This window comes from Rhinolophus hipposideros (assembly GCF_964194185.1).
Source record: "Rhinolophus hipposideros genome assembly, chromosome: 3".
Taxonomy (NCBI): domain Eukaryota; kingdom Metazoa; phylum Chordata; class Mammalia; order Chiroptera; family Rhinolophidae; genus Rhinolophus; species Rhinolophus hipposideros.
Window position 1 is genome coordinate 107,437,184 of NC_138049.1, and position 71,431 is coordinate 107,508,614.

Below are 71,431 nucleotides of genomic sequence, written 5' to 3' on the forward strand. Positions count from 1 at the left end.
TTTATGCATATGTTAGTCAGGGTTCTCCAGAGAAACAGGACCAATAGAATAAAATAATGGAGATTCATTATAGGAATTGGCTCTCAACATTGTAGAGCCTGAGGCAGTCGCATGACCTACCTTCTACAAACTGGAGACCCAGGAAAACCAATGCAGTAATTCAGTCTGAGCCTCTGAGCCTGAAGGCCTCAGAATCGGGAGTGGACCGTTTAGGTCCCAGTCCAAGTGGAAAGGCCAGGAGTGCGGAAGGTGGATGTCCCAGCTCAGAGGGCAAATTCGCCCTTCCTCCACTGTCTTGTTCTATTCAGTCCTCACAGATTGGATGCCGCCTGTCCCCTTATGGAGGGTGAATCTTCTCTACTCAGTCTACCTAATCTCTTTTAGAAACACCCTCACAGATACACCCATAAACACTGTTTTACCAGCTCTCTGGGTATCCCTTAGCCCAGTCAAATTGACAAAGAAAATTAACCATCAAATAACATGATTAATGGCTGAATTCATTAATGAATGGTGAGTTTGGGCAACAGAGAGTAGATTGAAATGATTAGAGTTGACGGGTTTGGTGAGAAATTAGGGAAGACATGGGTGCTGGGCTCAGGAGCAAATATCTGAAAATCTTTCTCCTCTGATAGAACTGTGTCCAACTGTGGGAAGGAACACATACCCCTCTGTGTATACTGTGGCAGGGAGGTGTGGGTGGAAGGGAGCCACGTAAGAAACGTGAATTTTTATGAGTTTATTTGAGCCAAACATGGCATATACCAGGGAACAAGATCTCAAGTGCTCCTGAGAATAGCAGTTTGCAGTTTCTTTTTAAGGAGGGAATTTAAGGAAGATTAAATGAAGAAGGGAGAAAGCAAGGCAGGACTGGATTACAGGATAGTTAAGATTATGCTCTCTTGAGGGTGGTTACGACTTTGAGGGGTATCATTTCTGGCATTTCAAAGGTGTGTTCACCTAGCTGCACAGGCTTATAAACCTTTCACTACAGAAGGTAGAGGCCTGGGGCACGACTACCCACCGTGACCTGCCAGTTAGGAATTTATGATTTATTATAGCACCCCTTTTTTGTCCACAAAGGGAAGAAAGAAGTCTGTACCCCCTCAAACTGACCCACAGCAAGCTCCCAAGTTTGTTGCAAATGGAAAGGGGAAAAGGAGAGAGAAAGTGAGAGAAAGGAACTGAGACCCTGATGTGTCCCAGGAAAAGAGTCAGGGCTCTTATTGTTTTACTTAATTTCCACAATATTATGTTGGTTTTCATGTCTTTCTCCCCTTGTAAAGTATGAGCTTCTTGAAGGCAGGACTGTGCCTTGTCTGTCTTTGTATCCCTTACTTTTCTCCTAGTTCCTGGCCCAGAAGCTGTTCAATAAAGCGAATTACTAGCTCCATTTCACAGATGAGGGAACTACTGCTAAGAGAGCTGTTACCTGTCCATGACATAACACAGTGCCAAAGTCAAGAGTGGGTGCAGGACTGTTTGGTTCCAAACCAATTCGTGCCAATTTGACACAACAGGTGGGTGAGTGGGAGAGAGAAGGGGGAGGCGTGAGGTCATTGGAGATTTTAACACCTATTAATAGGCAGCAGATTGGAACCCAAACAAGCTGTGTTTATTAGCTGGGGAGGAGACTGAGTGGGACTGGATGGTATGGAGTGTTAGCACAGGGGAACCCAGTGTACCACTTATGCACTCAGATTAGATGATTCTTTCCCCTCTGCCTTGGCTGACCTTACTGAGGAGTGCCTGCCATCTTATGTCAACATGGAGTCAAAGCTTAAATAATAGAATAGGATCACAGTCTTAAAGAACAATAGCTCAGTACTGTGGACATGTCAGATAGTCAAATGCTTGGCCAATGAAAGAAAATAACCTAGACAGAGTACCTTGGTATAATCTAATTATGGAAGCTGAGTTACCTTGAGAAAGCATTGGGTACAGCCCTCCGCCTTTGGGTGGGTGAATAATGTCTTTGGACCAGGTGGAAGAGATGGTTGTCTGCTCTTTGTTCATCCATTTGCCCAAGCGACAATCATTTATTAAGCATCTACTGTGTGGGGTGCTGGGCGATGATGACAGTCCCTGGAAGGAGTTTCAGTCCTCCCTGCCCTCAGGGAGCTCTGTGTCTAGGGAGGAAACAAAAATGTAAATCGTGGCAATAACGTGTGCTAAAAGTTGAATTAGAGAGGGGCACACCCAGAGGTAGGAGCCAAGGAGGGAAGTCTAACTCCTCTGCCAATCGCACATTTCAAATTCATTTGACCAAAGTCTTGCTTTGGTATAAACTTAATCTCTCTTACTGTACATTTTCTCCCTCTATTCTTTAATTAAGTGCCCTCCAGGTGCCTGGCACTGGCTCAAAAAGCTTGTTGAATTAAACCAAATCGGCCTCCTGAGGTGTTTTCCTCCTAACATCCTCAAACTGTATCTCCACTTAGCTCTCCCTTTTGCAGCGTAATCTCAACTCCTGTGCTGGGGACAGACAGGATAGCGTGGTGGTGAGAGCATAAGACTGTGATCTGAGTCTGTCCCTATTCTGCCATCCGTTTTCTGTGTGACCTAGGGCTGTCACTTTAGGGGATTTCTTTCATCATCCCTCAATTCCCACTCAATGCCGAGAGCCTGAATACCTCGTGTGTTCCTTGCTCCACCACCAGAGGGTGGCCTGAGACGCCTCTAAGAGCTTTCTCTCCTCGCCCTTTGCCTCTAAATCGCCGCTCCCCCCGCCGCCTTCCGGCCCCACCAATGCCCTTTAGTCGCCAGCGTGAGCCCTCTACGGTGAGTGAGGCACCGGAGGGGAGGTGAGACAGGGCCCTCGGGAAAATTCGGGCACAGACTGCTTGGCCAACTGGTCCACACATGCATTATTTATTCTTTCCTTCATCGATTATTGCGTTCTTTCCGTGAGCCACGCCATGTGCCCGAGCTGTGGATACAGCGCTGCGTCAGAGAGGAGGGCCCCTCTCTTGGGCTTACCTCCTAGTGGAGGAAGTGATGACAAACAGACGCATACAGGCTGTATGTAATAGAATGCCACGTCCTGATGAGTGCTATGAGGAAAACTAAGGCAGAGGCAGCAAATAGTGATGGTCTGTGTGTGTGGGGGTGGGGTCTAATTTTAAATGGGAAAGGCTGGGAGGGCCTCTGAGATGACAGGCAACAAGAACATGAAGTGAGGGAGTGAGCCAGGCCCTGGGAATATGCAGGAAGGAGAGGAAACCACCAGGTTGGTGTAGGGTATAGCACAGGGCTTCAGGATTCCAGGCAAAGCCCACTCTGGGAAGGCATAGTCTTAACCCCCTGGACTGGTGTCTGCAGCAGCAAAGGGCGGATAACTTGAGAGACTCCAGATAGGTCCCGCACGTGCCGATGTGTGAGGAGCTGATGGTAACACACTGACAAGGAGTTAGTGTCCCTCTCTGGTTCCAGTCCTGGGGTCCAAGGGAACAGAGTTGGGCGTGGGATGCCAGCCTCTCCAATAGGGTTCTGTTTTCTGGTCACCTCTGTGTGCAGGTGCTGGGGACTCACTGGGGGATAGAAGATGCTCCCTGCAGGTGAGAGCTGTCAGCCAGAGGGTTTAGACAGGCCAGAAGGAGAGGACGTGGCCCACACGGATCCCCTCCCCAGAAGCTCTGAGGGCCACACCCGGCTCAGGAAGCCCTCCTGGCAGGCCCTTCCAGCCTCTCCCAGAAGCGCATTCAGACCGTCCCTCTCACCCTCTCCTGCTCAGTCCTCTGGACTGAGGAAGAAGCCAGATCCCTAATTCTGGGTGACCAATAGCAATAAAAAGCATTAATAGTCCCATGGTAAGAATGACTGATAAGTGAGCATAATGAGCAGACAATGAGCTCTGGTTTTCCTGGCACTCAGTCCACAGAACAGAGCTGAGGAAAAATATTATTGTTACTCTGAGAGCTAATCACAGCCTCTGTGTTCACCTCCTCACAAGACAACAGGGCTGGTGGCCAAATCAGATGTGACTTAAACAGAGCACTGAAGTCTTAGGCACAGGGAGCATGAGCATGACAATCACTCAGCTGACTCTGCTGCTTGCAGGGAGGGGGCAGGGAACCGGGCAATAGGGGGCAGATGGCCTGGTGGGCAGAGCCCCCACCTCTCAAATTCTTCCTCTTTAGGATTCACTGCCTGAAGATGCCCCAGGCTCTGACCCCAGTCCTCTGAACCATCTTCACTCCCATATCCCAGCCCAGTGCCCCAGGTCCCTGGGAGGGTGCCAGCAGAGCTGCTAAGAGGGTGAGGACAGGGCAGGACGAACGAAAATGGAAGCTGACCGCCAAGTTCCAGGTCAGTCCTAGAGGAGACCGAAGCACCGGGAAGCCGAGCGGAAGAGGAGGAAGCATAGGGCTGAGTATACACCACACTATCAAATACGTTTTGAGGGAGGGGCACGGAGGTAGACAGCTCCCTGCAGCAGTGATTCTCAGCTGGGGCAACACATTATGCTGGGTGGGACTCTCCTGTAGAGTCACCCCAGATCCCTAGCATACTTAGCACTGTCTGACCCCACCCCCTGCGCCGAGGGACATCCCAGGATTTCCTCTTCATGGCCACGTGGGCTCTGCTACTTGTCAATGGAGGTGTGCTGCGTCCCTCAGAGAAAAGAGATCATTCTGTGGAGAGAAGAGTGGCTCATGGGAGACAGTCACCCAGGAGCAATGAGGGCGGGACAGACAGGCCCACGAGAGAGCTCAGGTGAGTGGCTCTGTGTCAGAGCCAAGTTCATGTCCTGCTGCTCCCGCCCAGCTGGACCAAGTGTTCCTGGAGGCCAGGCCTTGGCCATCCGTGTATGTCACCCTGCACCTACAGTGGGCTTTGCACCAGGTAGATGAGGGATGGAGGGTGTGGAAACCAGAGAGGAAGATGTTTTCCACAATAAGGTAGAGAGGGAAACGGTGGCCTGGACACATGCATTCCACGTGCCTCCCATGACTAAGTGTCTGGCATTCAATGAACAGCCATATACTTTGCCCACTGCCATGGACCCCCCAGTCCAGGGCCAATGGTTTCTGTTGAAGCCGCATGGGGCCTGCACAGATAATGTGCTACAGAATCTTTTTGAGAAAAGAGAGGACAAAGAAGTCGGGCCAGGCAGAATGTGGATTCTTCCCTTGATTGTCTACACAGGGAAGAAACCACAGAGGCAGGCAGAGAGAGAAACTGAAACGGGTGAGTTCCACCAGTCACATGGGCATGCCTGGGCTAACGAGGGTCCACGTAGCATGAACTGGTGGGAACTCCCACATACACATGTGTCCTCTCCTTCTGTGTTCTTGGCCACAGGAGGGACCAGGTGGAGAGTGCAGATGTTACAGGCCACCCATCCCCAGTGCAGGACCAACAGCTCAGAGGCAGACTCTCCTGGGAGTGGACCAGGAGCGCCAGCTTCCTATATGAAGGAGAAAACGGTGATTGCAGAAGAGACGGGTCACCACAGGCAGCGGGAGTGTGACGTAGAAGGAGGAGGGGGAAATGCCTTCACCACCTCAGAGCACAGAGAGGTGCAGCGGAGGGAGGAGCCCACAGGTCCTGAGGCTCATGACTTCTCCACCGCTCCCCACCATAGCATAAGCTCCTCTTTCAGGCTTTTTCTCTTCCTGTTTTCATCCCTCCTTTTTTTTCTCTCTCAAGCCTAAGTCTTAGGTCTACCAAGGACGCCTATATGGAACACTTGTTCTAGAACTTCTGTGTTGCCTTGTAGGCCCTTGGACGAAATGCAGAGGAGAAAAGCTTGCGTGGGAGGGACAACATGCGCTGTTGACTTGCTCACTTAGGACTTCTTAACTTTCGAGACTTGGATGACACACAAGGGGCTTTGCACACATTAGTACAAGGTTTGAGGAACCTCTGAAGCCAGTCCGTGGCCCACTGCCGTTAATTTATGGCATAGTGTTGGATGAGGAGAGGAAGAGGACCTACATGGGCTCTGGAGTCCAGCAGGCTTGGGTTTGAGTCCTTTCCAAACTCTTTTGCTTGTTACGAGCTGGTTTGGGCAAATAATTTAAATTTAGCTTCCTCATCTATGAAATGGAGGAGAAAAACACTTACCCTACAGGGCTATTGTAAGTGTTAAACCCCAGAGCACACTTGGAGAACCTGGGAAGATACTGGCCCACAGTCAGCAATCAGGAAAGGGTACTTCTCTCGCCCCAAGCGTCTCTCCACTGCTCCCAACTCAGAACCCTCAGTTCCCTGGGCCACCCCACATGTACTCCATTTCCCCTCTCGCCATGTAGGTGTTGCAGAACACCTACAGTGCTGGTCCAAGCAGCCTTTCTGTTCCTCCACCCACTGTCCTCTGCGTATGTGCTTTCCACACCAACCCAAACCAGCCACTCCTTCTAAATGCGCCCTCGGCGCAGCCCGGCCCTGAGTCTCAGCTGCCTGCTCCCTGCTCTTCTCTTCATTCCTCAAGGCCCAGGGAAAGTCCTGCCACCTCTGGGAAGCCAGGTGCCTGCCCCCTTTCTCCACACCAGCTTTTTCCGTGTGCTTTGTGCTCCCAGCTGGACGGCAGCTCCTTGAGGGACAATTTGTTTTCTTCCTTGTTGCAACTTCCAAAGCAGGACTGTGTACAATGAGCCAGTGCCAGGTCCTGGACACAGCACAGAGCCACCCCCCACCCCCCTGCCCCCATGGCCTGGAGGGGATGTGACCTGTTTTCTTCCTAAATAAGGGCAAGGACCCTGAGCTCTTGCCTATAGAAGGCCCATGCTTTAAGTTTGGTTTTCTCTGGTGGGTGGGTGGGGTTGCCCTGGGCCACCTACACTCTCTCACCCAGTCCATCCATTGGCTGGCTACTCGCTGGCAGGATTAGGGGTGCTGTCACTGGGGAAAGCAGCAGACAACCCCTGTCCCCCAGCCCACACCACTGTGGGCACTGACTGACTGGTGAGCAGTCAGAAGGTGGCCTGGCCTGAGCGGCACTTAGCCAGTGTCCCTTCCCTGCTCTCCTGGGCCCCATTAGCTTCACATTTGTGCTGCCTGAGCTGAGAGAGGGTTAACAGTGAGCAGCAGGGACACAGCAGAGTACAACACTTGGAGCAGGTGGTAGGACGGAGGGGAAGAGGGCAGGAGGGTGGCAGTCGAGATGCGGCTGCACACCAGCTGCGTGGGTGGCTGGGGATCTGGCGAGAGGCCCGGAGAGACAGTGCCTCCACCAGCACTGGCTGTCCTGGCCAAGGTCTGACGGCACTGGGAGGACGGGAGGAAGAAAACATGACAAACGTTACCACCTATTTGTGCTCGAAAGGAACACCTGCAGGCCCGCCGTTCCTCCCCATCTCGCCACCCACAAGGCTCCTTGCACCTCTCTTCTCTCGGCTGCTCCCTTCCCTGCTTCCAGAGCCCCCTCCCGCCTCCGCTTCACCTGTAGAAGAACCAGTAGGGCCTGAGAGTCTAGGGAAGGAACAGACGTGGGCAGGAGAGGCACCGAGGAAACAATGTCATTTTCAATAGCACCCTATGTGCACAGGGCCATGTCTGCTGCCCTGTAGGGAGTGGGGGGTTGGGGACAGAGGAGATTTGGCTAGGTGAGCTGGGCTGGAGCCTGTGGACAGACAGCCTGTGGCTGTGGGGTGAGCCCATCCTGTTGCTTCCCCCGCACTTTCCAGGGAGGACACAGACAGGACACTGAGGCTCCACTTGCTGAATGCCTGAGCCAGGAGGGCTGCGCCTTGTCCCGTTTAATTTTTCTGATAATTTCCCATTTTATATTCACACAAATCCGCAAAGCAGGCATGATTTCAAATATCCCCATTTAACAGATGAGAATATTGATGGTCAGAAAAGTTTGTGGAGTTGCCCAAAGCTGGGAGGTCCGCTGGGACTTGAGCCAGGTCATCCTGATTCTAAAGCCAGTGTTCCCCCCACCCCCTCACACACTGCATCAACCCTCTTCAGTGGATACTGTCCTATTACCTCGTCTTGTCCTAGCTCCCATGGCTACTCGTTCTTCCCGCTTCCATTTTGGGAGCTGGCAGAAAGTCAAGGGCTAGACTAGATGGTAACCACTAGTTGCAAGTGGCTATCTATATTTGAATTAAGTAAAATAAAAAATTCACTTCCTCTGGTTGGAGGAAGTGAACATAGTAGCCCTATTCCAAATGCTCAGGAGCCACGTGTGGCTAGTGGCTATTAGCACAAAGAGGACATTTCTATCATCACATAAAGTCCCGTGGGCAGCTCAGGGCTGCGTGAGAGACCGGAGAGACCAGGTAAGAGCTCCAGGGGAGCCTTTGTGAGGAGATGGGGAGCGTGGAAGTGAGAGCCTGGGTGAGGGGAGCAGGGAGAGGTCTGGGTGGGCGTGGGGGAGCAGGAGAGAGCAGCTTGACCTGACTCCCAGGCGCCTCCCTCTGATACTGATACTCTTACTCTCGGCAATACTCGTGAGCAATTAGTTGGCTGGGGTGGGGCCAGGGCCAAAGCCGGAGGGAGGGGGTGCGATGGAGGAGAGACCGCGCCCTCTTAGACACAGATACCCGGCTCTGGTCCTCCAGTCCTGCCTGTGACCCATCAGGGACCCCAGATTCTGTAGGCCCTCCTTCACCCTCCCCTCACGTGAGCCGGCTGCTTCCTGATTGCTCATTCAGGCCCAGGAGCCAGCTAATGGGTGCAGGCCCCCACCTTCCCAATTAGCCCTGTTATGCTCTGGCTCACCCACTAGAGTCAGGGTCAGCCGCAAGGGGGAGCGGCTGTGAGTGGCCTGTGAGTAACCAAGGCCCAGCTATGACAGGAGTCCCCAGCCCAGGCCTCTCCCCAGGCTGAGGCCCTGGTACCCAGCACCCCCCATGTTGTCCCCAGAGGCCCCCAGAAGGGAGAGGTCAAGTGGCCGGGCTTTGGAAGGCAGATTCCTAATTTCTGAAAGGAAAAGGCTCACTCACCGATGGAACACTTGACAGGAGTGTGGCAGGCATGGCATTTGTGACCACGGGGCACTGGGGTAGGGTGCAGACCCTTATATCTGGAGGAAAAGGGTGGATCCGAAGGGAAGCGGCAGATCCAGCGGCTGCGGATGGGAACCTGGTGGGGTTAGCCAGGCGGAGGGGGCAGGGGCCAGAGCCGGGGCCAGAGCCGGGGCCAGAGCCGGCTGCGCTGGGCAAAGCTGAAATGCCCGGGTCTGTCTGCAAGCGGACGGAGGATGGGGAGTTGGACAGGCCAACACAGGGAAGGTAGGAGGGTAAAGGAGCCCCGTGACGGCCCGTGGTGAGAGTGGCTGTCCCACAGTGGGCAGCCACCATCGGGGCAGAGGGCCTGGTTCCAGGTTAGGCAACGAGGAGCAGGGCAGGCCAATCAGGGCGCGTGGCCAGGTCCCCGCACTGCAGCCACCTCTGCCGCTGAGTAGGCAGATGCCCTGACTGATTACTTCAGCTCCTCTCGGCCACACCAACTTCCCCCAGGCACCTGCCCGCCACCTCTCCTCCCCTCCCCAGTGACTACTGCCCAGAGAATGTCCAGCCCTGCCATAAAGACCCAGGTGTCCACCAGCTGCTCTCAGTCAGAAGGCCAGAGTCCATGATGGGCTCCTCGCAGGCACCCCGGAGGGGGCGTGTGGGAGGGAGAGGGATGATGGCACTGCTGCTGGCTGGTCTCCTCCTGCCAGGTAGGAGGCTGGTGGCCCCGGGAGGACGGACGGAGGCCAGGAGGGGGGAGAGGAGGGATGCGGACACCAGTTCAGGGAAGCCTGGGGGGATTGGGTGCTGGGAGGGCTGCGTGCTGCAGACTCCAGGAGAGGACCCGGAAGGGGGAGGGCGGGCTCTGGAATCCGATGCTGGAGAGTGGGGGCTGCTCCTCACTGCCTTGTTACTTCAACTTTCAGAGCCTCAGTTTCTGAAACTCTAAAATGGGGTTAATGCTAACAACAAGCTTCAGTCTCTCTGTGTCTCAAGTTAAATAATATATGACAGTGCTTTGAAAATTCTATAGGGTTGTATAAAAGTTGGTTGTTGTTATTAGAATTCTAGAAGATGAAGACTGGATATTTAATAGTCATAATAACTGCTACCATTTATTGAGCCCGTTTTCTGTGCCAGACACTGTTCTGGCACTTTAAATACGTCAGCACTTTGGTCATTATTGGAGCTGTAAAAGAGATTTGTTATCCCAGTCTGCACATGAGGACACTGAGGCTCAGAGAGGGTAGGAAACTGGCTAAGAGCACAAACCAGAAAGCAGCAAAGCTGGATCTAAACCCCAGGCTGGGCTACTCGCGGTGACCTTGCCCATGACCCCATGGGTGGGAGCAGAGGAGGAGAGCAGAAGGCAGGATGATTAGTGCATGGATGAAGGGGCCGCCGGAAGAGTTGGGGTTTGGTGTGGAGGGGGCCTCAGAGAACTTATTTTGAGGAGAGAATGGGGACATCTCAGATTGTGGAGACCTGGTTGGTGGTGGGGGGATTTGAGGAGGAGTGGCTGTAATAAATCATAATGTCTAGTGCTTTATGTTTTTCAAAAGACCTTTGCACATAGATTATCACATTTAGTGCTCACAGTAACGCCGTAGGATAGAGGACAGATTTGGCCTCTCCGAATGTATAAACTAAAGCTCAGAGAGGTTTCCTAACTTGTAGTACTCGGCTTTGTCCATGCCACTTAGGACCAGAAAGGGTTCAGCGGGGCAGCAGGGGAGGGATGGGGGTAGGTGAGCCTGGGGTTAGGAGCAAAGGGTCAGTCAAGGAAACAGGTGATTCTATGTCTGCGAGGGAGACACAAACAGGAGCCATGGAGGCCGGGGTCGGGGAGGGGGGCGAGGTGAGCAGACAGGTGCTCACGTAATGGCTGGGTGGAGAGGGAGAGGGAAGCTGATGGTGGTCGGGAGCCTTGCAGGAGGCTTTCATCCCGGTGCTGCTGGGCTGGGCCAGGAGAGAAGGGTGGCTCAGGGTGCGGTGTCCTGCCACTCTGTACCAGCAGGTTCTGAAGCAACAGTGGGTGCCCCCACATCCTCGCCCCCACCCAGCTTTCCTGCATGGGCAGCACTGAGATGGGAACAGATTTCCATCCTTCACCCAAGCCTGGCCTCTCATGAGGAAGCTGGTGCCCGAATCATAGTCCTGAAGTGCCCCGCCCTCTACTTCAGTCCCTTTGCCACTGACTTTGTATGTTCTCAGCATCTCTTTTGCTGTTTGTCCTTCCTTTCTCAGTCTTTTATTGTTTTGTCTTGTGTCTCCTTCCGTTTGGTCCCACGGCCTGGCCCGGAGTTTCTTCCCTGGAGATCTACTCCCCACCTCTCAGAGTCCCCGTCTCCTGTCGCTGGGGTGTTCTTGTAGACCGTTTGTCCTGCTCTTCTCCTCCCTCTTGGCTTCCTTCCAGGCCTCCCACTTTGGGGTCTCATTTTCCTTTCTGGTAGATATTTGGCCCCCCTTCCTCTCCCCTTTCTCAGAACAACAAAACTGCCCTTAGTCTACCATCTCCCTTTCCTTTAGAGACAACAGCCAGTCTCCCTCCCTTTCCCACCCCAGACTTTCCCTGGGCTCCTCTTGGGAGAAATCAGAGTGGCAGGTGACCGAGATGGGCCTGAAAGGTAAGGGAGAAAGCCAGGCCTCTGGGCCCTTACTAACCACGACTTTCCTCCCCAGGGACCTTGGCTAAGAGCATTGGGACCTTCTCAGATCCCTGTAAGGACCCCACACGCATCACCTCTCCCAATGACCCCTGTCTCATTGGGAAGAGTGACTCCAGTAGCTTCAGTAGCCACAGCGGCTCCAGCAGTTCCAGCAGTTACATTTCCAGTTCCAGTGGCTCTAGCAGTGGCTCCAGCGGTGGTCCTAGTGGTTCCAGTGGCTCCAGCAGTGGCTCTAGCGGTGGTCCTAGTGGTTCCAGTGGCTCCAGCGGTGGTCCTAGTGGTTCCAGTGGCTCCAGCGGTGGTCCTAGTGGTTCCAGTGGCTCCAGCGGTGGTCCTAGTGGTTCCAGTGGCTCCAGCGGTGGTCCTAGTGGTTCCAGTGGCTCCAGCAGTGGCTCCAGCAGTGGCTCTAGTGGTGGCTCCAGCAGTGGCTCCAGCAGTGGCTCCAGCAGTGGCTCCAGCAGCTCCAGTGTCGCCCAGGGTGGCTCTTCAGGACGGTTGCTATTTAAGCCAGGGACAGGGTATTCCCAGAGCAGCCTCTCCTCTGGGTCTGGCTCCAGTCTGCACGGTGCAGCCAGCTCCTCCCAGTGGGGCAGCAGCAGCTCCCACTCAGGGACTGGCTCAGCTCTACCAACCAATGATGGTTCCTCCCGCTTGGTAATAAGCTCTTCTCAGTCTGGAAGAGGCTCAAGCTCTTCTGTCTCCCAAACTTCTTCGATATCCGGCAGTGGGGGCCAAAGGGTCAACTCTAACTCACACCCCTGTAGTTCAGACATCCCTGACTCTCCCTGCAGTGGGGGGCCTATTGTCTCACACTCTGGCTCCTACATCTCCAGCTCCCACTCTGTGTCAGGGGGTCAAAGGCCAGTGGTGGTCGTGGTGGAGCAGCACGGCTCTGGTGGCCCCGGAGTGGTTCAAGGTGCCCCCTGTAGCAATGGTGGCCTTCCAGGCAAGCCCTGTCCCCCCATTACCTCTGTGGACAAATCCTACGGCAGCTATGAGGTTGTGGGTGGCTCTTCTAACAGTTATCTGGCCCCAGGCATGACCTACAGTGGGGGCAAAATCTACCCTGTGGGATACTTCACCAAAGATAACCCTGTCAGAGGCTCTCCAGGGGTCCCGTCCTTCGCAGCTGGGCCCCCCGTCTCTGAGGGCAAATACTTTTCCAGTAACCCTATCATCCCCAGCCACAGCTCTTCCAGTTCCAATGTCTACCAGTCAGGAGCTTCCTCGGCCATCGTGTTCCAGCCAGTGGGCTCTGGCGGGGTCCAGCCCTGTGGAGTTGGCTCCACAGGCCCTAAGGGGCCTTGCTCCCTCTCCGGTTCTGGAGTCCACGGCAGTTCTAGCGTTCCCAGCAGTTCTGGTTCATCCTATCATCCCTGTGGCAGTGTTTCGCAGGGGCCCTGCTCCTCACCAGGCACTGGCTCTTTCAGTGGCAGCTCCAGTTCCCAATCCGCTGGCAAAACCATCCTTCAGCCCTGTGGCAGCAAGTCCAGCCCTTCTGGTCACCCGTGCATTTCTGTTTCCTCCTCGACATTGGGTGGAGGTCTCGATGGTTCTCCCCAGCCCGATCCTTCCGCGGGTGCCAAGCCCTGTGGCAGCTCTGGAAAGATGCCCTGCCGCTCCATCCGGGACCTCCTGGCCCAGGTGAAGCCTCTGGGGCCCCAGCTAGCTGACCCTGAAGTTTTCCTGCCCCAGGGAGAGTTACTTGACAGTCCATAAGTCAGCTTTTGCAACACACATGTGCGAGCACACACACACACACACCACCTCCTAGTTAGAAGTCCAGGAGCTCAGGCATGGGGTTGGTCCAACATCCCCCCCACTCCCAGAAGACCTGTCTACTTCCTCCACTCCCAGTGTGGCAGACTCTCCCTTGGCACGTCTTCTTTCTCCATCTCCCCAAATTGTGGACTACAAAGACCTTTCCTCATTCTCTCCTACTGCTTAGATTCCCATTCTATTGCAGTACCCTTCCTGCCAGATTCCCTAAAATTTCCTCTGCCATTTCTTTGAGATGGTACAGTCCATAGGCTAACCCTGTCCATTCAGATTCTTGACTGGGAAACCCCTGAAACGTCCCAGAGTAACTCTGATACTTGGGCAAGTCATCCTCTTATTTTTCCTGTTGACAAATAAAAAACAGTCTAAACCATTATCTGAAAATAATGGCCACTTTTCACTGACCTCTCTGCCATCTGGCCAACCAACACGATCTGCTGCTGGGTTCTCACGCTCCCTGTTCCACTCCCACCCTCCATTATAGAGCTCACCACACCCTCTCTGAGTTCCCAACACTCCTCCTGGCCTGTCAAGTTCTCCATCTTAGTCCCCCTTCCCGGATGCCATTTGCCTCAATGCTCAGATGCTTCCCCGTGTGAGGGAGATACCAGGGCATCTGTGGAGACTGGAGCAGGCTCAATGCTCTCTCTAGATCCTGGACAGATGTCTCAATAAACTGTGTGAACTAGAGGTTGATTTTTTTGCCTTTTTGTAGTCCTGCGTCTCCTCTTAGGACCTGGGTGGTGTTCTCCTATGCCTCTAGAGGTCCCATGTCCCCTATTTTCATTCATAAGTTTGCCCAGTATTGCTCTTATACTTTGAAGCTCCTCCCACAAAGGAGAAAAGTATAAATATTTGTTGAACTGAAAGTAGAGGTTGCCTGGTCTCCCAAATCCTTCGTCCCACTTCTCTCCTCTCTCATTGCTCCAGGAAATCCATTCTCTATTTCTATTTTCTTCCCATTCACCTGGGTCCTCCCCATTCCCTATAGAGAGTCCTAATTATTTTCTCCTCTCCCCACCCAAGCTCTTCTCCTCTACCATCAGTTTGCCTCACCTTCTAGATGCCATCCTCTCTGGGAGTCCCAAGTGTTGATTTCCTGGGTTTCAGGGATACCTGGCACCTTGGGAAAGCTGGGACACAACAACCTGGACCAGATTCCTGGTGACTATGTAGGAGCACAGGCAGGCATTATTCTGGGAGCTGGGGGTGGAGATAGTAAAAGACAGAGAGGATGAGAGCATAACAGGGAGTGTAGCCAAGCGTGGTGAGTCACCAGCCTACATAAAAATGTCCCAGTCAGTGGAAGAACAGAGCCAAGAGTATCCTCTCACCTCTACATTCTTTTTTCCCTCCTTCTTCCCCGTCTCCCCGCCCCCCCTCCATTTCAAGCCATTGTTTCTCAGCCTAGGTGTGTAGGACACAGCTCCCTGGCCCATGCTGGTACCGCGAGCCTTGCGCTCCTCCCGGCTGAGGCAGTCGCCGGTTGGCTGCTCACAGCAGCTCACGGCAGCTGATGGTAGCTCTCACCGGCTGCTGGCCACTCACGTTGGCCGCCTGCCACTCACACTGGCCACCGGCCAGCCGCTCATGGCAACACACGGCAGCCCCGCTCCAGGGAGAGCCGTTGTTCCCAATCTTAGCTGTAGAGGGCGCAGCTCACTGGCCCATGTGGGAATCAGACCAGCGACCTCAGCGTTAGAAGTGCAGCGCTCCAACGACCTGAGCCACCAACCGGCCCCACCTCTACATTCTTGCTGCCTCTGCTGTGGTTCTGGAGAGATAGCTGTGGGAAGTGAGAGAGAACAGAGCACTATAGTGGAGAAGAGGAGGTGGCCTCCGTGGGAGAAGAAAGAGAAAGTGGAGAGGGTGGTTTGGGCCATGTGACTATGTCCTGGAGACAGGCTGAGGAGATGCTGATGCCCAGGAAATTCTCATGTCCCAAGGGAGGGAGAGTGGACATGCTTGTCGCTGTAGGCAGGGCCTTACCCCAAAGCAGAACCTCTGCTTGGCTGCAAAGGAATTCACCCTACCCTAAAATTTAACCCATTCCTTCCAATTGGGATGGTGTCAGCTGGTCCCAAATGTAGAACTATTGTTGATATTCTAAGTTCCAAACCAGCAGAAATGTTTTACATTGATCAGAAATGATCTGGGGCAGCTGAGGCAACATGCAGGGTTGGCTGAAGATGGAGGAGGGCTCCAGAACAATCTTGTTTTGGTCATCACTGTTGAGTCACCCTTGGTCTGGCATCTGGCCCTTGGACTGCAACCAATGACAAGAACCGAGGCCCTCAGAGACTCCGTGGACCACGTTACAGGAGGGTACAGACTCTGAAGTGGGAATTCCTCCAGTCTCTGGTGTGGTCTAGGTCTAAAGCTTTTGCAAAACTGGTAGAGATAACCCCAAAAGACTGCTGCTTTCCACCAATTGGCCTGTTTTGAGGAGAAGCTCTTCACTCTTCTAGTAGTTAGCCACCAGTGGACAGGATGAGGACAGAATAGTAAAATGTAACAGCTAATATTTAGACTTCATGCAACCAGGGAAGCCTCGTCTGGGTGTGTCCCTGAAGCAACAGAAAGAGCAAAGGCATTTAAACACCTTTTTGTTGTAAAAATTTCAAATGTACTTAAAAGTGGACAAAATGGTTAATGAATCCCTATGCTCCCATCACCCAGCCTTGACGATGATCAACTCATGTTCATTTGACAACAGCAGTCAAACACCCTCCTCTTAGTTGGAAACAACTGTTGCTCGCTCAGTATTTCTTATAGTCTGTGGACACATTTGGCCATCTGTGGCAGGCAGAGTGGTGTCCCACCCCAGTGATGTCCACATCCTAATCCCTGGAACCTGTGAACATATTAGGTAACATAGCAAAGGGAAATTACGTTTGCAGATGGAATTAAGGTTGTTAGTCAGCTGACCTTAAAATAAAGAGATTATCCTGGATTATTTGGGTGGACCCAATGTAATCACAAGGGTCTTTCAATGTGGAAGAGGGAAGAGGAAGAGAACGTCTGAGTGATGCAATGTGGGACGATCCTGCTGCTTCTGTCACTGAACATGGAGGAAGGGACCATGAGCCAAGATCTCAGGTGGCTTCTAAAAGCTGGAAAACACAAGTGAATGGATTCTCCTCTAGAGGCTCCAGAAAGGGACGCAGCCCTACTGACACCTTGATTTTAAGCCAGTGAGACCGGTGCCAGACTTCTGATCTTCAAAATTGTTAGATAGTAAATTTGTGTTGTAAGTCATTAAGTGTGTAGTTTTTTGTGGTAGCAGCAATAGGAAGTCACTGCACCATCATCCCTTGAGGATGGGAACCAGATCTGTTTCCCTGGATACAGGGTCTCATCTAGGACAGCCCTTCAAATGGGAGCCACCTCTGTACCTTAGAACCTCCTCCAGGTTGAGGTCAAGGCAAAGGACCTATGTGGATGCATGAGAAAGCGTTGCTGGGAAAGGATGATCTGAATCCCAAAGAGAAAGAGAAGAGAACCAAGTGTTTGTATTGTGAAAAGGCAATGAAGAGATTGGGACTGTAAGGGTGAAGGTCCCTGTGTGCTTGGTGCAGGGAGCCAGGGAAGGATAGGGCTGGCCACCAGTGATGAGCTGTGAGCCAGGACACCTGGGTCAGGTAGGGGCGGGGAGCTTGAGGAAAGGAGCCCGGTGGGAACACCCAGCTTCCCTGGCACATTCAAGTGGCACCTGTTGCCACAGACCACATTAGAAATGAGGGTGGAATGTAGAGATTTATTGTCTCCACAACCACTGACCCAGCCTGTTTCTGCCGCCCCCACCCCACTAACAGGATAAAGGGCTGGCTGTCTTGGAGCCAAGGGAGATGCTCGAGCTCAGTAAGATGCAGGGCTGTGTGGCGGGGAGCCGGGCTCCTCTGGGCCTGCTCCTGGTCTGCCTTCATCTTTCAGGTATGGAGGTTGTGTTGGCCCTTGGGCAGGAGGGGTCTGGGGGCCCCTTAAGGGAAGGGGTAAAGCAGGACAGCGTACACTTGGGTCCCTGGGGGACGTAAGAGTTGGTTTTGGGGAAGTGAAGGGACTCAAAGCAAAGGGAATCAGGAAATCAGTGAAGGAGGGCGTTGGGTCCACTGGCTGCCTCGTCTTCCTTTTCCCTAAGGCCTCTTTGCCCGGAGCATCGGTGTGGCGGAGGAGAAAGTTCCCCAAGACTTGGGGACCAACTTGCCTCTGCTTGGACAACCTTCCTTGACCGGCCCTTCCAACTCCAAACATCCTCAACCCAAACCAGAACCTGGGGATAGTGATTTAGCAAGGGTTCTTCTGAAGCCCAATGCTTCCCCATCAGATGGCTCCCAACCAGCAGGAGGTTCTGCCGTTCAGAGGTGGCCCCCTTCTGGGGAGCTGCCCTCCGTGGGTTCCTGGCCTTCTGAGGATCCTTGGCAGATGATGGCTACTGCGGCGGAGGACAACGTGGGGGAAGTGCTGCCCGAAGAACTGTCTTTCCTGTCCGGTGCTATTGCCCGGCCTCTGGGAGGGGGTCCTATACCTGCAGGGTCATCTGCATACTCTGCAGGCCCCTCACCTGAGGCTTCACTCCTCCGCTGGAACCCTCAGTCTAGACAGCCACCTCGTTCTAATGTGCTGGGAGCTCAGGGAGAGAGCCTTGCCCAACGCCCACCCTGGTCTCTCATCAACAGGATTCAACAGCCCCTTCGGCCAGGTCACCCCGGGGGGACCCTGAGTCCCAGTGTGTCCTGGGGAGGTGGAGGTCCTGGAACTGGATGGGGAACAAGGCCCATGCCACACTCTGTGGGAATCTGGGGTATAAATAATCGATACCCAAGTACCAGCTGGGGAAATATTAATCGGTATCCAGGTACCAGCTGGGGGAATAGTAATGGGTATCCGGGTACTAGCTGGGGGAATATTCATCTTTGCCCAGGAATTCATAATCAATTTCCTCCCAGAGTTCTCCATCCTCCTGGCTCTTCTTGGAACATCCCAGCTCACTTTCCCAGTCCTCAAAACCCTGGGTCACAGTGGGGTTAAGAGAGTGACAGGGGGAACCCTATGCTGGAAGCCAGAAGAGGGAGTCTTGCTCTCTCTCCTTGCAGTGTGAGCTAAATAAAGATCCAGTCCGCATGTCTCCCAGCACCATCTCCACTTCTCACTGCCTCCCGTGCTCCCCCCATGCAGATTGCCAATAAAACACAAGCAGTTATTGAATCTGTTCCTTCGCAGTGTCTTTGCTTCTGGGTGCAAACCGAAGTGAGCTTTGTCCATCCTATTTTCTAGCCATCTGCAAGTCTCTCTAGGGGCCACCAGACTTCTCTTGCTGTCCCCATCCTTTGCAAAAGATCAAAGCCCAGGTGTTTGGAGGTGGAACCTCATGGTCTCACCTGAGCAGGTGGGAAAGCTGGTTCTAGAACTGTCCTGGAATCTGACAAGGGGAGGAAAGGCAGGGGGCCTAATTGAGATGGCACCTGTTGTAGGAGGGAAGGATGAGGTCCAGGAAGTTGGCACCAAGGCCAAGTGGGGAGTAAGTACCCTTTGATTCACAGAGAAACAGTCAGAGAAAGTCTTTTGTGTGTGCTTATCTTTTCTTCCCTGGGAAGTCAAGCTTCTTGGAAGCCAAAGATGCATTGATCTCCTCCCTTACATGCATCACTTGGTACATTGTGCCCTAGACAGCCACAGACTTTGAACATTTGCTGAATAAATAGCAGACCTCAATAAAGGAAGAAAGGAAAGGGAGAGAAAAACCTTGGAGCCAACAGTTCTACCTGCGATTGCGTTTGACGGTTTTATTTCCAAGTGATGACGCTTTCTCTCTTCATTTGGTCACACTATCGTCTCCGTGCCCTCCCTTTGGTTTCCCCAGGAGCTCAGCATTTTTGTACAGAAGTGGGAGTGAGGTGGGGGAGGGTCATTCTAAGAAGCACAGAGGGAAGTAGTAGTAGGAGCAGCTGGGGTCATGGAGTTTCCAGAAGGGTGAGCATCTGGGGGCCCCGTGCCTTTCCCTGTGCAGTGCGTATACTTCACTGAAGTGGGCCAGGTTTATGTACCCTCTGTACAGCCTGGGGATCTCCTCGGGTCCTGGGAATTGGGCAGGTTGTGGGGGACGAAGGAGAAGGAAGATAAACACCAGAACTGAAGGATAAAGCTACCTGCCTGAGTATAAGGTGGGTGTTCTCAGAGAAAATTCTCCTGTCCCAGTGTCGCTATCAAGCTCCATCCTGCACTGAGAATCTTTTTTTGGGACACCTTCCCATCAGCAACCAGTTTTGCTTCTCTCTCACCACAACCTGCCCCCCCCCCCCCGCCCCGCAATACCTTCCCACTTTGGACTCATGGTTTCTCCCTGTCCTGGTTCTGTGGTTCTGTTTTCAGCACCTGTCTCTTCCACAAGTCCAAGCTCATTCTCAGGCTTGTGGTCTCATTTGCTTCTGTCCCTCTTTCTGGTTTCTGACCCCTCCCACCCCCAACCACGAGGACCGAGGACCGGGACTTTGATCACGGGCGGCCCCCCAGCACCATGGACAGTGTCTGGACCAAGCTCTGCACTTGGCAAACGCTGAGGGAGCTCTCAGAGCGTCCTCTGCTTCCTCTCTTCTTCCACGTCATTCCTGGGCCACGGGCTGCACACAGACACTCCTCTGTTCTCCTGCCTGGCCCTCCCACAGCCTCACTGACACTTCCTTACAAGTAGCCCAAATCCCTGGTCAGCTCGGAAAAGCTCTGTACATTCCATCACTTAACCCTCGTTACTATCTGTGAGGAAGGTGTTATAAAATGAAGAAACTGAGGTCCAAAGGATTAACCAATTTACACAAAGTTACATAGCTAACAAGTGACAGAGTCAGTGACTCAAACCTAATTTTTCTCATTATCTGTCCAGGGAGTGTTCCAGTACAATATGCAATTAACAAAAGCCCATCTAAGTTTTGCTGAGTACCCATATGTGCCAGACTCTTCCACACACCCCTCCCAGCTAATCCCTACAACAATCCCATTAGGTAGGCCTGCCGAGCCCATTGCACATGTGGAGACACTGAGGCCCAGAGAGGGAAGCGAGCCAAGACTTGCCCAGCGGTAACACTGAGCCGAGGGAGTCTGTGCTGAGGGAGGGTCCTAGGATAGCTGTGGTCAGTCCTGTGAGGGGGCTTCGCCTGAAGGACAGTGTGTATTCCCAATGGGTCAGTAATCTGTGACATCACACAGGTCCTGAGGCTTGCGGTGGGAGCTGTTGCTGGTGTACTGGACTTGACCCGTTTGTTAGTGGTTAATCGGTGGGAGCGGTTGCTGGAGTCACAGGAGTTGTGTCTCCTGTCCTAGGAGGAAGGTGCGGCAGCAGAAAGAGTACTTGTCTAGAAAGTAGAAGACAGAGGTTCCCCTTCTCTGTGCTCACACAGCCTTCTTTGCTGCGTCAGTTGAGGTGAGTCATTTACCTCTGTGCACCTCAGTTTTCTCATCTGACAAATGGGCTGAAAGCAGATGTCCCATATACCTCCCAGGGTGGTTAGGAAGTTTGTTTAATATAAGGATGAAGTGCACTGGAGACTGAAAAACTGAGCAATTGTAACAGATTGATTATAATGCTGCCTATTGTCCCAATGAGGCAGTGCTGGTGGGACCATATGGAAAGACAGTTCTCAGCCCCACAGCAGGACGCTGGTCTGGTGCAATGGCTGCAGTTGGTTACTAAAGTTGGTTTGATGCTTCCCACTGGGAACCACACACAAGAAAATTATTCCAAGGTCAAGAAGGGAGTGCTGGCTTCTCATTTAAATATTTCCTTCTTCAAACAGAGTTCACTCAGATGTTTTTCACTTAGACACTCTTGGGTGATAATAATAGCTTCCTTCATTATATATTCACTATGAATGAAGTGTATTATAGGGTTATTTCAATTCTCAGAACAATTCTAGGATATACTTACTCTTATTATTTCCATTTTACAGGTAAAGAAACTGAGGATCAGCAAGGTTAGGTAACTTGCCCAAAGTCACACAGACAGTAAGAGGTGGAGCTTGGCTCTGGTATGATTTGGAAACTGCAAGTGTGGGTGGGCAATCTGTACAGAGCAGGTGAAGGTGAGATTCTCTGGCCCTGAAAGCTTAATCACCACCTAGAGTCCTTCCTGTAACAAGTCCATTTGCACCCATCTTTTCATGTCACCTGAAGACAAGCAGTTGGGTTTTGGTTTTGTCTCTCTCTCTAGACCAAATGCCTACTTCTCGGGTTCCTCTTATTATTCAGTTGGAAGGATGTCCCTGTTGTCTTTTTCCTCTCTCTCTAGGTCAGCATTCTCCTTCCACTGTCATGAAACTAGTAAGACACCCAGCAGACAGTCACCTTTACTAACCCATATTGTCACATATGTGAGTAACCACACAAACCCTCAGGAGTATTAGTCACACACCGGGGTTTTTACTTCTGTGACGGTTGACAATTAAGTTCGCAAACTTGTAGCACAGATGTTGCTAAACTTTTTTGATATCAGAAGGATTATTCATTATGAATTTGTACCAACTGGACAAACAGTTAACCAAGTTTACTGTTTGGAAGTGCTGAAAAGGCTGCGTGAAAAAGTTAGATGAAAACAACTTGAACTTTTCGCCAACAACTCATGGCTCTTGCATCACGACAATGCACCAGCTCACACGGCACTGTCTGTGAAGGAGTTTTTAGCCAGTAAACACATAACTGTATTGGAACACCCTCCCTGCTCACCTGATCTGGCCCCCAGTGACTTCTTTCTTTACCTGAAGATAAAGGAAACATTGAAAGGAAGACATTTTGATGACATTCAGGACATCGAGGGTAATACGATGACAGCTCTGATGGCCATTCCAGAAAAAGAGTTCCAAAATTGCTTTGAAGGGTGGACTAGGTGCTGGCATCGGTGCATAGCTTCCCAAGGGGAGCACTTCGAAGGTGACCATAGTGATATTCAGCAATGAGGATGAGTTCGCGAACTTACTCGTCCGAGCTCGTATCCACTTATAGAATATCCTGGTCATGGAGGCCTGTACAGTCCAGGGTGGGGATAGGAGAAGGAGAATAGGAGCTTCGGGTCTCGAAGATGTGGCTGTGGCCAGGGTAGGAGTGACCATCTTCCCACTCTCAGTAAGTAGCGATGGTTGTTCTAAGGGTTGTTGGCGTCACAGAGACCACCGGGGTAGATATGGTTTATCCCATGGTGGTAGGTAGCAAACCTGGTGCTGTGGTCTGGTCTGTCCTACAGGAGTGGCTAGGCTCATGGGAAATAATTTTTGGTGTCAGAGGGTCTCCAGCTAGGCCAGCCCCACTATAGAAAGGTGGTGGATATAAGTTGTGAAATAATTTCGAGACCATTCAGTCCTCCTTGGCCCAGGATGGTGGCAGGCCTGATGGAGTGGAAGCTGTTTTCTTTAGCACCTTTCCCGCTGTTCCTCTGACTCCTTCCTCCATATCCCTTTTCTGTGCTCACACTGCTCCCTGGCTCCCAAGGACCACTCATCAGTGTTCCCTCCTGGCTGGGTGTGCCGCCTCATCCATCAAAGCTCTCCTGTACCCCATTGCTTCAGGGCTCTCTGTCCACTGTGACATTGCAGAATGACGGGTTCAGAAGAACTAACTCTATTAGAGATTAACAGGGAGAAGATGATGAGCCTAGAAAGATCAAACTACTCCACTTGGTCAGTGGGTCCTTAACTGTCTGTCCTCAGTCCTCTCCTACCATTGTTGAAAGGACTTTTAGGCATTTCTGTCTAATGGAAAGCTTGTTACCCTTATGAACTTATAAAATAATTACATGTAAGCATTAAGCCACTTCCTCTATTTACATGCTATGTACAGCTACTATATGAAAGCTATGGATTTAATAAACTACAGTTTTTCAAACATTAAACATTGTTCACATTGAAACTAATTTAAGCATTTAATTAAAATCTCAAGTCTGAGAGATAAGATTCTCTTAAATGTCTTCAACCCTCTAAGAAGCAAACAAATGCAAGAGTTATTATAATGATTACAAAACTGATCACTTCAAGGCCACTAAAAATCACTGCCACTAGTTACAAAAGGCTAGTACCATGTATTTAAACTCTATTTCTTCATTCTAATTCTTCTCTTTCCTCTTCTATTCCTGGGTTACCTCTGCAGGATGTCAGTATTTGCTATTTTTATACCATCCCGAGGTTTCAATACCTTAGGAACTGCGTTTTGACCACTTGAATCCTGGCTGCACACGAGCCTGGCTGCACAGTCCGTGATTCAAGCCTGCGCCGCTCATCACCAGCACGAGCTGCTCCTCTCCCCCCTGCTGCCCCGCCCCTTCCTGCCCCCTCTCCTGCCCCCTCCCCCTTTGCCTCCTGCCCCTCCACCCGCTTCTCCCCTTTCTTGGCCAGTATTACATAGTACATTTTTTCTCCCGTTATAGTATACTGACTTGGTCTATTAGCATTGGAAACTTATGCATTCCTTGTTTGTATTTTGTTATAATTAGTAGGGCAATCTAGATAGGTAATCTTCTAGGAGATGAGAAACTGGGTTGACTTTGTTAGCTCTCCTTTTTAGTGATGTTTTGCTTAATTTATTGCCTTGGTACCTACTATTGAAACCTCCTTCTCTCTCATTGCCTCTGACATCACCCCGTCAGACATTCTTATTTCTCCTAAAGTTTATACTTACAGTGGGGCTACTTGGCTCTCTCACCATTCCCTGTGTTTTTCATTTCTGCGCCCATAAATGAAAGTAAGCAGATGAAAGGAACCTATCTCTGCTTTATAAACAGACACATAATTGATAGAAGAAACAAAATGAACAATTCCCTTTTTATTAAAATCAAAATGTAAAGTCGCCTTCTTTTCTATTACAGCCATCTTTTGTGCACTTTCTTTTATCTTTTGAGTATTGTAATGATCTCATAGCTTTCTACAGCCTCAATTTACTTCAGTAACTATCATTATCATTCCTCCCCTTCATCTCATCCCCTTTCTTCTCGTGCTCAGTTTTTGCGGGTTGAATAATGGAGCACCTTTCAATTGGCTTCTCTGTCCTGTTCTACAATCTCCTTGACATTCTTGCTTTCTGGCAACAGAACATTCACGTCCTGTCCTGATTCTTTCTGTCCCTGACACACGGAGTGAGCTGTCATTGGAAACTTGCTTTCTAGGGATAATATTTGAAACCAGGCAAGGGGCTGGGGGTCCACATGACAGTTGGTAGTAAAAGTGATACCTCCTCTGTTGGCCATTTGCATTGAGGTTGTTAATTTAACGTGACATGCTCACTGTATCCTACTTTTATTAGAGTATGTTGCTCATTAACCATGAAGACTTTCAACATCACCAAGAGACTGAAGGAGATGAACATACCTGGACCAGGTTGTGTGCAAGACAGAAGTAAAGGCACATGTACATGCTAATGTAGGTGTAGGGAAGGTTGGAATTAAGCAACATTCAGGCGAGGTGAGGTCAGGATTGGGGGCCACTTCATTCTGGAGATTTTAAAGTCATCAAATTGTGATGGTTTGAAGTGATCAGGGTTGTTTCCACTTGTCACTCTCGCCTGGCTAGGGGATGTTTGAGCTCATCATTCAACCCTGTTATGAGCTGAATTGAGTCCGTCAAAAAAGATATGTTGAAGTCCTAACCCCCAGGACCTAAGAATGTGACCTTATTTGCAGATAGGTTCTTTACAGAGGTAATCAAGTTAAAATGAGGTCATTAGGGTGGGCCCTAACTCAATATAACTGGTCTCCTTATAAAGAGGAGAAATTTGGACACAGGAACACACAGAGGTAAGAGGATATAAAGACACAAGGATAACACCACTTCACAAGCCATGGAACACTGAGGCTACCAGAAGCAAGGAGAGACATGGAATCTCATGGCCCTCAGAAGGAACCAGCCCTGCCGACACCTAGAGTTCAGACTTCTAGCTCCAGAACGGTGACACAACAAATTCCTGTTGCTTAAGCCATCCAGTTTGTGGTACTTTTCAATGGCAGCCCAAGCAAACGAATGCAAACCTTTTAACATACACCCCCTTTGCCAGCCACCTCTCCAAGACCACCTGAGCTGTTACTAGTCACCTGCGAGTAAGTGCATTTGACTCTAAGATACTTTCTTGAGAGCAGGTTACATGATGCACGCATTTAGCTGTCAATACTTGTATACTTACTAAGCCCAGGCACTGTGGCTGCAGTAGGGAACCCAGCTCACAGGGTCCCTTCCTCCCACCTCCTGGAACTTACAGCTAACGGCGGAGAAAGACACAGTCACATATTTATACTGAGAAGACTGAATTTAAAACGGGGATGTGCTAGAGAGGAGGGCAGCCCTGTGCGTGAGGGGTCGTGTGGCGGCGGGGCCCAGGCACCCACAGGCAGCAGGAGCCCCTGATGAAGCCCTGCGGGTGGGGCCTGGAGCATCTGCAGAAGCCGGGGTCCGCGGCCCGGGGAGGGGGAGAGGACCAGAGGGGGCGCTGGAGCGGGTCCTGCGGGACCGTGCAGGCTCTCTCAGAGATTTGGGTTTTATCCGTGTCTGAAGCACCAGGGGAATTCCGAGTTCGAGGCAGGGGAGTAACATATTTACCTTTTAAAATGATTTCTCTGGGTGGAGAAGCGATTGAAGGGGAGTGAGTGTGCATGAGCGAAGGAGCAGATTGTAGCTTCAATAACGTGAGAAACAGGTGCAGCAAAGGGCTGTTAGGTACACGGACAGCAAATTGGGGTGCCCGGCATTTGCGGGGCGCTGACTCCAGCTGGACAGGAGAGATGACTCCTCGGGTGGCTCCGTGGCCACGCCGCACTCCTCGTGCAGGGGGAGGCGCTTCTGTTTAATGATTCCATGTGTTTCCTGTTTGTGCCCTTCCTTCTCACAGGGGATCCCCATGGCCTGCCGCCTCCGTGGTGACAGCAATCTCCCAGAGGCCTTATACCCTCCAGCCCCTCCTAAAGTCAGCTCCCGCCGGCGGGGGTCAGATGAGGAGCTATTGTTTAATGGGTATAGAAGTTCCGATTTGCATGGTGAGAAGAGGGTGGGGATGGATGCTGGCGATGGCTGCCCGACAGTGTGAATGGATTTGGTATTACTGAACTGTACACTTAAAAATGGTTAAGATGGTACATTTTATGTTTTGTGTAGTTTTATTTTATTTTTGTTTTTTTAAAGATTTTATTGGGGGAAGGGGAACAGGACTTTATTGGGTGTGTTTTTCCCAGGACCCATCAGCTCCAAGTCAAGTGGTCCCTTCAATCTTAGTTGCAGGGGGTGCAGCCCGCCGTCCCTGGCCCGAGTTGTTGAGAGCACGCGCTCCCACTGACTGAGCCATCCGCCGCCCAGCTCAGGGCAGCTCGGCTGCAGCTCCTTGTCTTCATTCTAGTTGTGGAGGGCAGAGGGCGCAGCTCGCTGGCCCATGTGGGAATCAGACCAGCAGCCCTGTTGCCCAGAGCTCGCGCTCTAAGCGCTGAGCCACCTGTTCGCCCTGGTTTGTGCATTTTAATAATAATAATAATGATAATGATAAAAGTCAGCTCCTATCAGACCATTGCCCTGTTCATATTGGCTGGCTGGAGTCTGGAGCTTGCTTCGAAGGTCATTCACATGTGGCCAAGGGCCCCTCTGGATTTGGGCTTCTTCTACTCCCCTGGGTCCTGCTCTGTATTGGGGCAGACACCACTGGTGGAACTCAGAAAGTGTCTGCAGAACCAATGAGTGAATGCATGCATGCTCTAGGGCCCCTGCCTAGCTCGCCCACCCTGTGCCCAGCCCTTGAGCCCTTGAGCTGCAGCCTTGTTCCTGTTATTCATCCAGCAACTCTTTACCTGCCTGTCAAATGGTCCATTCAACCACAGGAGATTTCAGTTCCAGAAGATTTTAACAAAACCTGGGGAATCCTGGGAGTTTACAGTAGAGGAAATAGGACGAGAAAAGTGAAAATGTGTTTGGTTTGGGGGAAAGACTAAATACTGATTAATCTTTGATGTTAAATAAAAATGTAACTTTAAGTAGCTTTGTTAAAAATGTAAAGGTAACCACAAATTCCACTAGAATTTGAAAGTCCATGTTTAAACTACTGGAAAGGCTGAAACAACAACACAGAAAACAATCCTTTTAGTGAGAATCAGTAAAAAAAAAAAAAAAGAAAAAAAAAAAAGATACCCAGAAAGAATAAAATAATACAGACACACAGCTTGATCTCATTCTTAAAAAGTATATTCATGGAGAAAGTTAGACCAGGATGTTGCTCAGCTGGTTACTCCCTGGTGGAGAAAGTTTTCAACTTTTTACTTTGTAACCATAGGCATTGTTTGAACTTTTTTTTTTTTCCTGAAGGAGGGCGCAGCTCACAGTGGCCCATGTGGGGATCCAACTGGCAAACTTGGTGTTATTAGCACCACACTCTAAACAACTAAGCTAACCAGCCACGCCTGTTAGGACTTTTTCAAGGAATATATATAGTACTAGGTTTACAATAAAAACAAAGACACGACACAAAACAAACAACCAAGCCAATCCGTGTGCAAGTGACTCCTTGTTCCAGAAGTCTTTCCTGACCCCTCACTGAACTCCCATGCCCCGTGCCTTTCTCATGACATTGAATAATTATGGTTGTAATTACTATAACCAATGGGCCAGGCACTAAGCTCTCTAAGCCTCAGTTTCCTTATCTGTAAGATGGGGACAGTCAGAGTTCCCACGTGATAGGTTGTTGAGACGACTCAATCAAATAACTGCATGTTAAATCTGAGCGTAGTGTCTGGCACAATAAGAAAACAATAAACTTTTGCTGCTGTTAACTACTATTACAATTTACTCTAATTCCAAACAACCCTCCAAGGTAAGCATTGTCAACATTACAAATGATGAAAGTAAGTTTCAGAGAGGTTTAGTAACTTGCCTAAAGTCACACAGCTAGTAAAGAGCTTCCTGTGAAGCTAGATGGAAGTTAGTCACCCATGGGTGAAGATTGTGGTGAATTTGCACACAGTGAATGAGAGGGAGGGAATTGAAGATGGTGCTAAGGAAATTTGGGAGTAATCAAGTCCAATCAAAGGGTAACTCTGGAAGCGTACCTGGATGGACACTACAATTAAGGAAGAAAAAAATCAAGTCCTGTGTACTGGGCCCTGTCTGAAGAAAATGTGTCCACAGAAGGGGGTGGCTTTTTAGGACCTAGGAAAGGGGACCCAGAGGATAAGAATTGTGAGCTGTTTAGTCATCACTCACTGGGGAGACTGGCCTGCTCTGGCCATACATATGCTTTCTGTTGTAACCTGGTTTTAATTGGCAGCCCAAAATGGCTGCAGTCTCAAGTATCTAACAACACTGAACTCAGTCATGCTCTACATAGCAAAAGATGGGTGGAAAGAGGAACTGCTTGTCAGTTTGATGGAAGAATATGATTTCAATGATTACACTGGAATCTCTCCCTGGATTAAACCGGACCAACAGCATGGGCACATGGATTGCATCACTCTGAATGATTCTGCCTGAACACAGTGCCACCAGCTGTCACAGGGACACTGGGTGACATGAATGAGTCCAGTGAAACTTGTTTCTGTGTTAAAGGTGTGGTTGAGATGTTGTTCACAGTATCACACCATGTCCAATCCATGGGGACCAGAGGAGAACCTCCTCCTGCTCTCAGGAAAAGGTGAAGCGGTATTTCTTCTAAGCTCTGGTCTCTTTTCACTTTGTGGACATGGGGTGCTAAGTAATGACTGCATCTCCCTCTTTAAATTGGCTGCTAGAGAGCTCAGTTCTGAAGTTGTGGCCCTCCTTGTGGCACGGTGATTGTGCCAACCTCACTCAGTTCTACCTGATTTTTCTAACTTTTCATTCTCTTTTATTGTAACTGTTTAATTGTGTTTAAACTATTTTAGATTATGTTTAAAGCAAGACTGATATAAATGAAGACATTTTATTCCAGGACTAGGTTTTACTGTAACTTGCATAAAATGTTCCCAAAATATCCACCTCTCCTGACTTTGATTTCTTGGTCGGCAAGCACATGCTGATGAGCAGCTGGCCTTGTTTTCCAAGAATCTTGCTGCTAGGAGGTGGGCATCCTGGGTAGTGGGCAAGGGTATTCCACTTCAAGAGCTAAATGGTCCCTAAACCAGAGATCCAGCAATAACTCATCTGTCCCAGTTTCCTTTCTGGGAGTGGGGATTGTTCTAGAGCCCAGCAGGTAGCATTCTGGGCCTACTCCCTTGCTTCATTTTATACTAGGCAAACTGATTTGTAATGCTTCCCAAGGGGAGGCAAGAAAAAGGAACCAGCAATAAGAAGAGACTGAGAGTACTAGATGGTTTATTGTATGAACACATTGGATTCTGGCAGTAGTAGCTACTGACAAAGGGGCAGCAGGGGTTAGAGAAGCTAAGTCTTAGTTTCTGTATTTGTAAACGGAGGGACTAATATTGACTCCCTCCTTGTTTAGATTAAATGAGGTCATTCCTGTAAATCATTTAGTCAGCTGCTACAACTATTGCCATTTCTATTACTACCAAGACTATAATCATTACTTGTCCTCAGTTCTATGAGTGGCTATAATGACACATTGTAAAGAGGGGCAGTGGGGAAAACCCACTTCTGCCACACCGCAGTCTTCTACTAGAGGGCAGGCTAAGGCCAGAGATGCGTGAAAGAGCCAGCCCTTTCCCGAGCTGTGTGAACAGGAAACAGCGCCAACGGTAGGGAAGGGGGACAACATTTATGCTCTGATTGAGTATATGTGAGCTCCCCAGCTCTACAAGTACCAGCCAGGGCTCCATTCCCTCTGCTCCTGAAGTCACTGTCCATCTGAAGGTTTCTTGTGATCCTAGCTTCTTTCCCTAAGACTCAGCTCACAGTGACTCTGAAATCCACCCCCTACCATCCTTTCTTCTCCTCATACTGTTCGAGACTTAAGGACTGGATCTCCTCCACCCAGATTTCTCCCCCTGGGATACACGAGAGGCAGCAAAGCGAAAACCTCCTAGGGCAGCTCAGCTCGCTCCCTAACAGTCACCTTCCACTTCCGCAGAGCCTTAGGTCCAGGACGTCATTTGATTTTTCCTATGATTCTGGCGGTGAGCCCAAGCCCCTTCCTGCACAGATGCACACGCGCAGTTTCTTTGGGGGCGCGGCTGGGGGTGCCCAGGGCATCCTCTATGCAGAAGCTTCTGGTGATGGGGAGGGTGGGGAAGGCCCGGGACGTCCCAGGCACAGGACTGGCGACTTGGGAAAACTTAGCTTTAGGGAACGGGTTGGGCGCGGACTGGCGCAGGCAGTGTCCACTGGCCTCCCTCCCTCCCCATTCAGGCCTCCTGAGTCCCAGCTGACTCCCAGACTTCTTCCCAAAGTGACTCCGGTCTCCAAAGCCCAAGTTAGAGCGCCGCTGTGCCTCTACCTGAGGAGACGTTGCTTCCCCCCGTCTCTAGCGCAGGCTGGCGGGGGTGGCCGGGCTCCCCCCAGGGGAAGGCCAGACAGCCGGCCCAGGAGCGGGACGCTGGCTTCTAGGGGACGCTGCTTCTCTCCGGGGCGCCGCCCCCTCGTCTTGTCAGGTGTTTCTCCTACTCGTCCTCCTCTCTCCACACCCTTCTCCGTTCCTTTGCCACTTCCTTCTCTTTCCTCGCTGCTGCCTCTTTTGCCTTTATTTTCCCCTCTCGTTATTCTCTTTTCTTTCGTTCCACTGTCACCCTGAATACCTGGTATTTTAGCTGTGCTGGCCCAGGAACTGGGGTCATTTTTTCCTGTGGCAGCTTCTCAGAGGGCATATGACCCTGTAGGTGAGGCCATTATGCAGGTGGCAGGGCCCACACTCAGCTTGCTCCCTGGGGAGTTCTGTCTGGGGTTCCCGCAGTGAGCACCCGCCTAAGGTGACAAATCTGTGAGTTTTAACACATCCAGTTGAGTTCCTATGCTATGTGCCCATTTTAAAAGAGAATAGTGTGTTTCTTTAGGAGGGACTTCATCCCTGAAATATAAGTTGGTTACTCTCAGGGCCTGGAAAATACGGATGTTTCCTCTATTTTAATGATGTTTACACTACCTACATCTGATTGCATTAGGAAATCCATTTATGTGAAAAATGTCTCTTAGTTAAAAACAACAACAACAACAACAAAATACCCCACAATCCATATAACTTCTCCAGTAACCACCTGTCACCTGAATGGTGAATGGTGAGCTTGTAGCCCCTCCCCACTAGGGCACCTGCCCCTGGATTATCCTTTAACATCTATAGTTCTACTCTTCACAGTGAGTCCGCAGGAACCTTTCCACTTTTGCCTCTCCAGTGAGTTTCAGCTCTTCACAAGTAAATGAGCCCAGAAAACTGCAGACCCTCGCACCACAAAAATTAGCCAGAATTGGACTCAAAGAACTTCCTCTTCAAGGGATGGCCCTTTGAAAGTTGTGAAATTACTTTGTTAGTCATGATCGACAGAAAGAGGTTTACTAAATCTATCTACTGAGAACATAATGCTCAATGCACAGAGCACAAAATGAATTGATTGTTTCGGTGATGGACTACAGTACACAAGATGTTACCATCAGGGTAATGTAAGTAAGCAGGGTGCAGGGTGCGGGCGGCATCGTTGTACCCGTTTTGCAATTTTTTTGTGAATCTATAATTATTTTAAAACAAAAAGAGAAGGAGGAGTAGGAGGGGGAGAAGGAATGGAAAAGGAGGAGAAAGAGGGGGGACATTAAAAAATGTCCTGACAAACAAATGAGAAATAAAAACTCATAGACACAGACAATAGTTTAGTGGTTACCAGAGGGTAAGGGGCGTGGGGGGGTGGGTGATGAGGGTAAGGGGGATCAAATATATTGTGATGGAAGGAGAACTGACTCTGGGTGGTGAACACACAGTGGGATTTATAGATGATGTAATACAGAATTGTACACCTTAAATCTATGTAAATTTACTAACAATTGTCACCCCAATGAATTTAATTAAAAAAATGTCCTGAAAAATAAATTAAAAAAAAATAAAAATATGTCCTTACCAAAAAAAAAAAAAAAAAAAAAAAAATGAGGAAATTCCAGGAAAAGGGACGCTCTTTATTTCTGAAATTTTGGCCCAAATCTATTGTTCCTTCCTTCCTTAGTGAACTGGATTAGTGAACATATGTGATTTCAATGACTCTGTCTAGACAAGAGGCAGGGATGTGTAGTAGCCCTCCTCAGCCTGCCCTGTCACATGTCCCCTGAGTCCTTCACTTTGGGGCCTCCAAAAGAGGGGCAAAGTGACTTTCACCAGCAGGAGGAGGCTCTGAGTAATTCTCAGGGCACCAGCCTTAATGAGGGATTTTGCCTGGAGTGTCTGCCACACATATGTCCCTCAGGACCCCAGCAGGGCCACTGCAGCTGGTAGGTGGCTGAGAGAGGATTTTAGGGCTTAGGATCTTGGTTATGTCATCTCTGACCAACACCTGGCATGGTCTGGAAGATGAAATCGAGGTGGGGATACGCACAGAGCCCTGGGGATTGGAGAACGGAGTCACTTGAGAGTCTGAAACCTTAGGAGCAGCTGCCTTCTCTTGGTCACGAGCCAAGACTGAGGGAGATTGAGAATACATTGGATCTCTTTGGTCCCCAGGGGCACAGGCTTATTTGAGACCACAGCGGCCTCATTGGCACGAGGCTAAGGAAGCCTTGGGTTTCTGCAGTGGTGTGAGAAATCAATGGGGGAGAGCAGCAGACAGGATGTGGAGAAGTGTAGGGCCCTGAAATTTACTTGAGTGTCTCCTGGAAATGTGAGGTACCATGTTTACAAAACAGTGTCGGGATACCAATCTTAGGATACCAGGGTAAAGGGATAAATGAAGACAATCTACAAAAACTGAGAGGTTTACACATTTATGAGCAGTGTCCCTATTATGCATTTGTCAATTTTCTATGACGTAGGAATGTTTCAGATGCCACTTTTAAAGAAACAACACAGTCTGCGTGGAGGGTGGAGCTTTTTAAAAAAAATCCTGGTGTGTACCTAGTGCTTTATTGTATATAATCTCCCAAATGAGCTTTTGTTTATTTGACTATTTTAAATTTTTACCAACTTATACTTGTTTATAATTTTAAAAGGCAAAAAGTTGTATAAAACAACAACAAAAAGCTGTGGTCCCTTGTATCAACTTTTCCTAGATGCAGACATTTCAATGCTCACTTGGTCTTTTTTGGGGGGTGGGGTGGGGGTAACAGTGTGTTTTTTCCAGGACCCATCAGCTCCAAGTCAAGTCATTGTCCTTTAGTTGTGGAGGGCACAGCTTAGCTCCAAGTCCAGTCACCGTTTTCAATCTTAATCTTAGTTGCAGGGGCACAGCCCACCATGCCATGCAGGAATTGAACCAGCAATCTTGTTCAGAGCTGGTGCTCTAACCAACTGAGCCATCTGGGCGCTCCAGCTATCTTTTGTTTGTTTGTTTGTTTGTTTTAAGAGAGTTCATCAACTTTAAATTGTAACACTTCTATGGAAATTTTCTGTTTTGAAACAACACTTTAAATTAAAAATGCTTCTTTTTAGTCTAAATGTTCGTTTTCATAGCCTCTTGTTCTTTTTTAATGGAGACAATATCCTCTCTTATTTTTATGAAGATACTGGTATTTGTTGCAGTGGGTTTTATTATTTGGTTCTTTGCATTGTCTTTATTTCTTTTAGGTTTCTTAATTCCTGTGTTTCCAATTCCCGTCTTTCTTGTTAGTAGCTTTCATGAAATGGTGATGGCTGGTTATCAATGTATTGCCTTTCAACTGAAAACCATCCTTTTACCTGCGCTCTGACAACGGAGCTGTAAGCATTTCTCCTTTGCAGACAGCACCAACTTAGGTTGTGTCAGTAGAGGGCGCTGGAGGGACATCACAGGAGAAAGGGACCTTTCTGCTTTGGAAGAGCTGCGGTTTTTGATTCTGTGGCTCCTGCTGTGCAGACCATCCCCGGCGTGCAAGGGGGAGCATTCGCCCACTGGGCTCTGCCTCAGCCACGTGCTGAGACCATGCAGTTCCCCAGGGAGCTGGTCCTGACTGCACAATGCATGCTCCAGGCCTCACATGCAGTGACCACACGCCAGACTCCCCGGATGCCTCCAGCTCACCCCAGAGGCGTGTTTCCTGCCTGCCCAGGACTGTGGACAGGCGTGGCCAGAGCATCCCACTGAAATAATCTGCCATGCGGTGGGCTCAACCACACCCTGTGCAGTGAGGCCCGGATGCAGCGCCGAGTGGGCATACCCTCCCTTGTGCGCTCCCTCAGCCCCTGACTATCTGTGGGTTCTCTTCATGTCTTTGTGTTAGTTACTCCTCCTTACGGCCAATCCCTCTATAGTAATCTCTCGCTGCTCCAGCTGGGACTTGGCTTCTGTCTTCTGGTTGGACCTTGACTGATACAGCAACCCCTGACTTACATTATAAGCTGTTCAGCACTCCATGTGTGTGGGTGGGCACTTCCGGTGGGCTCCGCTGTGGCGCAATGGGCTGGACTGTTCCTCCAGAAGACCCGTGCATTCAGGATCCACTCAGGTGAAAGAAAAAAACTCCATCTTTTAAACCCATCATTTTATGTAAAGAATTGTTATCCATGCATTGAGATCTTAAAAGGCAAAAAGGGGCACTGAGATACCGATATGGGAAAGCTCCCTCACTACAAAAGTTTTAAGCCTTTCTCACTATAGAAATTTTAAGTCCCCTTTTCCCTTGTTTTTTAGCTCCTTAGCCCCTGGCTTTGATTACTCTTCTAATCAGTTTCTGAATCCTAGACTAAAGATTGCTCGTACCCTGAATCACAGGATGTCTTTCATCCCTGTTTCAGATAACTACTTAAAAGCCTGTGACTTCCCAACATTCCCCAAGCTATTCCGGACCTTGGACCTAACTTGTATAACTCCATCCCAGAGACCAAATAGGTTTTAACATTCCCCCAACAAGGCCAGTGTACTTGTTGATTGTAATCACTGAAGCCTAATGTTCTTTCCAACCCATTCTGGGCCCAGCTCCTGGACAATTGATGCCATCTGAATGACTGGTTAAATGGCCAAAGGCTCTGTAGAGCTAATGGATTTATTAATTAAAAGCTATTTTTCCTCATTTTAGGGGCCTTGGAGATACAGAGCATACCCCAGCAAGATTGCCAGTAGCAACGAAAGAAGCCAAAACAGTTTTCCAGGCAGATCTCGAGACCCCTTCCTCTCATCTAAGATCAGATAGGGCGAGAGTTCCATGAATCCCCCAATAGATAGGGACAGCTCTATGCCCCTGCCCAGCTGGAAGCAGATTCAGAAGAAATGACTTCTTGTCCCTCAACTTCCTACAGAGATTTTATGGGGATTGTTAGGTCAGCTACGGGCATGGTCAAAGTGGCTGGGAGCCAAGTCACACCCCTCTGCCAAGTCAGACCCCTCCTCATATGATGGAAACTGGGAAACTGGGGCCCCTGGCATTTCCCAGAAAAGGCAGCAGACCGCTGGTGTGATAAGCGACTCTGGACACAGCCCTCACACCAGATCTGCACTGGGGGGCCTGCTCATCTGCCACCTCACTCAGCCAACCCCCACCCCAAACATCGCATACATGCCTCCCTCCCTCTACCCTGGGAGCGACTTCACCTCACCGGCCTATCTGTGGACCTGTGAACCTGGCTCGGGAGCGCAGAATAAAGCACTCACTTTTCTCAACCCCCCTGACTCTCTTAGCTTCATTATCTCCCCGCGAGGCTTACAGGGATCACGTCTCTCAAGGGGAAAACAAGACAGGCAGTTAGAGATAGGCATCAGGTCTCTGCATCACTGCCCAAAAGCCCTTCCCTCTCGGCCCAAAACTTCCCCTTTTCAGTCTAAAAAGATAAGGTAATAGCCTCTTGTCAATCACAGGGGTCAATCACTTGGTCCTATGGTCGGAAAGGAACAGCCCATTCTAGAGAAAAAAGGATTAAACTCCAAGTTTTCCCCAGCCATGCCTTGCTTTTTTGAGCCTGGGCCCTTGGCCCTTTGGGCCTTTGAGCCTTTTGAGTCTCTTCTTTTGCTCAGCCCGCTCCAAACTCTTTGGAGTGTACTTTTTTCTTAATAATGCCACCTTGGGCCCTTGAGCCATTCTCTACTACTTGGGTCTGCTTCTATTTCTTTGAGGTGTACTATCTCTTCTAATAAACTGCTCTTTCACCACTTTATTTCTGTGTCTCTTTCAATTCTTTGCTCCAGATGCCAAGAATCTAGACAACATGCCGAAAAGAGCTCACTCTCCGGCCACAGGACCACAGAGGCCGAAAGTACGGGAAGCAGCTACGCCTCCTCAGGCTGGGGGAACAAGGGGGGAGGCTGGGATTATTAAGGAGTAGACTTTTGGAGAAAGGGCCCTTCGGAGCTGGAACCCAGACCTCTGAGGGCCTGGCAGTGTGTTGGTGTCTCTGAGGTGGCAAGGTGAGGCTCTGCTAACAGTGTGGGAGAACTGAAGTGTGGGACCGATGGCTGCCGCTGGAATCTGCTGTTACCGCCATGGCGACGCTGACGGGACCGGGAAGCACCTCAGAAGGAACAAGGCCCTTCTTCCTCCTCCAGCCCTGAAGTCTCCCTCTGGGCCTAGGCTGGAGCCAAATGGAAGGGAGAGAATAGAGGGTGGGTTTGAAGCCAGGTGACAATAAGCAAAACCCCCACGGCTGGTGTTTGTAGGCTTGTTCTTGGTCTGGTCATCTCCCAAGAAGAGAGTTCAAGATTCTTCTTCTGAGGGCAAGTCTCGCTGCCAGAGTTCTCAAAACTGACTGGAAGAAGACCAGGAGGCCTTGCCATTTTGTACGCAGACTTTTACTTAATTCTCTTATTTTCATTATAGTTTCCCAGACCTCTCCTGCATGGTTCAACTCTCCAGCAAGTAAACTGCCCATTATGATGGAATATAGGGGTCACCCTGCATTTTGGTGAGTTAGGGGATCTAGGGCTCTAATGGCTTCCTATACAGACTTCAATTCTGTTCCCAGCCCTCTTGCACTCCCACGTTCAGAGGGACTCAGTGTCTTCATTCCTTAGGATTTCTGGGGTTCTGCTTTGTGAAATCAGCCTGCTTCTGGTTTTCTCCCACAGTGAGCGTACCTTTAATTTTCTCTTATTTGCTAAGACGTTTGTTCAGATCCTGATTTATTCATTTATCTATTTATTTAGATAGTATCATTTCCTGTTTTTTTGTCTTTCTTGTAGGTTCTTCCCTTCCCCACCTCCTACAACTAAAGATGTGTTTATTTCAATTGATGGCAGTTCTTCTCTTTTTAACAAATCTTTTCCACACTTGGTGGGATTTCTCATGGGAGCAGAAAAAAATGTGTGTGTTCAGTCAGCCATATTAAGCCAGAATACCCAGTAGAATTTGTAGTGTGGTGGACTCTGGCCCCTGGTATGGGTCAACTGATGCCCCGTAGAAGTAAATGCCATACCTTTCTTTTTAGTTCCCCTCCATTTTCCCTGGCCACCCTGCCCCCAGATGGCCCTGCGTGGGCCCCTGCTTCAGTGTATGACTCAATGCATTTCCAAGAAGATCCTTTTCTATGTAGACAAGACAGCCAAGAACTCCAAGAGATGCCATCCTCTGAAGAGAGCTTCTGGGAAAAACGAGAGCTTACAGTTTTCATTTTCTCTTTGTTGGTCTCTAACTAATGATGGGAAGTAAAGCAGAGCCAAAATAAATAGGGCAATTTACATTCCTTGCTATTGCTATTCATAAAATATCTGTTTTTATATTGCTGCCAAAAGCAAGGACTGCAGAAAGAGTATTTGGGTGAATCTGACAGCAATCTTTAGAACTATGAAAGAGATTCATTTGCTGAGTAACTTCTCTTTTCGTTAAAAAAAACAATAGCACTTATGGAGTTTGGAATCTTAAGGGAGAAAATATGCATAGTATAAGAAAATAAAAATAATCACTAACCCCAATCCATAGAGATAAACATTGCTAGCATCCTGGTATTTTCCCTTCTATTTTTTTTCAATTAGCATATGCTCCTTCTACTTAACTTTATGTTATAAACAATGTGTTACCTTCAATATTCTTCATACAATAATTTAAAATTTCTGCCTAATACAACACCACACAATGCACTCTTTTGTTGGCCTTGTGAGCTGTTTCACTACTGTGAGTAATGCTGCATGGACATCCTGTGCAGAAAGGATGCTTGGTACCTATAACTGTCTTGGTGTAGAATTAACCCCTATTCATTCACAGAATGTAAAAGCATTTACAAGACTCTACAAGAGTAAGAAAAGATTTACAGAAAGTCAAAAAGAGAGGTAGAGATTTCTGTTTGGAACCGGCAGAAGTTTTGCCAGGGCAGTCTGAGAGGGAAAGCAGCGGGGTAAGAGAGATACTGGCAGAAGTTTGCCAGGGTAGAGTCTGATGGAGACAGCTGCAGAGACAAAGGAGTGAGAGAGATACTGGCAAACAGAGTTTAGCCAGGGCAGAGTCCGATGGGGGACAGCTGCACTGATGAGAAGGAGTGCTGGGGTTTTATATTTTTCCATGCAGGATGTAGGGTGCTTGTCAGTTTGCAGGGGGTGCTGCCATTACAATTGTCTTCTCCTGGGAATTGTCCTATTCCCATCTACGATGGATGTTATAATAGCTTGCAGGGGGTTGCCGTTGCGATTGGGAACTGTTCTGTTCCCACCTATGATGGATGTAAGATGCTTATCAGCTAGCCAGGGGAGTTAGAGCCAAGCGGTTAATGTTTAAGCTTGTTCCTGTTAGCCCACAAGCTCGCTCCTGTTAACTCTTTACTTGTCTCATCAATAACCTCTTGGTGTATATTATCTGAGAACTTCCAAAGAGATTGTACCCCCCTCCCCATATTGTCTCACCACACCCTCACAAGGAATGAATCATTTCCTATATTAAAAGCTATCTGATTTCATTTTAAACCACTATCTCAATAATTCAAAAATTGAATAGGTGCGTGGGACTGTGACAGAGCATAAGCGGGCTGTTGATGTGGCTCATGATTAACCAGGAAAAATTTTGACGTGAGTGGTCCTGATAACTAAATAAGATAAGTATATTTATCTATTACAATTTATTATATAAATTAAAATAATTGTCTTTGGCAGACATTTTCAACAATTAATTTGGTATATGCAAGAAAGTATATAGAAAATGAATTACACTTTGCAGGGTTCCTTGGGAAATCTGTTGCTATTGTCAGAGGATTCATTGATTAATTTCTGAGTTTTTCTTGTGTCTGTAGCAGGTGACTGGTAGTACCTGCTTTGATTTATTTTTCCAAAATCACGATTTTAGCTCTGCTGCATATAACCTGAGGTTAGTGACCAGGTCTGTCTTGCTGTAGTAGTGTTTTATGATGTGGCTGGTTCCCTCCTGGCTCATGTGTCAGAGCAACCCCAAAACAGTTTTCTGAGGGACCACCTGGCTCTGGCATCTGTCTCTACATGGACTCCTGCCGAGCGAGCCTTGTGGAGAGGCTGTGTCAGCTTCCACTCGGGAGGGAGCGCAGGCTGAGGGCCTCGGTTTCCTTGGGCAGTGTAGTCCTGTGGACTGCCCAACTGAGTTCTTAAGAGAAGGTAATAATCTCAGTTAGCAACAGAAAATATACATCCAAAATTCCCCAAGTAGGATTTTTAGCATATGGCTTCTTTCAAGAGCCCAGGGAAATAAAAGATATTACAGATGATTATATAAGGGACATGCAATGCCCTTGCCTCTGAGTTCTCTAAATTCTGTCCCTGGGTCACAGATATCTCTACCTTCATACTTTTTTGCCCCCCACCCTTCCTGGACTCTCTTCCACTGAGTTTTGGTTTAATGCTCTGCCTTTGTCTTTGTATAGGTTTGCTATAGCGAGTGAACAAGCACAAGGAATTGAGTACTGAATTTACTACAGAAAGTTTGCTAAGGAGTTTTAGTTTTATATTACTGAGTGTCCCTTATTAAAGATATCACATGAGAAATTTTTTTTAGACTTTACCGCCAGAAAAAGTTCTGTTTGCTTTCTGTTACTCATATGGATGATAGGCTGCTAATGATTCACTTTTTCCTCTGGTTGCCAAAAGCTCAAAACAAAACTTTCTCAAGTACCTCAATATTATCATACCTAAACTTTAGAATATTTCTATTCTCTTTTGCCTTGGTTTGTATGCTTTTAAATTTTTTGTGTATACTTATTATTTCATTATATGTGCTTTTGTTTTAAGCCATTCCAAATACCCTGTGGAAAGAGATGAAGTATAAATAAATGTACATTAGAAGTTGTCCTCTTCAGCTTCCGGGAACGGTGTCTACAAGCGTTCAGAATGGTCCCGCGTCTGACATACCGTCCGAGGCTGTGCTGCAGTACAGCCTCTAACAAAACTAGGCTGTCCCGAACGCCTGGTACTAGAATTGTTTAACTCTATACCAAGAAGCTTGGGAAAACACCAAAATCTGCATGTAGTATGTGTGCCCAGGCCGACTTTTCAGAGTTCGTGCTGTGAGACCTAAAGTTCTAATGAGATTGTGCAAAACGAAAAATTGTGTCAGGAGATCCATGTGTATTAATGTGTCTGTGACCGGATCAAGCGTGCCTTCCTTGCTGAGAAGCAGAAAATCATTGTGAAACTGTTGAAACACAACAGAGTCAGAAAGCTAAATAAAAAAATAAAGATTTTTTGAGTAATAAAAACAATTAACAGGCTAAAAAAAAGGGTTGTCCTCTTCAACAAACTCTTAGGGGAAGTCAGACAGGTGCACACGACCTGGCCATGCCCTTCACAATGCCTGCTCCACACACACCTTTGCAGAGAGCACAGGCCCAGACAGCCATCTGTGTTGTGAACCGCATACTCCTGCGTCCTCTGGTCATCACTGATTGGTCCAGAGATGGGTGCCTGATTCGCAGGTAGCCAATCAATAGCTGGCCAGTGACCACTGATGTGGCACTGCCAAAAGTTAAGCTGAACCAACAAGAATCTTTGTATTACGAGTTCACACTAAGAAACAGAAATATAAAGAAGTGGCTGGTCGTAGAAGGAGAATTTTGAAAGCCGTGTAGTGGAGTGGATAGGTGTCTGGACTTTGGGATCAAGCAAGCTTAGGTTTAAATCTTGGTTTTGTAACTTACTAAATGTGTTACTCTGTACAAACTGTTTGCCCATCCTGTACCTCATTTCCTCAAAGGCGAATCACAGTACTTGAGAAAATTGTAAGGATTACATGTATTTTTTGTTGTCACTGGCTCTAAATGGTAGTGATGACGATAATGAAGGTGCTGGTGATGATGGTGATCAACAGGAAATGGTCACTGATGATGGTTAGGCGTGAGGCTGAAAGGGAAGCAAAGTTCAGAAGCACGGAGTAGAGGAAGGAGTGTGTAGTAAGTCAATGGTAGCAGAAAAAGTAGTGGACATAGAGGAGAAGAGCCAGGTGACTCTGATGGCTAAAACAGGATTAATAAAAGAGAGAAGAGACAGGGGAGAGAAAAATACAGACAGCTGAGGAATAGTGAGTTTAGTTGTTCTTTTCTTTGGATAAGCCTAGATTAGCTGATTGAGCAAGGTAACTGGGTCATCACCAAAAATCATTTCAGTTATTTGCAGATGATTCTAGAAAGCTCAAGAGTTTAGCTGGCTAGCATTTGTGAAGGCTGTCTCTCTACAACATCTGCCAGTTTCCTCCCATCAGCAGCACCACCTTAGTCAGGCCATGTTTCCACCATTTGTCTCATCAGAAATTCTCTCCCACACTACAAAAGCTTTCCCAGTTTTATAGTTTTCTGATATCCAGATTCCCTCTCTCTTTCCCAGACTCTGAATTGTTTTCCTCTTTGAGCAACCGGACTTCCAGGTTCCTAAAGATTTTCTTTATTTGCCCTCAGGTTTCACCTTTTGTCATCACAGGTCTTCAGGCAGGGACTGGACAACCATTATACAGGATGGAACAGAAAAAATTATTGCTTTTAATGGGAGTTTGGAGTAAGTGGCCTTTAAAGTTCCTTAGAATCCCAAGCCACTGAGACACCGCAGAAGAGGAGCTCATCCAGAAGCCAGAAGCACGAAGGGCCAGGGAGCTGTGCAAAGCGCACTGGGAGTCGGGAAATTGCCCAGCGCCTGAGCCTCTGCGCCTTTCCAAGGAAGCTTGTTTCAAATGTGTTCACAGGCCTTTTCTGTCATAGATGTGAATTGTTTGATCATATTTATTGTAAAAGACATAAGAAAGTATGTAGAAAGTAAGTTAGGGAGCATTAAACCCTAGCTTACTGTGATAGTTAATTTTATGAATCAACTTGTCTCGGCCATGGTACCCAGATATTTGGTCAAACATTATTCTAGATGTTTCTGTGAAGGTATTTTTTAGATGAGATTAATACTTAAATCAGTAGACTTTGAGCAAAACAGATTACCTTCCATAATGTGGGTGGGCTTCATCCAATTATTTGAAGGCCCTAATAGGAAAAGACTGACCTCCCTGGAAGAAGAGGGAATTCTGCCTCCACAGTTTTCAGGCTTGAACTGCAACATCAACTCTTCCCTATGTCTCCAGCCCAGCCTGCAAATTTTGGACTTGCCAGCCTCCCTAAGTGCATGAGCCAATGCCTTAACTCTCTCTCCCTCTCTCCCTCTCTCCCTCTCCCTCTCCCTCTCTCTCTATATATATATGTGTGTGTGTGTGTGTGTGTGTGTGTGTGTGTGTGTGTGTGTGTATGGTATGACATATATATGATATTGATAGATAAGTAGATAGATAGATCTCTGATTGGTTCTGTTTGGAGAACGCTGACTAATAATACAATTATGGTTCTAATTTTTAAAAGTATATTTTCTAGTCTTTATGTTAGGTTTTTGGGGTTTGTTTTAGGGGGGTGTACATTGTTGTCACCAATTGCAGTATAATTCCTTTATCTCTTTTTAAAAGCTTATTATGACATTAATGTTTTCCTTATTAATACAAACTTTTAATAACTGTCACTTAAGTGGCTCCACAATGGTATATGAAGTACATAGTCCATAATTTATAGCTTTTCCTGTTGAATGCTTTTGCTGCTCCCAATATTTTGTTAAGAGTGTTTATGCTGCTCCCAATATTTTGCTAAGATAATAAATTGTAATGAACATTTTTTATTCATAAAGCATTTTCCACAATTGAGAGTTGGACAGATCCCCAGAAATGAGGTCACTGCCTCTGAGGGAGAACAGCCCCATCCTGCAGCAGCTGGACCCAGGATGGCTCTCAAGACCTGCTGGGGAGGAGGCCATGGTCAGCGGAAGGGCCGTGAGTAGGCACAGACGCCCCCTCAACTCCTGCCATTGCCCCTGGGCTCATGTCAGACTTTGCTAAAGAGTTAGGGACAAAGGAAGAGAATTACAGAAACACTTAGGTTTCACAGGCCCAAGCCCTTTCCTGTACTGGGTCTACTACTGGAGGCTTCTCTGCCTTGCCTCCAGCACGTTCTGAGTTTCAGGGGCCAGTTTCTCTCCCCACAATTGGGGTATCCTTGAGTGTGCTTTCCCAGTCCAAAACACCAGCCCCAAACTCTATCCCTCTTCTGGTTCAGAGGGGAAGGTAGTCTTCCCTCAATCCAGATTCAGGCCACCTCCCAGGATCTGCCTTCCTTACATGATTCAAAATGGGATTGAGCCACTCTCTAGAGAAGCATCCCATCCCCTATGACCTGTGACCTCTGTGCCTAAGCTCATGACAGTGCTCACCAATAGAAATATAATGTGACTTATATGTAACTTAGTTTTCTAGTAGTCACACTAAAAAGATAAAAGGCAGTAGGTAAAATTAATTTTAATAGCATATTTTATTTAACCAGCATCCAAAATAATATAATTTCAAAGTGTAATGAATATAACAATTACTTGTGATTTTTTTTTTTGTACCAAGTGTTTGAAATCTGGTGTATATTGTACCCTTAAGAGCCCATCTGAATTTGGTGTAGCCCCATTTCAGCGCTCGTTGCTACATGTGGCTAATGGCTACCGTGCTGGACAGCACAGAAATACGACCTTTAGTAAGGAAACTAGCAATCGTGTTTGTCTTGGACCATACATTCCTCAAGAAGAAGTTATTTAGTTTTGAATGATAGACTTTGTTGAACATCCACAGTCTAATCTGCCGCAAACCACATCAGGCCAGGTCAGGCTACAGCCTGAAGGGACAGCCAGGCCTGCATATATTCCTATTAGGCGTCCTGATTCTAAGCTCCCAAGGCATGATTAGTCTCACACACACACACACACACACACACCTGGTGTGTGGAGCAGCACAACTTGAAGGATGAGATCACACACCAACTCTGCTTCTTTCATTCTCCCACTGTCTTCTTCACTTGCTCAGCGGTAAAGCTTTGCTGATCTCTCCTAGGTGATAAAAGACTATGGTCATTTTACATTAACACAAACAATGTCAGCTCAGAAATTTGAAGTCTAACTGCAAAGTTAAATCTTCTCCAGTTAGTGTTCACCGAAGGTGGGAAGATGAGGAAATGGGGACACAGTTCCTCTTTTCTCTACTTTATGTCTATCCCCCTACTCTTCTCTTGCTAATGATGGTTTCTCACCCTCCGAAGTTGGCAGGATGGGGAACAGTCAGAGACAGTGAAGCGCAGGAGAGTTGTTGCCTGTCATGATGATTAAGAGGGCTTTTCACTCTCTGGGGCTGGCAGGTGCTTAAAGCTGATTCTTCGTATGAGTTTCTGTGGATACTTTAGAGACCCCTCGTTCTCCCACAGCCATTGATGGAGACGCTCAAATGCAGTTCCTTGTTGCAAACAAATGAGGCGTTCCTTCCATCATTCATTTCTACCACAGCCGCTGGGAACCCAGCAGAGACTTCAGCTCACATCAGTAAGTGGCCATGTCAAACAGGATTAACTCGGCCCCACACTGCCTGGCTTTCTAGCAGGGCCCACACCTAGCCCACTGAAACAATTACATAGCCTTTGCCCTGAAAAATTCTGCGAACCAGGTCCCCAGTCCAGCCTCCTCTCCTACACCCCCACCCCCAGGCAGATAACCAGTGTCTCCCACAGCTGTGTTTACCAGTCAAGGGTCAGACACCGCCCACTGCAGGCTGCCCATTGGGAGTAAGAGGCTCTATACTGGACAATGCCATGTTTCCCCGAAAATAAGACCTAGCCAGACAATCAGCTCTGATGTGTCTTTTCATATTATATAAGACAGGTCTTATAGTAAAATAAGACCGGGTCTTATATTAATTTTTGCTCCGAAAGACGCATTAAAGCTGATTGTCTGGCTAGGTCTCATTTTCAGGGAAACACGGCAGGAAAAAGATTTGATATTAGTCTGATTACACATTTACATACACGGAACGATACAGCTTAACACCTGAAGGTGACAAGGAAAACCCCGCAACTTTCTTGATTCAAGGGCAAGACAGAAAGACAGGACCATTGGTTGCCATGGATACTGTTTCCACAGCAGCTTTGCCATTTCAACTGTCGCTGCATACAGTTTGAAGGATTGTGCAATGAGAAAAACATAGCTATTTCTTGATTTAACAGTGATCTAGGCAGGACAGACAATAATATCACCCACTTAATAAACGGATAAACTAAGTTTGGGAGAGCTTACACACTCTATGCGGGGCAGAACAGGTTTTCTGACTTCTTTTCTGGTATCTGTGTTCTTTTCCGGTGTCTGTTTTCTCTCTGTAACTTATCCAGGATCAAAAATTGCTGACTCACAGAATGTTAGTGTGGCAAAGATCATCAGAAATCCTACAGTTACTAGGAGAAAAGCCCCACAAAGGCAGGATACCTGCTCACCAGTCTTCTCAGTACTGAAGTCAATGCCTGTCCCAGCACTGGCACTTAATAAATGTGTGTAGAATGAATAAATAGATGAATGAATGAACAGTGTGGCTGTTAATAAGTGAGGAAACAAAGCTCCCAAAATGTTAAGTGACGCACCAAAGTCACTTAGCATGTTTTATAGATTACAAGATATAATAATTTGAACATTTAACTTCTCTCATTTAACATCTTACGATTAATGGCATGCCATAATATAATTGATTGTGGTTTCCTTTCTTAGTGGTGTGCAAAATAATGGTATGTTTTCCAGCAAATGGAGTCTTAGATTCAATGGAAAATGGTAGCTGTTTCTGAACTTATGCTGTGCCTCAGTGCCTAGCAAGTGCCAGAAAAGGGAGCTGGGGGATGACACCGTGAGATGTAACGCAAGCCAATTTCCCTTGAGGCACTCACAAGTAGACGACCAATTTCCAAGACAGGCTTCTCTCTCAGAGTCGCTGTACAGCCATTGCCACTAGAGAGCGCATCAAGACATTTCATCAGGAAGATAAAGGCAGTCCGGAAGCCTTTCTTTTGCCTAGGCCATTTGTTGTCATGGATACTGTTTCCATAGTTGCTTTGACGTTTTTGACGTCATTACATTCCCCCTATTATCTTTTTTCACATGCCGAATATATCTTCTAATTAATCTTCCTCCATGTCAATTTAACAATTTTACCATAACCCAATTTTTCTAATGGCCAATTTTGATTAAGTGTGACATTTATAGTACTTATTTGACTTTATTAATAAGTTCTGCTTTTAAAAAATATTTGCAGGCTCTGTGATCTAGTATCCAACATAGCATTAGACCTCAGCTCCACTCACAAACGGTATCAGACGCCAGCAGTAAACACAAGCAGTGAATACTAACTAAAACGAGAAAGAATGTGTCTGGTCTCAGTGTCAGGGGAGATGCCTTTGCTCAGTGGGGCACCTGCCGTTCACCTTGCTTGCTGCCCTGTGTCGTCCTTACATTGCTGATGGTAAATGTCACTGCTGAAAGCTCCCTGAATTTCTCTCAGGCTCCGGAGGAGGGTGCGGAACATCGCGGCATCTCACAGCTCGTACACATACATGACAGCCATGTGCGTTAGCTTCCGCCAGACACACCGGAGGCAGAAGCTGTTTATGGGGCTCTCCACTGCGTCCTCAGGGCCACACACAGCAACTGGCATGTGTGTCCTCAGGAAAGACCCAGTGGATGGTTAAGCGAGTCACCACACGCCACCTCTCCCTGGTGTAGAGCATAGAAACTGAAAAACACTACTGGGTGGAGAAAATCACAAATACCTCGAAGCAGCCTTGATTCAGCGCTGCTGCCTCCAGGACTCTGGGTGGGGTCCTGAGCTAAAAATAGACTGATTCTGCCTGTGCCCAGTCTTCAAATTCTTTTGAGGGTGGAGCCTAAGATGTTGCAAATATTTTAAAAACAGAAGGCACCTGTCAAGGCAAATATATGCTGTAAATGTCAAAAATGGCAACACATTTCCTACCATCCATTGTACACACGAAGGTGGTTTGATTTGTCTGTGGGTCCGCACATCGTTCAGACCGGGCCCCCCCTGGAATGGGGACTGTGTCTGGTTTCTCTTGCTTGGCTTGAAACCCAAAACAGATTAAAGGCAAGATCCAAGGGCCTGTCATCACAAGCATAGAGAAGAGGAGACTAAAAGATGAAGGTTTTCATACCTGTGAAGCCTCAGAGAGCTGAGCAGTTGTTCATCACTTGAGATTCAGATCTCACCAGGTAAAAAGTGAATGCTTTTGGAGCCAGAAGACCTGAGTGTAACACCACCTCCTCCTGCTCCACTCTGCTATTTACTAACTCCTCTGAGCTTCAGCCTTTGCATTTCTAAGATGGGATGATTTTCTACTTCACAGAGCTCATGTGACGATCCAAAGACACCACATACATGCAAGGAGCACAGAGTGTCCATAAATATGTCAGAAATCCGAGGTCAATTCCCCCTCCCTTGGGAAGCTTTCCTGGGTCTGTGCAGCTGAGAGAGTCCTCTCCTTTAGGCTCCACCCCAACACATAGCTCCATTAGAGCACTTAGCACATCATGCTGTAATCGTTGATTTTCCTGTTCTCAAGGGCAAGGATGATGTCATTCACTTCTGTTACTCTGTCATCCTCATTCTCAAAAGAATTCCCAGAACATGTTAGACACTCATAAAAGGAATTTTCATATCTTTGTGTTTCCTAACAAGACCAAAATTGAAGGAATAGCACCGAAAGAAAGCATGCATTCATTCATTTGTTCCAAAATATGTTTTCATCAAATCTAAGGTGACACTGAGTTCAAGATGCACCATTGCAGGCCGGCCCGATGGCTCAGGCGGTTAGAGCTCCATGCTCCTAATTCCGTAGGCTGCCAGTTCGATTCCCTCTCAACCACAAGGGTGCCGGTTCAACTCCTCGACTCCTGCAAGGGATGGTGGGCTGCACCTCCTGTAACTAGCAACGGTAACTGGACCTGGAGCTGAGCTGCGCCCTCCACAACTAAGACTGAAAGGACAACAACTTGACTGATTGAAAGGACAACAACAAAAGTCCTGGAAGTACACACTGTTCCCCAATAAAGACCTGTTCCCCTTCCCCAATAAAATCTTTTTTTAAAAATGCACCATTGCTTATGTCTCTAAGAAAGAAAAAGTGCAGCCAACTAAACAATGATATGCGTATGACATCAGTGGTAAGACACATCTCCATTTCAGACTCCATTTAAACTATAACACAGTGTGGGGAATGTGCCTCTTTGGGTCAGTGAAGCACCATGATTATTGCATGCCTATTTTGTTTCATGTATCACCCTCAAGACTGCTACACTCAAGAAACTCACATCCTAGTGGAATGACACAGACAGTGAACAAATAAATTAAAACATAAATCAAGATACGTTGAGCTTGTGATCAGCTCCATATAGGAAATAAATGTGATGGTATACAGAGAATAAAGAGGGGTTTTGGATAAATCACAGGAAAGGTCACGACTAGATTAGAAAAATAACGGTATGTTTACTAATGTATCGAACAACACCTCTGTGGGAAGAATGTTGAATCACTATTGCTGGATAACTTCACCAGACATTCTCATTTGTGAAGACGGGGGACTTGGCCAGCATGTCCTTCACAGACATTCTTGTGAGGGTGACATGCCCAAACAGGTGTAAATCCTGTTCAGGCACAATTCTGTAAGGGGTGTGCTTGCCCAGTCTCCTCAATCTGGGGTCACCTGGATTTCGTACCACTCTTTAACAATACCTGAATTACCTGAAGAAGTCCTTTCAACACTGGACTTTATATAGAAAAAAGGAGGATTAGCTGAGTGGGGCTGAACTTACACGATGGCGTGAGCTGTACCCAGGACTACAGAGGAGATGGCATGCGTAGGTACGCGTAACAGATCACAAGTGTCAGAATGAGCATGAGTACAATATGGCTTGAGAGCCAACTACCAAATCTTCCCGCTCAAGGTCTCAGGAGTAGTTAGAGAGATATTTCCTTTATTATTTAAGGCTTCATTCTTTTTCTTCTGGATGTTTTTACAGCATCTTTGCCTTGTCCTTTCCTTCCCTCCACACAGTCCAGACAGCCGTGCGTCTCTCCATGGGTCCTCAGAGGCAGAAAGCACGCCCTCCTTCCCAGCAGTGCCCTGCAGAGGTGGCCACATTCTGGGGAAGGAGGCTACCTGGGGAGATGAGGGAGGCTGACTCAGCACAGCCCCGTGCTTTTGGTAGAACTGCTGACGGAAAGGGATATGGGTATCTTGGGGTAATTAGTACAGACCTGTTGACTTTAAGAGTGTCTCTTATGCTTCTATCCTACGTACAACCCTGAGATCTTTGGAGAACAGTAGAAAAGGACTGAGATTGAATTTCCCTCTAGTCTGTCAAGAGCAGAAATTATTTTAATTACAAGAAAATAGAGGTTTGATACCTCCCGCATGCTCAAGTTTCTAGGCTGAGAGCCATATAAGCTATGCTACTACTTACAGAGATATCATGGTCTCAGCAACTGGTCAGTTATCCTTGAAGTGCAGAACCCCCACTGCACAGACTTCTTCAGCTAGAACTTGCAGCTCTAGTTACACCCATCGCTACTGTGCAACCCTAGCGTATGCTGAGACTGCAAAGGTGCTGCCCCCTGAAGGCCAAGGCGATTCTGGAATTCCTCCGCTTGCCAACGCCCTGCAGTGAATGCCCCGCTTCTAACCCCAGCCTGATCTGCAGGGTGACAGTTTTATAGAGACTGACCTGGCTTTTTTTTTTTTTTTTTAAAGATTTTATTGGGGAAGGGGAACAGGACTTTATTGGGAAACAGTGTGTACTTCCAGGACTTTTTTTTTTTTCACCCAAGTCAAGTTGTTGTCCTTTCAGTCTTAGTTGTGGAGGGCACAGCTCAGCTCCAGGTCCAGTTGCCATTGCTAGTTGCAAGGGGCACAGCCCACCATCCCTTGTGGGAGTGGAACCAGCAAACTTGTGATTGAGAGCCCGTGCTCCAACCAACTGAGCCATCTGGCCACCAGGTAGCTAGCTGAGCAACAGCTCATTGATCTCATTCTAGTTGCAGAGAGTGCAGCTCCCTGGCCCAGGTAGGAATCGAACCAGCAGCCCTGTTGCCCAGAGCTCATGCTTTGACCAACTGAGCGACCCATCACCCCATGACCTGGCTTTTTTTGACTCTATGTGAACCAAGAGACTCTTTTCTGTCACTCTTCTTTCCTGCAATAAACTGATGTTCTTGCTTATACAGTATCTTGAACCACAATCTCTTCCTTTGCCATCTGCTGCCTCCATGGGAGGTCATTTTGTTAGTATTCTTCCATTCCCCACTATGTATAAGTCACATGTTCTTAAAGTCTTAGCACTAGAAAGGACCTACTATAGTGTTCTCCAAACGGAGTCTGCGGGTGTATTTTGGTCGTCCATCATGTCCACATGGTATTTTAAAAACATGTAGTATCAGTTAGAATCCTGTGAGGCGGGAATTACAGGAGGCCGCCTAACTGAGCTGCAGCACACTGCTTGTCTCATATACAAAGGTCATGGGGCAGCTGCTAGGGCACAGTAATGCCACAGGGTACCCAGGTGATTTCTTTCCTTTGCTCCACTCTCAGAGTGATGGCCTTCACCTTCCCGCTTGTCCTCCTGGTCTTAACCTGGTTTGCTGCACCCCCAGGTCTCACACCTGTGTTTCAGACAGGAAGAAGAGTGACAGGTGAAGGGGAGAAGGGCTTTCTCCTGGTGAGCCTCTGCCTTTTCATTTCAGAAGGGACACTACCCCAGAGGCTTCTGCCTCAATCTCCTTGGCCAGAATTATATCTCATCACCTCGGCTGGCTGCAAGGGCCACTGGAAAATTGGGGATTTTTCAGCTGGGCACATTACCATCCCACACAAAACTTGGGTTCTCCAAGTGTGAAAGAAGAGGAGAATGGATTTTGGATGGCAACTAGCTGTTTTCTGCCACGTGTGTTTTCTTTAGATGCTAATCTTTAAAATCCCCATAATATAAGCGTTTTCTGGATCTAATTGATGATCAATATAAAACCAACATAAAGGTAATAGAAATGGTTAGTCTGTAAAACTGTTACAGGCTAACAAGAATAGAACAAGGCCTGTCTTAAAACTTAACTGGTGTCTTTGCCTTAAGTGACTGCCAGATAATCTCACAGCTCACTGAGAGACTGAAGGTCTTGGGATAGTTTGTACAGGGAAAACCCATGAAAGAATGGAGACATCATGTGCCAAAGGAGATCTGCTTACCTATGCTGTAGGATTTAGCACCATATTGGTGCTGGGAGCGAAGAATTCTTCAACGAAAGAACATAAGGCATCACATAAAATTACTGCTGTCATTTCTAACTATTAGAACGGCAGAGCTATAAGCATAAGGAGTTTATACTTCATTTTCTGGTTTATATATATTGAGGTAATATAATAATAATTTAAGCCAACATTGGGAGTTCTCAGAAAATCTCTTTTTCCTTTAGAAGAGTTTATCACTTAATTTTGAGAAACTAGTATTTCTCAAAAATAAATAAGTAATAAATAATTATGTATTAAATAAGTATTAATGGAATTAATAATATTATTTATTTAATCTAGTCTCTCATTTTAAAGATTAGAAACGAGGTTCTGAGAAGTTAAGGGTCTTGAGAAGTTAAGTGTACCCAAATAACTGGTGATGACTCGGAGCCTTCATGTCTTCCAGGTGCCCCTCTGCTCTGGTTTGGTCATAGAAGTTAGTCCACATCTCTGTCTTGAGCACTATCTGGTAAGCACTTGGAGTCCTTTTTTTTTTTTTTTTTAACATAAAACACCAAAAGTATTAGTGCTCTAAAACAAACAAATAAAATAGTTTTTTGTTATTCCCACTTCCTTCCCTTTTGGCAACCATCGTCTTGTTCTCTGTGTCTGTGGGAGTAATTAACAAGTCTGTTCAACTTGTAGTCACAATACTTGGATAACAGTAGGTTCCATGTAAATTTTGGAAACCCAGCCTTAGACTGGATTCTAGTGTTTTCATCTATTATTCTATGTTTCTGATTCTGTACCACAACACTGTAATTCCGTTATCAAATGATGGCAACGCTGATGATAGTGGTGGGAGGGCAAACAATAATCAACTACCTTCCAATATCTTTTTTTTTAATTGGGGAATATTGGGGGACAGTGTGTTTTTCCAGGATCTCAAGTTGCTGTTCTTTCAATCTAGTTGTGGGGGGTGAAGCTCAGCTCCAAGACAAGTCATTGTTTTTGATCTAATTGCGGAGCGCCGCAGCTCACTGGCCCGTGTGGGACCTGAACCGGCAGCCTTGGTGTGAAGAGCTCGTGCTCTAACCAACTGAGCCGTCCGGCCGCCCCTATCTTCCAATATCTTTACTCTTTGCTTTCTCTCCTGAACTGCTCATGGAACCATCATATTTGATATTCTGGCTTTGTCTGTGGTCATAGCCATCCTCAGCATCATTTATAACCCTTTCCATGAAAGAAATTCCTCCTTCTGTAACTCATAGAGGCAGAGATGTTCTCCTGGGCAGAGGTCACAGCAGGACTTCGTGCCCCTCATTTTACACCATGATTGAGATGAGACTCAGTTAGTTACTCACTCTGATGGTCTGTCTCCACAGTAGGCGCCCAATAGGTACTTGTTGAATGACCAGTTAGCTACATCCTGTAGACATGATCCTTTGGCCTGGGTGTTGGGAGGACTTGAGTGTGGCACCTGTATCTTTCAGGTAGACAGACTAAGATGGACAGACAGAAAGAAAGGCATAGAGTGTTTGGCCCACGCTAGGCACTTAATAATTATTTTGTTAAATGAATGGATTTAGATGTGTGACCTAAACAAACAGATAAACATTTGCTTTATTTCTTAGATCAGACTTAAATGTCTTTTATATATGGATTGTGTGTATCTACCACAAATAGTTTTCATGACTCAACCTGGTGTATAGGTGAAAGCAATTTTCCTGAGAAAGTAACCGTGGCCAGACAGAATTAGGAGATACTCAGAGCAGTCAGGTATCCTGAGTGTCTCTGACATACTTGTTCCCAGGCCCAGCTACCCTCCCCATCCGGTGATCCCAGGGCTCCAGACGGCGGGAGGAAAGTGGAGGCCTGAGGACCACATCACACTTCACGGTCTTGCAGAGGCCGCCAGGGGTCTGATTTGTTCTAGAAGCAAGTGTAGTCACTGGAATCCTCTTCATGGTGCACCTCCACCCATGGCATGGGGATGATAAATAACTCTTATGGATGGATTCAATGGATGCCGGAAACAATTTTTCTAGAAAGGAAGTCGTTTGGTTTTAAGACTTGGTGCCTCTCTTAAGCCTGGTGACTTATGATTTATCTTGATCTATCCAGCTCCTCTCTACGACTCCTTCCTATGTTACCATTTTCTTTGGATCCTGACAATTACCAGTAGAGACACATAATCATCTCCAAAAACATTGAATGGAAAATAAAAATATTTTGACAAATGGAATTGGGCGGAGGGATGGAAATATAGATAATTCTTATTTTATACGATTTTTTGGTTAATTACTTAAAAGTTAAAAATTTAGCAAGTTTGGGAACAGAGACTTCTTCTTTCTTCCATGAGCCTTTTGAACCATCTTTTGTTTTCAGTCTCTACAAGATGCTAAGAAGGTGCCCTTGCTGGTGATGGTTCAGAGCCAGTACTTGGAGGCTGGGTTGGTGGGGAGGAAAGTGTCCACCAACCTGGGGCAAGAGGGTCTGACTTTTCAGTCATGATCCACATGATCAGAGATCCGCTTGTGATTACAATGAAGTCAGGAAGGTCCTCCCTCTACTGGTGAATACTGAACATGACCCCTGTGTGTGTCAAGTACACATGGAGGCTTTCATTGCCTTTTTCCTCGTCAGCCATTCTTCAGAATGCTCTAGTTTCATGCTGTGACTCTGGTGGAATTAAACATGAACGCCTCACCTACATAATGCATTACTCTTGGCTTACTCACACTACAAACTGATCCCAAGCTGAGGGTTTGCCTCTCTCGGGGCAAAGTTCAGTGTATAATGGCATCGATGACTGACAAGAATTAACGAGGTTTTAATGATGTGCGTGAGCTGGCTAATCATGTAAGCTGCCACTTGCTAAGATTCCAACATGAGTTTAATCCTTAGGGCAGGGTGACCAAAAAGGACCAACCCTTCCCCATCGGGCAGAGGCCAGAAGTTGAAGGCTTGGGTTTTAGACCAAAAGTTAGCAAGAGGAAGCCACAAGGCTGGCTCGCAGTCTTTTTATCACCTCTTATAGAAACAATGGGGTCCCTGAGAGACAGGAAAACACCCAGAGCTCCCCTTTGGGAGCTGTTACTAGTTGTCTCTCTAGTACAGAGTAGCTATGCTTGTAAAAATCTATCCAATCCTGGTTTTTGAAAATCTTTTGCAGAATTCCAGAGTGGGTCATCATTAATACAAAATAATATCATTTCTGACATGAGTAAACCATCCAGAATGTTCCATTTCCTCCTCTTCTCTTACCCCCAATTCCTTGTCTTATGAAAAATCCAGTTTTTGTATTTTTATCTTTACCGTGGTTTATGCCATGCTCTTGTGTTTTTCTGTCCCTCTTTCTGTCTGCTTTTCCCCATACTCTCTTCCTCTTCCTTCTTTCTCTGTCTCTTAAACCTCCTCTCTCTCTCAGTCCTGTCCTCATTTTTTATATTTGCTCCTTTCATTTTTCTCTAGCTCTGTCTCTCTGTGTGTCTTTGCAAAGCTCTATTTAGGTTTCCCCACCTAGGACAATTGCTCACATGTCAACTCACCATGTCCACCTCATCGTCATCAGGTGGTCTCATAACGTTCATCACATTCCTGGGCCAAATACTTGCCACAAGGAAGCCAAGTCCAACAAAGAGAGCAGCAGTGACCGTAGTGGCGGCCAGGGAAATGAGAATGTCAGGGGCAGAGGGTTTCACTGAGGTTATTGAATCTGCTCCGTCTGGGAGAGACGTCCGGATGTTTCGTGGCCTAATTTTCTGTGGTCCTCAGGTCCGCAGTGCTGTTGTCCTCAGTGGTTTCCAGTTCTCTGGTGAACTAGTCCTCAGAAGTCCCCAGGTCTGTAGTGTCATAGTTTTCAGTGGTTTCCAGGTTATCAGTGGTGTAGTTTTCTCTCATTTCTAAGTCTTCAAAGCTGGTCACTGGGTCCTTGTTGGAAATAATTTGGCTTGTTCCTCCTCCCAAATAATCTCTTTTAATTTGGATCATTGATGATCTGTCACCATCTGCTTTGCTTAATATTTTCCATAACTATCCTTCCCATTCAAATGACACGTCTCCCCATATAATGTGGTTAGATTTTTTTGAGTTAAGGATAATCTGGTATTTTAGATTTAATTCTAATAAAACATATTCCACAAGGAAGCTTCTTACACTACAATATGGACTAATCAGGGCTAAGCCGTATCCTTAGAACGTCTGCCCACCCAGCCTTTGATTCTGCCCTTTGAAGCTCTGGTCTCTTTTCATGGAATAGTAAACCTGGCTCTTTCTCCACCTCACTTGCCCCGGAGTTGGTATTGCAGCAACTCAGGTATTCTGACTCCACGTTTTCACGTGTCTCCTCTCATGCAGTCATGCCTGGGCTCTGATAAACAAATGAGGCAGGGCCTGCGTCGTATTAGATTAAGTTCAGGTCATGGCTTGGTATGTGATTTAGATGAGATGGTTCGTGGGTCAGATCTGGGGCTGAGTTGGCGAGGTAGGAGGCAGGGAAGATTCTGGGTGGTTGGGGTAGGAGGAGTTGTGGGTTGTGGGTATTGTCTGGTTGTGGTGATAGCAGCACTGAGTTGGCAAAAGTAGAAAGAAGAGATGAATCCTCTCCCCCTCCCACCATCCCACCTGCAGGGCACGGGGACAGGGTATTTATTCTTATGAATAAGTGCAGCCCACATGGCATACTGTCATGCAGGGCGGCCTGCGGGGTCTCTGCTCCCGCTCCCCACACAAGAACGCAGGCCATGGTGAGGCCAAAAAGGAACACCCACGGAGCCATAGATAGGGGAGTCATTCCACTATAGTCTCACTGGTGGCTGGGTTGGAGACACAAGAAGCAGGAGCCACACTATCCGCAACCTGCCATCCACTTCTCTCTGCCAACCAACCTCACTTGCTAGCTGCAATCCACCGTGCTAACTGCAATCCACTCTTGCTAGCTCAGCCACCATCTTCTTGCTAGCCCCCATTTTCTGCTAGCGTAGCCACAGCAGTTATATCAGTGGCCATTGGCTCACTGGTTACAGCTGACAGCCAACTAGCCACAGCTGATGGCCATTTACTACCCGAGTGAGCACCTTTCCATGTGAGGCCGAGAGCCTGGAAACTGCACTCCTGGCTCTGTCCCCACACATACGTTTTGGAGTTTTGGGTCTGTCTGACCAAACCAGTTCCTCCCTACTTTCAGGTGATTTCCCAGATTTCTCAAATAGAGCTCAAATCTTTCATTTGTAAAGAGAGTTGAAATACAGAAACTTAAATAAAGTGTAAATATATGGTGACGTAAGGAGACTAGATTTTGGGTGGCAAGCATACAATTCAATACACAGATGAGGTATTATAGAATTATATACTGAAACTTACGTAATGTTATTAACCAAAGTCACCCCAATAAATTTAATTTTTTAGAAAAGCAGAGCATTTGCTACAAGAGGATGTGAGAAAGTGAAGGAACAGGACCCCGGGAGCACTTCTTCCCAGTTACAGGGAGTTAGGGGGCAGACTGCAGGGGTCCGGAACTTTTTTTTTTTTGGTGGCAAAGTGTTTTGTTCTTTTCATCTCAAGAGAATCCACACGGGCTGAAAGCCAGGACCCTTTTTCTCCCTCATTCTCTCCCCTTTTGCAGTCTTCGCTTCTGCTTAGGCCCACGGTGGTGGTGGGGTTTACCGTGGGGTTTATCCTGTGCTACTGTCAGGGAATGCAGGCCTCCAGGGTCTTCTTTCCTGCAGGGGGAGGGGCCGCCTGCTCCATGACTCTGTCAATCAAGGAAATCCAGAGTAGTTAGTTCGCTAACAGGAGATCAAACTTGTCACCGTGCCTGGCATCACGTTCTGATGCAGAGCCCTAGATGAAAAGTGTTCCTTACATGAGGTCTCAGTGCTCAGAGAGGGGCTTGGACTTCTTTTTCCACAGGTGAGCATATGCCAGGCCTTCTTGCAGGAAGAGTGGATGGTGAGAGGAGGGCTAGATGTTAGGGGGCACAGAGCACCTTGGTGCCTAACGGAAAGGGATGGCACTGATGAAAAGCATAAACACCAAAGTCTCTGTCTTAAGACTGCCCTCTTCTCTCCATCATTCCCCAAATCCTTTTCAGTGGCTTATCTCTAGTGCGTAGGTTTACCTGCTTGTTCCTACTGCTTGAGGGACCTCACCTCAGTAACTATCAGAAATTAGTTCACCTCCAGAGGTCCTGTCAGGTTTGGAATGAGAATGCCCATATTCTTTCCTTCTGTGACCCCCACCCCTCTTTATGCAACACTGTCCACAAAGTTATAGCTGGGTCTTGTTTTTATTCAGAGGCAGAAGTTCCCTGCCATTTGTGAGGCTCTCTGTTTTCCAGGATCCTCTTCACCAGAAGAGGAACTGGGAATCACAGGAGGTTCAGGAACGCGCTCCCTTCTCAGATGGAAGCTGATGCCCTGAAAGCCAATTTAATAAAGGGCCAGTTTACCAAGTTCAATTGATTATTTCAACTACCAATTTTATTTGAACGTATTACATATTTCCTTTTCTAAAAAAGATTTTTATTATAATATAGCTGACACGCAATATTATATTAGTTTCAGACATACACCATATTCAACATTTACATATCTAAAGAAGTGGTCACCCTAAGTCCAGCAACCAGCTGACACCGTACCGTGCTATCACAATATTATGGACTATATTTCCTATTATACATCACATCCCCACGACTTGTTTATTTCATACCTGGAAATTTGGAACCTCTTATTCCCCTTCATCTCTTCTCCCCTTTTTAAATTTTTCAATTAAGTTGACATTCAATATTATTTTGTATCAATTTCAGGTGTACAGCATAGTGGTTAGACATTTATATAATTTAAGAAGCGATCCCCCTGACTAGTCTAGTACCCACCTGGCACCATACATAGTTATTACCATATTATTGACTATATTCCCTGTGCTGTACTTTACATCCCTGTGACTATTTTGTAACTACAAATTTATATTTCTTAATTCCTTCACCTTTTTCCACCCTGCCCCAACCCGCTCCCATCTATCACCCCAATAAATCTAGTACCCATCTGACACCATACATAGTTATTACAATATTATTGACTATATTGCTGTGCTGTACCCTACATCCCCATGACTACCTATAATAACAAATTTGTACTTCTTATTACCTTCCCTTTTCCACCCACCCCAACTCCCCTCCCATCTGGCAACCATCAAAATGTTCTCTGTATCTGTGAGTTTGTAGTACATATTTTCAAAAGGAATATTATTTAGACGTATTTAAAAAGTATTTTTTGTATATTTATATAACCAATGAATATATTTTAAAGGACTAATAAGCTAAAGATATTATTTTTTTAAGTCAAAAGTTATAATTTGCCGGACAGCTGGTTAGCTCAGTTGGTTAGAGCGCAGTGCTCTTAACAAGGTTGCCAGTTTGATCCCCACATGGGCCACTGTGAACCGTGCCCTCCACAACTAGATTGAAACAACTACTTGACTTGGAGCTGATGGGTCCTGGAAAAACACACTTAAAATAAATAAAAGTTTTTAGGGGAAAAAGTTATAATTTGCACATAGTAAAATTCAGTTTTTTTCATGTACAGATCTTTGAGGGGTTTTTTGTTTTGTTTTAAAACCTAAAACTTTTTATTTTGAGATAATTTTAGACTTATAGAAGAATTGCAAAAATAGTACAGAGAGTTACCATATATTCCTTGTTTACATAGCACAATTATATTTATAGAAACCAAGAAATTATATAATTTGTAAAATTATAAAAACTAAGAAGTTAACATTGGAATAATACTATTAACTGAACTACAGAATCAATTCAGATTTCACATGCTTTTTTATTAAGGTCCTTTTCCTGTTCCAATCCAGGATCCAATGTGGCATTTACCCCTCAGGTCTCCTTAGTCCCCTCCAATCTGAGACAGTTTCAGTACTTTGACACTTTTGAAGAGTACTGGTCAGACGTCTTATAGAATGTCCCACAACTTTGGATTGTCTGGTTTCTTATCATTAATTTGATTTCTTATGATTATATTGAGATTATGAATGATTGGGAAGCATACCTCAGAAATGATGTGCCCTTCTCGGTGCACCGTACCGGGGAGCTTATGACACCAACGTGACTTCTTAGTGGTGATGTTAACCTTGACCACTCATTAAGGTGCTATCTGACAGGACTCTCCACTGTCAAGCCACTATGTTTCCCTTTGAAATTACAGTATTCAGGGGGAGATATTTTGAGACTACGCAAATATCCTAGTTTTGCTTAAACTTTCACCCACTAATTTTGGCCTCCATTGGTGCACCCTGCCTGCAGCTGTCATTACTGTGGGGTTGTAATGGTGTCCCTCATTCCTTCAATATTTATCAATTAGAATTCTTCTGTGGGAAAATGTTGTACCCTCTCCCCAGTTTATTTATTCAGTTATTCGTTTATATCAATATGGACTTGTAGGTATTTACTGTGTCCTGTGAGTTATGACTCAGTACTATCATGATTTATTTTGTTGCTCAAATCTTGGCCATTGGGAGCTCTCTTAGGTTGGCTCCAATGCCTTTTTAATATCTTCCATCCTCTTTTTAAATAAAGTACTTTCTTACATTCTGGCATCACAGAAGGCTCCATGCTCATTTTGTATTTTCTTCGCCCATGCTCTGGAATCAACCATTTGTCCATGCAGTTCTGGTTCTTTTTATCAGAGAACAGTATTTAGAAACCAAGATCTGGGCACTAGGTGTGCTCATTGCTAATGGTGTGTTGCTATTTCTTGTCCCTCACAGAAGTTAGAGCTAGGAAATATATGTGTGGATACTAACTCATACATAAACACATATCTATGTTTATTTCTGAATTATCCATCTGCATGTATATTAAATAAAAACATGAGTTCATTTTGATACTTGGGGTTCACAGAGGGTTAACACAGGGCTCATGCTAGCCTCTCCCTTTTCCTTATTTGTAGCTTCTTTCTCTGGCATAGCTTAACAATACCTACAATATTGCTACTAATTTACTTATTCAACCCTAATAATAGTAGTTTCAGAATTGTTCATCTACAGCCATGTGAGAAACAAATTTACCAGTTAAGAGTATAGTGTTTGTGCACAGTTCTTTTTGTCTTTAGACTTACAGTAAAAACACTGTTTTTTAGTTATTTAGGTCGGCTCCTTCTTTCCTATCGCCTTTGGTGTGGTTTATGTGATTCATTTGTCAAAGTGTGCATTCCACCTCTCCCCCCACGTCCTGGTTGATTTGCTAAATTTCCAAACAGTAAAATTCACTCACTGTAGTGTACAGTTGCATGGGTTTTGATAAATGATAGAGTCATGTATCACACTGAGTCATTTTGTCACCCCGCCCCCCATGCTCTTCCTTTATTGTTGACCCTTCCATCACCTCCCAGATCTTGGCAAAACGGATCTGGTTTCTCTCCCTAGTTTACTATTTCCAGAATGTCATATGGATAAATTATATAGTCTGTAGCCTTATTGTTTTGACTATAATCTATATATTATTCATAGATAATATTATAATTATTCATCAGCCAAGAATAAACTATTTTGCATGTATTCTTAAATATAGTCTTTCATATGAACATTTTTATAAAGAAATATATTTTTCTTAAGTATGTTCTTGGCTGTATAATGTAACTTCAGTCCCCTCTACCCATCCTCCAGTCTAGCTGCAACAGAAGGGAGACATGTTGATTATTATTGAAAGGAAATAAGAAGATTCAAAGAATTAGTCATTTGATTAATTAATTTTAAGAAAATTGCCTAAAGCTATTAAATGAGGTCCTCCTTAAAACAAGACTTTTAATAAAAATCACCAAGGATTCTGGAGATGGGGATTTTAGGCAGAAGCCTCTTGAAATCCACTTTCTTCCTGATTCCTGTTTCCACAGTTTTGTGCTCTTATATTTGTTTGTTTGTTTTGTTGCTGGAACATCAACAACTTCTGGATTCCAATCCTCACTGGATTCCAGCCTCTGTTTTCTACTCATTCAGGTAATCAGCATTCTTGCTTGGAAAAGAAATGTCCCACAACACCTTAAAATGATCTGCTGTCTTCCTGTTGTCGCAGGAAAAAGACCCTGTCTCCTTGGTGTGGCATTCAAAGCCACACGGTTACCCTCTGACCTCAGCTCCCGGTGCCGCCCTATCCAGCCACACAGTTTCTTTGACCACTCACTGGCCACGCATTATCCCGCACAGGTGCTCGCTTGCCTGGCATTCTCCCTTCTCCTCCTTGTAAGTACCTGATAACTCTTTATAACCTAAATCAAGTCATCTTCAATGAGTTGGCCTCTCCTTCCCTTAGTCAAGTTATGTCTTTCCTCCTGGGTTACTTTAATTTATCGCGCTCGATGCATCAGCCTAAACTGACCTGTCTATAAGTCTGCCTCTTTTATCAAACTGTTACCCCCGCATTCCTCCTGGTCTCCCCAGCTGCTCGGGACCTGGCAGCTGCTCAGCAAATATGGTGAATGGATAAGTCAATAAAGAAATGAGTGAGACAGACAGTAGTTCAGTGGTTACTAGAGGGTAAGGGGTTGGGGGGTGGGTGATGAGGGTAAGGGGGATCAAATACATGGTGATGGAAGGAGAACTGACTCTGGGTGGTGAACACACAGTGGGATTTATAGATGATGTAACACAGAATTGTACACCTGAAATCTATGTAATTTCACTAACAATTGTCACCCCAATAAATCTAATTAATTAAAAAAAAAAAGAAATGAGTGAGAAATGTGATTGTTATTTTAAGACAAAGGACTGGAGACTCTTAAAACTGAAAAGGAGATAACTGATAGACTAGGTACTGCCCTCAAGGATAAAACTAATATAGAGTAAACAAAAACAAAAAATTATATAGTTTTTTTAGGTTAAATTTATAAACAGTGATATGCACAGACCTTAAGTATTCAGTTAGATGAGCTTTAACAGATGTATTTACCTGTATCACCACCCAAGACTTAAACATTTCAATCACCCAGAAAGTTCCCCCTTCCTAAAAACTCTCACCCCCATAGGAAATCAGTGATCTGATCTCTGAGACCATAAATTAGTTTTGTCTGTTCTTGCATTTCATACAAATGGAATCATACAGTAGGTGATCTCATGTCTGACCACTACATAGCCTTTTGAAATTGCTTTGTTAATAGCATTGTAAAATGCACATGGAGAAACAGCTTTGGTCCTGTTAGAAAGGTTCTAGCAAAGATCCAAACTATAAGACCCATAGAACCTAAAAGAAGCTTAAAAGAGACTTAGGTGGTTAAGATGATGAGACAAAGGAGAGCGATTCATTTGCAGTGAGGAAGAGTCAATGGAATGTGTGTGGGCCCATCAAGTTATACCAGAAGCTTTGACAAGGCCACCCCTGCAGCAAGAGTATGGTGCTAACACACGGACTTCCTGTCCCTGTTCTGAGGCCTGGTTTTGCAGGGATTGCTGAGAGCCTAGTTACTGGCAGTGCAGGCTGGGCCCGCCCTTGCAGAAACTGGGAGTTCGTTCTCCCAGCCTCGGATGCCTGGTGGGGCTGGGAGACCCCAGGTAGTGACTCACACCTGTCCTCCCAGTGCAGAGCCCAAGCCCAGAGCAGACAGGAGTGGCCAGGCGATGTGGCTACACCCGGGGACTTACCCATTAGCAAGGGCTTCCCTACCTCACAATACAATCACTCCCCTCCCCCACTTCATGCTCTAAACTCACACACAGTCAGTTCATGTTCTCATGCAACACAAATCTGTGAAGCCCAGCACCTGCTTTCTCCCATCTTCCCTGATTTCATTCTTCCATCAGCCCAGAGGCCTCAAGGGAATGGGGACAGAATGGAGAAGTACTTGGGACAGATCTAAAGTCTCTGGATTTCACTCTAGGGAGCTGAGAGCTGGGAGAACGCAGGGAGGAGGGGTCTTTAGGATATAGGGAAGCTGCATCACGGTGATATGTAAACACACACCCCACAGAGTCTGGCTGCTACGTATATTAGACACATTTATTTAATTATTCAGTCACAACTACAGCCTCCAAGCGGGAGGGAGGACTGCTAAGAGGCTGAAACAGCTGAGAGGAGCAGTCCTGGGGGCAAGAAGGGGGAAAATCAGGTTCCTGGTCCCTCGGGGCAGCTCCCTCCCTCTCTCCTGCCCGCTGAGGACATGATGCTTCTGCCTTCAGGAACACTCAGGGCCACTGTGTCTCCCACTCAGCTCCATGGCCGTGGGAGGAGACTGGTTTCCTTTGGAATCAGTAATAGCTGCCAGTGACCTAGGTGGGACTTCATAACAGACTCGAGGAGATGAGCCAGGGTTGTGGCCATGGAGATGGTAGAGATCTGTGCTGAAGAGGTATTTTTGGCACAGAGAGTTTCTCTAGAAACAAAAGGACAAAGAGATTCAGAGTTTTGCCTCCCTCTTCCAGTGCTCTCCAGTCCCAAGCATCTCCACTCCGCTGCTGCCAACACCCTCATCCCCACTATTTCTGGCTCCCTTCGTCCCCTCATCAATTTCCTCTGAATACGTCTTAGCTTTTCTGACCCTCTGTCTTGCTGCTTCCAATCTGCTGTTTCTGTTTTGTAACTCTCTCCTGATCGCTCATTCCCTGTTACCCAGTGAGCCTGTGCTCTCCACCCTAGTTCCTTACTCACTGTCCAGCTCTCTTTCCCTCAGAAAAAAGGTTTCCTCCACACCAAGCACTCATGAAACAGAAGAGGAGCCCAGTGTAGAGAACCACAGCCATTGCAACCATGGCCAGAGTGGTTAGGGTGACTTCCCGTGGCCTCAGGTGTCCCTTAGGTTTTTCCTCTTTCCCTGGAGAGGCAGTACTTGTGCTGGTGACATCGGAGGCCATGGCTGTCGTGTTAGTTCTACCGGATGGTGTAGTTGGTCCAAAGAGGGTGGCTGTGGTGTTAGCACTGGAAGTTACAGCTATTAAGAAAGGAGATCTGGTTAGTTCCTTTGGAAACTTTGTTTGGTTCTGCAACTACTACTGCTAAGAACAATAACTATCATTTATTGAGTGCTCACTAAGTTCCAGGCACTGTGCTAAGTGCCACATACGATTAGTACTTCAAGGCCTCGCAACACTTCCATGAGATAGGAACTGTTATTACCCCACTTTATAGAGAGGGGAGCTAAGGTTTAAAGAAGTTAAGCAACTGGTCCCAGGTTAGACAGCAGCGAGGTTCTGAGACAGTGACTTAAACCAAGGCAGTCTGACACAAGAGCCAGCCCTTCACCCATCCTAGGTGGGGGGAGTCACATGACCCCGGGGTCACAGGAGGCTGGGGCTACTCCTTCTCTAACAATTCAGGACGCTCTCCAGATGAAGAATGTAAAACAGAAAGGTGAAGGGCCGCCCGTATACATATCGAGCTACTCTTCAAACAGAGTTGTACGCTCCTTCTAGGGGAGAGATAAACAAAGGGAACCAGTTGGTAGGGGGGACAGTAACATGCATTTTTACTACTATCAGTTCATTCTGATGCATGCAAAAGTTGGGGAACCACCCGTTAATAGATGCTAAATGGCCTTGGCACATGATCTGACAAAGAGCAGCCACATGTAGCTTGAAGGAGTAATATCTTCCAGGATTCAGGGAAGGGGCTCAGCCCCCCTGGTTAGTGAGCTAGAGTTAAGTGAGGCCCATACTTTTCCCTCTATCTCGTGCAAATTTTCTACCCTGTTCTAATTTTCCATCCCAATAACAACCAAGCACTTGGCCTCCCAGATGCTTATGTGTGCTCTTGCCTCATCTACCGGCCTGATCTTCTGCTGGGACATAGGTGTGTTTCTCTCACCCTCGGCAGGTGTCCTTTTCTTAATGTTGTTTGGACTAACATAAGGATCGCAAATTTAGATTTGGGGAAGAACTCCAAAGCCTGTGTAATGCCTCTGGTTAGGGTTAGGGTCAGAGTCAAGAGAGAACCTAAGTGACAAATTGAGATGAAAAGCTGGCCTGTGGAGAGGGAGTAGATTTGTTTTGTGTTGTTCAGGGGCATAAAACAGATGAGTCAAAGCCATGGTGGGTAAATTCTAGAAAGAACTAAAGCCATGCGCGTTGGAACAGCATGCCTCCTGACATGTTTCATTGGAGACTAGGTGACCCGTCAGAGGTGTTGGAAATGGATCCCTGCCTACTCTAGGTGATTGGATATTAGCTTAAAATTCCTTCCAACTGTAATGTATCTCTAATTGGGGTTGATTTGTTACAAATGGCCTGGGCAGAAGAGCTGCTACCAAGAACAGAATGGAGAAGAAATGCTGAGTTAGGCTGGACAGAATAGTGCAAAGTAATGACCCTCAGCCCTTTGATGAGAATGAGAGGTAACAGGACAGAATGTGCGTCCCAGGAGTTGTTGACATTCTCCCCAAACTCTCCTCAAACTCCAAGACTATCCTTTTCAAAACAAAATCACTCACTATTTCCTAAAAGTAGAAGAAGGTGAAACAACATCCAGCAAGCAAGGGAAATGTTTTTCTGTTCCTCTTGAGAAAATCTGCCTGTGAAGCCTGGAAGGAAGAGTTCATGAATCCCAGATGTGTTTAAGGCCTAGAAGGGAAAGGAAAAAAAAAAAAAACTTGAGGGTCTTGAGAGAGAAGAGTCTCAAGGCGGAGATCTGAAACTGGAGTGCTGGGCGTTTGGGTCTAGTAACTTCTTCTTAGTCACACAACATCTTCAGGAGACAAGAAAGAAGGCAGGAAGACTCTTCTCAAAGACAAAATCAAGCACTAGAATGACCTGGGTGGAAGGAGGATGGGAAAGCAACTACCTTGAATGCAGTCACTGTGCCATCCCCACTCCCATCAAAGGCCAGCCATCTCCTTGATTCTGAGGTATAGCGAGAACCAGGGGAATACATTTACTTTAGATCATTTCTAAGCCAAATGAGTCTGTGGGTCTCTTCCAAAACCCCACTCTGCTTGAGCTGTAACTTTGCTGGTCAGATACTGAGAGGCTTTACTTGGTTCTGTCCTTGACCTAGGCTATGACCTATAGCCTTTCCCTGGGAACTTTTTGTCCCACATCTTGACTCACTCCCCTATCATGGCTCTTTGTCTTCTCTGCTGTGACCTTCTCATCCCCCAAGGTTTCCTCCCTTAGAATGTCTCCTGTTTTCCAGTGGCTATGGCCATGACCTCTTCAATGACCTCCTCTAAGGCCTATCTTGTGTTGTCACTGGTGTGGCCCATTCAGTGGTTTCTTTTGTGGCCCCATGTCTGTGGCTTCCACCATGTCCTCCTTGGTAGACACCTCGATGACTCACTCCCACAATCACCTTCATGACTGTGGCTCAGTTCATGGCCCACATTGAAGCTCCCTTCATGGCCAAGGCCAAGGGCCCCTTCATGGTTCAGTTCATTGTCAAGGCTGCAGGACAATGGGCCCACACCTAGGTCATGGTTGTAATAAGTGTTAATGTCTCTCAGAGGCAGAAGAGTATCCCTCTAAAAGAGAAATGTGCAGATATTTTCAGAACCTACCTGGTTGACTAAAATCACAGACTTACACTTTTTAGGAGTACCCATTTAAAAGAAACTCTTCTTAACCTCTGTATCTCTTCATATCCTTGTGTTATTCTGTATTTCTCTCTCTGAGGAAACAGCAAAACAAGCAAAAATCCAATAAAATAATGACCTTACTGTGCCTATGTATTCTCATTTAGTATGTTGTATCAATATAAGACAGCAGAATTTGCAAAGCAAAAAGTAAATTGACATCCCAGTGTTCAGAAGATGGACTCCCACCAAAGGACAGGAATCAGCCACTGCATTAATGAAGGAAACGAGTGTGAGGCCGGGAATAAGCCATACTTTTGAAACACATCGGTTAAGAGCTTTGCAGTTAAGAGCTTGAATTCCTGAATTTAAAAGATCCTGGGTTGAGTTCTAACTGCTGTGTACCCTTAAGTAAGTTACTCAACTCCTCTATGCCTTCTTGTATATGAAATGTGATTGGTGTCTTTGTATATTAAATGAGGATAATAAGACCACTTTTCCTATAGGGCTGTTGGGGGATAAAATGAAAGTACATGTAAAATGCTCACATGGTGCCCCGCATAAAATAAATGCTTGATAAATATTAACTACCATTATTATCATTATTATCTCTTGGTCTTGAATCAGAGAGAGCCAGCACGTTGAGGAGAAAACTAGTAGATGTGAGCCTGTATGCGGTGCCTCCAAATGGAGGACACTTTAGATTTTAAAAGTAACTATTTATGGTTGGAGTAGCCTCTATCATTTCTACCCTGCCATCTTCCACACGTTGTTTATACCAAAAAGTTTATAACAAAAAGTATAAAATGATGTCCCATCCAGTGCAACGTGGGAACGAGAAGGGGCGGTGAAGGGTTAAGAAAGAAACAGAAATCAAGAAAGTTTTTTGTTTTTGTTTTGTTTTGGTGGGGATGAGGAACAGGACTTTATTGGGGAACAGTGTGTACTTCCAGGCCTTTTTTCCAAGTCAAGTTGTTGTCCTTTCAGTCTTAGTTGTGGAGGGCGCCGTTCAGCTCCAGGTCCAGTTGCCTGTTGTTAGTTGCAGGGGGCGCAGCTCACCATCCCTTGTGGGACTCGAGGAATTCAACCAGCAACCTTGTGGTTGAGAGCCCACTGGCCCATGTGGGAATCGAACCGGCAGCCTTCGGAGTTAGGAGCACAGAGCTCCAACCGCCTGAGCCACTGGGCCGGCCCAAGAAAGTTTTGAAACAGGAGGCAAGGGTCTCACAGCCTCAAAGGTCTGAGAGCCCCGAATTGGGCCACCTGGTGGCTTTTATTGACACACATACAAGGAAGTAGCATTGTATTTTCTACGGTCTGTGAGTCTCATACATCATACCAGAAAACTGGTGCAAACCAATCACCCTTACCTGCCGGAAGTCCCATGATGTATTAGTAATTGTTGTTTGTACCTCCCCAGGGGACAAAACCTTTACGTTGAAAACTTACTGAGATGGAGAACTGATGTTATCACATCAAGCATCACTTCCCGAGCAGGTTGTGGGAAGGAATACAGCCACAGAGGCAGAAGCTCTCCTTAGACAGGGCACGGTGGGGGCTGTGCCCACCTCTATTGACCCTGTGAGTTCTCCTGGTGGTCCCCACAGGACTGTGCCTGTCTTAGGTCATTTCTTTCTTGAGGAATCTTACCTATCATTGGCTAGCCAGCCATCCTTTGGGGCCAAACAAGAGACATGAGGTTTAAGCACAAAGGTGAAGCAAACTTCCTGAAAGGAATAGTCTCACAGACTCTTCTTTCTTTTTAAGGGTAGGCCTGAGGTGACAGATAGGCAGGCAGCTGCATGACAACAAAATGAGAACTTCAGAACAAGAGGAAAATACCTTGGAACAGGAGGGGAAGTCCGGGTGAAAATCTGAGAGGGGCACGCAGTGGGGCTGGGCAGCACCTGAGCGGGGCTGTGAGCCAAGCGCTGGAGGAGCCTGACCTCCTCCTCTGCCCTCCCTCAGGCCGTTCTGTCTCCATCCTCCTGATTTCCACCCGTGGAAACTGCCACGGGCGATTGTGTGCTGACCTAGTTTGGCTCAGCTGAGAAGCTACAAGAGTTTTCACCCTCAGAGCAAGAGAAACATTTAAGGGAAAGGACTGTGCTCCTCAGAGCCAACCTGGTGAGTTCAACAGGATCAAAGGGTAAAACTCAAAAGGAAGCCAGTGTACAATACTTGGCCCCTCGCCTTTGCATCTAAAAAGGTCGCTTGGGGGACTTTGAGCTTTATTTTCCTTATTCCCTTATCTGTCTGTTCTCCCAGACTCCAACCCTCCTTCTCTCTATTTTTATCTCCTTTCTGTATCTCTTTTGTTTTCTGTGGCACTCGTCCCTCCTTGTCACTATAATATGCTATGTTTTGTCTCTGGGTGTCTTTTTTTTTTGGTTATGACAATGTCTACCTTTCATTGTTTCTAATTATGACAACCTTAAATAATACTTGTTCCATACATTCTACACACACCCTAACCTGTGACCTATCATTACCAACAGACTCCTCATTAACGAGCCACAAATACAAAGCAGGCAAAATCAAGTTCTACTAACAGAAGGGCAGCCCCCGCAGCTGAAGCGGGAGAAACAAGGGTGGTCCTCCAGGCTGCAAATATCTTAGTTCCTGAGTGGTAAGCATACCGTGTGCGCCATGAAAAGGATCATGTCTGCTTTGCGGCTTCTTTCAATGGGTCGAATGGTGGTGATTTTTCAGGGTATCCTGTTCCACGACTTGGCGTGACTGAGGCAGACGTGAGAGTACTTGTCTCTGGTGTATTTGTACTTCAGGCTGGCGGTGCCTGAAGCAGGAATGGCCCTTCCTTTCTCAGTGGGGGGTCCTGCCCAGGACTGAGTGTGTTATTCCAGCCCCATGACTAGAGCTGGTTTAGGACAAGAGTGGCAGTTCTTGTTTTAGTGCAGGCTGTGCCTTGAGAAGCAGTGCTCACACATATTCCCGTGGGACCAGAGCAGGTTTTCACTTTCCAGGGCTGCTATTACCTGAAACAAGGAGAGTGGTCCCAGAGCTGGTGCTGACGGAGATTCAGGGGGCTGTCTTTTCTTATGGTTGGACCTTGGCTTAGGGATATGTTTGCTCCAATGGTCGTTCTGCTCAGTCAGAGGTTGATGTTCCTTCTTTGGTTCCGGATGGACCTTGGGCAGAAGTTGCGGTTCCTGTTCTGATGATAGGATGTCTAGGGTAGGGTAGCTGTGCCCAATCCAGGGTGGTTGTGTCCTGGACAAAAGTGGCCGTGCTTGTTCCTGCAATGATTATGTCTAGGACTAGGGTGGTTGTGCCTATTTTGATAATGGTTAAACTTTGAATGGAAGAGGTTGATCCTATTCCATTATTGGCCGATTTGTGGGACAAACTGATGGCACTTCTTTTGAAAATGGTGGTCTGGGATGAGAATGACTTGTCTGACCCATTGATGGATATGCTTTGGGTGAAAATCGTTGTGCCCATTCCCATGGTGGTTGTGCTCAGGGCGAAGTGTTAAGATATGGTTGTGCCTGGGTCCACACGGTGGCTCAGGTGGTTGGAGCGCGGTGCTCCTAACATCGAGGTTTTAGGTCTGATTCCCACGTGGGCCAGTGAGCTGCGCCCTGTACAGCTAAGATTGTGAACAACGGCTCTCCCTGGAGCTGGGCTGCCAAAAGCTGCCAAGGGCTGCTGAGTGCTGCCACCAGCTCCCGTGAGCGGCTGGAGAGAGCTGCCATGAGCCACTGTGAGCAGTTGACTGGGGACCAACTGCCTCAGCGGGGGGAAGCACAAGGCTCATAATACCAGCATGGGCCTGGGAGCTGTGTCCTACACAACTAGACTGAGAAACAACGGCTTGAACCGGAGTGGGGGGAGGAGGCGGAAGAAGGGGGAAAAACCCCAAGATGGTTGTGCCTATTCCAGGGATGATGATGCCTGGAATAGTTGTTATGCCTCTCTTGGTTGTTGCTGGTCCTTGGACAGAGGTGGTTGTTCCTCTTCCAGTCATGATGGTGCCTGGGATGAGGGTGGATGTGTGTGACTCTTCTACCTTGAGCAAAAGGTGTGCCTGTTCTTATAGTGGTTGTGTCTTGATCAAAGGTGGTCACTT

At 47.1% G+C, this 71,431-nt stretch overlaps 2 protein-coding genes and 2 pseudogenes across 4 annotated transcripts in view; all 4 read left to right on the forward strand.

Moving 5' to 3' along the window:
• Window positions 1-9,534: 9,534 nt before the first annotated feature.
• CDSN (corneodesmosin) lies at window positions 9,535-13,297 on the forward strand (the record flags this gene model as incomplete). Its single annotated transcript, XM_081044111.1, has 2 exons — window positions 9,535-9,619; window positions 11,592-13,297. The coding sequence occupies 2 exons, from the start codon at window positions 9,535-9,537 to the stop codon at window positions 13,295-13,297; spliced, it is 1,791 nt and encodes a 596-aa protein (XP_080900237.1).
• Window positions 13,298-17,205: 3,908 nt separating this feature from the next.
• On the forward strand, window positions 17,206-18,385 carry LOC308495778 (uncharacterized protein C6orf15 homolog; the record flags this gene model as incomplete). Its single annotated transcript, XM_081044165.1, has 2 exons — window positions 17,206-17,290; window positions 17,496-18,385. The coding sequence occupies 2 exons, from the start codon at window positions 17,206-17,208 to the stop codon at window positions 18,383-18,385; spliced, it is 975 nt and encodes a 324-aa protein (XP_080900291.1).
• A 22,204-nt stretch (window positions 18,386-40,589) lies between these two features.
• Window positions 40,590-40,931, forward strand: LOC308495789 (large ribosomal subunit protein eL34-like; annotated as a pseudogene). The gene has a single exon. The product of its transcript is annotated as a large ribosomal subunit protein eL34-like (transcript).
• Window positions 40,932-69,990: 29,059 nt separating this feature from the next.
• Window positions 69,991-71,431, forward strand: part of LOC308494807 (small ribosomal subunit protein eS4-like) — a 3,189-nt pseudogene continuing 1,748 nt past the window's right edge. The window contains exon 1 of the transcript in view: window positions 69,991-70,054. The product of the transcript in view is annotated as a small ribosomal subunit protein eS4-like (transcript). The remainder of the gene's footprint in view (window positions 70,055-71,431) is intronic.